Source organism: Pelmatolapia mariae, linkage group LG6 (genome assembly GCF_036321145.2).
Source record: "Pelmatolapia mariae isolate MD_Pm_ZW linkage group LG6, Pm_UMD_F_2, whole genome shotgun sequence".
NCBI classification, from domain to species: Eukaryota; Metazoa; Chordata; class Actinopteri; order Cichliformes; family Cichlidae; genus Pelmatolapia; species Pelmatolapia mariae.
Window position 1 is genome coordinate 10044603 of NC_086232.1, and position 72089 is coordinate 10116691.

The 72089-nt window shown below is 39.8% G+C and overlaps 1 protein-coding gene across 1 annotated transcript; it reads right to left on the minus strand.

Annotated features, from left to right (window-relative positions):
• Positions 1-25647: 25647 nt before the first annotated feature.
• Positions 25648-28625, minus strand: LOC134628449 (85/88 kDa calcium-independent phospholipase A2-like). The gene is made up of 3 exons (XM_063475128.1): positions 28594-28625; positions 28313-28386; positions 25648-26606 (listed from the first exon to the last, which is right to left on the minus strand). The coding sequence occupies exons 1-3, from the start codon at positions 28606-28608 to the stop codon at positions 26462-26464; spliced, it is 234 nt and encodes a 77-aa protein (XP_063331198.1). The 5' UTR covers positions 28609-28625; the 3' UTR covers positions 25648-26461.
• Positions 28626-72089: the final 43464 nt, after the last annotated feature.

A 72089-nucleotide genomic window follows, 5' to 3' on the forward strand; every position in this document is an offset into this window, starting at 1 on the left:
GGTTTTTTTTATTCTATTCATGACTGTTGTCTTGACAGATTTGTCCAAATTTAAAGCTGTAGATGTGAACCTTTGGTTCCTCTATTATTACCTCTATAAACACTAAGCTGTTTATAAATAATTCATATTTGTGTATTTGTACAGTCCTGGAAGATGCCCATACATTCAGCTACACTCAACATTAGTCCAGCTGAAGATTCTAGTTTCATGTAGCAACTTCTTTTCCCTGATCCCGCCTCCTCAGACAGATGTGCACAGAGGTTTAACAAGGCAGAGGCCTCGATCACTGAAGACAGACTGCATCAAGAGTGTGACCTCCAAAGTGCTTTATTTATTCACTTCAGCAAACCTCTTTTATGTCCCCATTTATTCAAAATCTGCTCTAAGAAATATTTCCTGTGATCAACTTTTAAAATTTGGCACATTTATATTTGTGCCTGATAACAACAGCAGCTAATCTGCAGTACAGCTGATTCTTTTGAGCAATTTTTCAAATTACATAAATTACGTAGTCCTTCTCAGTCAGTGTTGCTGTGAAACATCAATTCATGAATGAATGTGCATTTTAAAATAAAATACATTAAATATGACATTGTTAATTGTTAACAGCTTAATTATTGTACTTTGTATATGTTATATGTATATACAGTAAATGACAGCATGACGTTTAGTGCCAGGCTTTACATAAATAGTCAAAAATGTTAAATCCCGGTTTATCATGTGTGATGTTTGTTTACATTTGTGGCTTTTCTCATGTGTGGGTGTGTGTGGATCTCTCACCTCTCTTCAAAGTGTGGTTGTGTTTTTGATGTTGAAACAGATGAATACTGCTGGTTGGCTGAAATAGGGTAAAATAAATATTGTTGGTTGTTGGTTTGGGCACTGCTCAGGTCCACATTAAATAAACAGCTGCTCTTGTGTGTTTGTACACAGTAAAATTCACTGAGTAAATTTTACTCTAAGAAAGACAGTATTTGGTCCCATTCTAAATGGAGTAAAATTTACTCTTATGGCAGAGTCATACTTTCAGAGTTAAATATACTCTATTTAGTGCAAGTCAGTGGCGGAGCGGGGGGGGGGGGCTTACTGGGCTTAAGCCCGGGTTGTTTTTTCAGAAGCCCGGGGTCTTTTGGAGTGTAATTTTTTCATAGTTGGATGCCTGGCTGACAACTGTATAAAACAAAAACTACACACAATATTCGAAGCACATAGTGCACACTGTGGGAATTTACGGCTGTGCATAAATCCCCTCCAATGTTGGTATGATCCAAGCTCAGACACTAAGCGACTGAGCGAGGGGGCGGGGGGAGCTGCTGCCTGCGAGTGCGCTGTTGGAGAAGTGGAGACAGGCAGACAGAGGAGAACTGAAGTTTGACCAGGTACCAAAGCAAATCATTCGTACTGTACAAATAATGTAAATATGACTGTGTATCACAAAAGATTGATATCAAACTGATCACTTTGACCCATATTACATCACTTGCTCTTCGAGTGAATCAGCAAATGGCGAACTGAAAAGCCGAACAACAACAATGCTGTTTCTTTAGAGAGTCTTATCTTACATGTGTGTTTATTTCATATTTTCAGTTGTTACCCTCCACGGCTAAATAGATCGGTTTCAGTAATGTACTGATATACAAGAATGGACATAAGGAGCTTCTTTCAAAGAAAAAACTCTGGTAGGAGCCCGTTCTCACTCCCGAGGCGTAACATCCCGACGTTTTGTCACGTCCTGCGGCGTTCCTGAGGAATGCGAAAGGTGACCTTCCACGTTGTTATGGTACGCGGCGGTTTCCAGCCCTGTACTGCAGCCCTAAACTTAACCTTATCACTAAGCCTAACCATAACCTTATGCCTAACCTTAACCATAACCTTATGCCTAACCATAACCTTATTCCTAACCTTAACCATAACCGTATCCCTACGCCTAAACCTAACCTTATCCCTAAACCTAACCATAACCTTATGCCTAACCATAACCTTATGCCTAAACCTCACCATAACCGTATACCTAAGCCTAAACCTAACCTTATCGCTAAACCTAACCATAACCTTATTCCTAACCTTAACCAGCACTTTAATGAGGTGAAATAGTGTTTTCTAAAGCGATTTTAAGGGAAAAAGCGAAGATGTGTAGATTGAGTCCAAACGGTTCTCATGTGTCCGCAGTTTTCCGATGTCGTGACGTAGGAACGCCTTGGGTGCCCGAAAACGTAATATGTTGACGATTTGTCACCTAGCGTAAAATGTTACGATTTGGGAGTGAGAACGGGTTGCTGGTAGATGTTATTTTATATATTATGCTTTGTATGTTGTTCAGTATATTTCTATGCAAAACAAGAGAAATTTCAATACACAGCAGTATATTCACAGTTGAAACCAGATATTTACACACACTTTAGGGAGAAAACATAATTTTTTTTTTTTTTTTTACTGTTAAACATCAATTTAGAGTAAACTTGTTTTGTTTTAGATAAATGTTGAAATATCTTTTGAATTAGTTAAATGTCAGAATAAAAAGGGGCAGCTGTCTATTTTAATCGCTTTGATCAAATGTAGGAGTACATATACACTAAGTTTATTGTTAATTAATAAGGAAACTCCAGACGATTCCATTCTGAGCTGAAGAAGCTTCTGATAGGTTAGTAGAGTCCATGTGAGTAAATTGGTGGCACACCTGTGGATGCATATAAGGCAAAACACAGAGCCTGTTTCTGTGACATGGGAAAAATCAAGAGATATCAACCAAAACACCAGGAAAAGAATTGTGGAGCTCCATAAGTGTGGCTCAATTTTGAATACAATTTGGTGCCATTTACAATTAAGAAATACAGATATTTTCTCTCTTTACTCTTAAAGTTAACAAATATTTTTTTATATTTATCAATCTAAAAAAAATAAACATTTAGTCTGATTTGATGTTACAATTAAAAAAGTGTTTGTGTTTTTATCTGAAGAGTGTGTAAATATCTGGTTTCAACTGTATATTTGATGATGTTGGTGTTTGGCTTGATTGTCAGCACAAAGAGGGAGAGAGAGGAGCAGAGAGGGAGAGAGAGGAACAAAGAGGGAGAGAGAGGAGCAGAGAGGGAGAGAGAGGAGCAGAGAGGGAGAGAGAGGAGCAGAGAGGGAGAGACAGGAACAGAGAGGGAGAGAGAGGAGCAGAGAGGGAGAGAGAGGAACAGAGAGGGAGAGAGAGAGGAGAATGAGGACAGAACAGAGATGGAACAAGAGCAGGTGAGACACACATGTTAGTCAAATGGTTGTTTGCCAAAACTCATCAGAACATGTATCTAGTGCCTAGTGTAACTTTTTAGATAGCATTTGTTATTTTTCAAATTCTATATGTATTAAGTTCTGCAGGCTTGTTTGCACAACAAGGCTAAATAATTATATAAACTTTTCTGAATCTAAATAGTGTACTTTGGTAGAATTAAAAAATAAGTGTAGTGCAGGTCTATGATGATTTTTACTACTATCATCTAGTTTTGATTCTGGTTCTGTTTTGGTTAAGTCCTAAGTAGTTCTGATTTTGAACTGTTGTAGTCCTGTTTTAATTCCAGATCAGTTCTGGGTCTGGTTGAATTGGGGTTTAGTCCTCGTGTCTTGATACAGCCCCGACTTTGTTCTGCCTTGTTGCTTAATTAAAAAACGAGTTTAAGGTGTCCTGTATATGTGATATTTTTTTTCCTATATGAAGTCATTCTTTTTTTAACAAAACTCAAAACAGAGCCTAATAATCTTTCAGTCATTTCTACCCTCACTTAATTTCCTTTCGCTGCTCAGCTCTCACACAGTGGCTCAGCTATGCTCCAATCCCTCCATATTGTGGCCAATCACATACGAGGATATAGGATAATATCATTGTGTGAAAAACAGAGAGGGTGAGAGACGCGACAGTCAAGTGGAGCGTGCGTCTGTCCTCTCAGTAAGTGAGTGAGACAGTAGACAGCGGTGAGGAGGGCTGTGCGAAAGCAAAAACACATAAATATGCCTGACACCCGTAAACGAAGCAGCATCTGGCTGCAGTTTAAAGACTTTTTTTGTCTCGGTCTTGGTCTTGGTCTCGTCTCGACTTGGTCTCGGTCTTGGTCTCGTCTCGACTTGGTCTTGGTCTTGTCTTGGTCTCAGATTAGGCGGTCTTGACTACAAGTCTAGTTCCTCGTCTTCCTCCTCTTTCTTGTGTTTCTGCTGCCTGAGGTATTCACTGAGCACGCTGTCAGTTGGGGCCATCTTCGTGATGTATTCGTGGATGTTTCTTGTCTCATCCTGGACTGTGGTGCTGACACTCACCAGTCCCCGGCCTACTTCCTTACGCTTAGCGTACAGCCTCAGGTTGCTGGACTTGGGGTGAAACCCTCCATGCATGGTCAGAAGCTTTCTTGTCTTGATGTCAGTGGCTTCTATCTCCTCCTTTGGCCAGCTTATTATCCCAGCCGGGTACCTGATCATGGGCAGGGCGTAGGTGTTGATAGCCCGGATCTTGTTCTTACTGTTCAGCTGACTCTTCAGGACTTCCCTGACCCTCTGCAGGTACTTGGTGGTTGCAGCTTTTCTAGCGACCTCTTCATGATTCCCATTTGCCTGTGGGATCCCCAGGTACTTGTAACTGTGCTCTATGTCTGCAATGTTGCCTTCTGGTAGTTCGATCCCCTTTAGGTCTGTGTCAAGAGATGTATTCTAAGACACTTCTTCAGCTTCGAATCAGAGAGGAGAAACACACAGTTTTATTTTACTTGCAGCAAGGGGAGCTCTCAGAGCACTCGCACGGAGGGCTCCAAGAGTCCGCTCTCCCATTGCCCTGGTCTTTATTTATATTGGTTCAGTGGGTGTGTGTGTGTGTGTGGGGGGGGGGGGGGGGGGGGGGGGGTTCCAAGTGTGACCCCATAAAGACTTCCCTAAACCTGCTGGTCTGGCAGTTCATCTAAACAAAAAGCAGCTTAAAACAGACATACATACGTTTATCCTACCATAAAATAATAAAAGAAGGTATGCCCTTTCCCATGCTCCCAGGATGTGGGTGTGAATGCCAGAACACTCTGGAATGCACACGAAGCCTTTGCAGCCTACTAAAGATCACACATCCTATCACTACACAATCGATTATACACCTCTAAGCATATATGGAAACTTATATCATTAAAAGATTATACTGACTACTAAGTACAATTTTCCATTGACAGTCTGACTACCTTCCCTCTCTTTGTTACCATCCGACTACACTTCTCCAATCCGAATGACATCCCGATGTCATTGCTGTATAGCCTGGTAGTGTGGATCAGTGAATCGATGTCTCGTTCACTCTTGGCATACAGCTTAATGTCATCCATGTACAGGAGGTGGCTGACAACTGCTCCTTTCCGTAGTTGGTATCCGTAGCCAGTCTTGTTAATGATCTCACTGAGGGGGTTCAGACCTATGCAGAACAGCAGTGGGGACAGAGCATCTCCTTGGTAGATCCCGCACTTGATAGTGACTTGTGCTATGGGCTTGGAGTTGGCCTCTAGCATTGTACGCCACATCCCCATTGAGTTCCTGATGAAGGCTCTTAGGGTCCTGTTGATCTTGTACAGTTCTAGGCATTCTAGGATCCAGGTGTGGGGCATTGAGTCATAGGCCTTCTTGTCATCAATCCAGGCTGTGCATAGGTTGGTCAGCCTGGTCTTGCAGTCTCGGCTGATTGTTCGGTCTACCAGTAGCTGGTGTTTTGCGCCTCTGGTATTCTTGCCCATCCCTTTTTGTGCCCACTCATGTATTGACCCATGTGCCTGTTCATCTTAACTGCTATGATGCCTGACAGGAGCTTCCACGTGTTGCTGAGGCAGGTTATTGGTCGGTAGTTGAAGGGTCCGGTCCCTTCTGGGGGTCCTTGAGGATCAGGACTTAGGTTAGCCATTCCATCAGCAGGACCTCACTGCAACAGTAAAGTTGATGAGCAATTTTTTGAGCCACACCAAGAACACAGTTACAAACGTCAGCTGTAATCCATGCAGCGCAGCACTTTCAAGTTTCTGAAGAGCAAGCAGCACAATTACATGAAGAAACAAAAGAGCAAAGTGCACCTTATGTCCCACCACAAAAAATGACACATTTTTATCTGAGCACATGTACTGTTCCTTTCATTGTAATTATGAAACAAACTATGGTAAAGAAAATGAAGTTAGAGCTTGTTATCAGCTGAAAGTACAGGCCATGAACATCCTTCACATGGGTAGTGTTGTCAGCATCCAGGAGCCATGGCTCGCTGCTAGTCCTGACGGGGTCATTGACTCAGATATGCTGCTAGAAATAAAATGTCCTGTGCCGACCCATCCTTCGCTCACTGAGCAGCTTACCCAGAAATGCAGCGATATCAAACTGGTAGATGGAGAGCTGCAGCTGCAGAAAACTGGCAGCAGAGGCTATTACATGCAAGCGCAGCTTACAATGTTTTGCACAAGCCTCAAGACTTCCACACACTTCCACATGATCTGGACTCCTAGTGAGCATGTTTCATTTACAGTGCAATATGATGAAGCAAGTAAAGCGCTTGAGAGGGTTTTACTTCTTGTTTTTCTTACCTCGATTTGTAGAGGAGTATGCAGCAGGATGGTTTCAGTTAAATGAGAGATACTAGAAGATAATGGGCAAGCTTTAATGCACATTTGCTCATGTGACAAATACATATGGGACAGTGAGGCACTAACATGCTGGCAGAGTTTGGTCTCTGTCTTGTGAATGAAAGGAGACATTCAATATGAAATCTGTTGAATATTTCACCAACTAAAATGTACATAATTTTAACATATGGTTGGAAATTAGTGACAAACTCACAACTTTAAATGTTGCAAATCATTCTTTTTTTCTGTAATCAATAACAAAATGTCAAGAATGCACACTAATTATTCTTGTTTTGAGAAAAACATCTGCTTCGACTTGAAGAGCTTATCAAATTGTGGTTGAATAAAAAAAAGTAATAATTGTTCAGTTGATTGCACTCTATGTGTAATGTATCACATAACCTTAATTCTACAAAAAATATTTATGGCATATTTCGACAGTATCGAACGCTGCACTAAGCTCTATCAGGACAAACACAGAGATGAGGCTTTTTAAGTAATGGTTTAACTACTGCCAGCTTAAAGGCCTGTAGTACATAGCCAGTTATTAGAGATAGGTTTATCATATTTAAGACTGACGCATTAATCATTAATTAATGGCAGGAAGCATTCTTGTAGGAATGGGGTCTAAAAGACAGGTTGATGGTTTGGAAGAAGTAATTACTGAAGTTAACTCAGAAAGATCAATTGGAGAAAAAGACTCTAAATGAATAGCAATGGTACTGACGGTAGCCGTAGATAATGTTATATCTGTGAGATGATTATGGGTAATTTTTCTCTAATGGTTAAAATTTTAGTTGTGAAAAAGTTCATGAAGTCATTACTAGTTAACGTTAAAGGAAGAGACTAAATACACATAAGGGATGATCAAGGGAAGTGGAAACACATGAGGGGGAACAGCTGATACACATGAACCTAATGACAGGACAGGAAAAGTGAAACTACATACACTGACATTAGACACTGACTTTCAAAGTAAAACAGGAAACATGGAGATTAGACGTGACCTGAACTGAACATAACCACACAGACATGATGCATGACAGGTAGACGCACGAACCAGGGAGACTGTGTACCGGAGAAGATGACATAAACACTAAGAAACAAAGGACTAAACAGCAACCTCAAAATAAACTAGATGAACTAAACTAGGGCACAAATGAATACAAAAGATACATAAAACTCAAACACTGGGTCGCTCAACCCAGGACCATGACAAGAGGGTTTTCAGGAAACACTGTTAAATGTTCAGTTTCTATGCCATATATTAAAATCACCCACAATAATTATTTTATCTGAGCTGAGCACTAAATCAGATGAAGTTTGAGAAATCAGACAGAAACTCTGTGTAAGGCCCAGGTGGACAATAGATGATTACAAATAAGACTGGTTTTTGAGTTTTACAGCTGTGGTGGACAAGGCTAAGCATCAGGCTTTCAAATGAATTAAAAGTCTGTCTGGGTCTTTGGTTGATTAATAGGCTGGTAACTACTAGTGCCCACTCTGGCTTAATTATAACATGGCAGTGAAAGCTATCAACCATCAATTTATTGCATTTCTCATCATTTGTTGGCATGTGGAAATATTTTAGTACATTTGGGTGAATGACTAACTAAAACTGTCTGCATTGTGAACAAACATTTCCTCATGAACAGAAAACCTGCTTTGGATGTTATCAGTCTATTCAGTGGCTATTAATAGTGGATTCCTCCCATAGATATGGGCAAGTAGGAACTTCTACAATTGCTAGTTTGTTCAGAGGTTTGTTATCATCCATTCAGATAGAGGACCACTAACATGAGTATGGGTACGAATGTCAAAAATCACTCAATAATGTTAATGCGGTTGTGTTAGTAATACTGTGAGTGCTCATATAGCAGCTTTGAGATGCATTTGTAGATATTATTACGTGTTCTACCGTCTTTATGTTGCTAGCTAGCTAAAGTTACGGTGTAAAGGTTAGCATAGATTGTAGTAAAGCGGTTACTATTTAAACAATATCAGGAAAGAAATATTAGCTTCTGTCATTACTAATTAAGTTTTTACCTGTAAAATGATCACAGCCACAGATTCACAGTAAATATCCTGATTAGCTAGCGCTTCATTTAAAGTGTATGATACTCATACTTAACCAGGGTCAGTGTAAAATAGGGTGACCGACCGTCCTCTTTTCCCCGGACATGTCCACTTTTCACGTTCTGTCGGGGGCGCCCGGGGGGATTTTTGAGATTGATAAAAATGTCCGGGTTTTCCTATATTCCGACAGAGGACCCATGTGTGAGACGTCATTCCCGAACTGCTGTTTTGTGAGCGCTTATTCTGCGCTCACAGACGGGACTGACAGTGCGCAGCAATGCGCCTAATGATGTTTAAAAGATCCCAAAGCGCAAGTGCATTTTTTCAGACGAACTGCAAAAGAAATTTCCCTTGTACCGACCCTAGCTGGATTGGCCATCGGGCATACCGGGCATTTTCCCGGTGGGCCGATGGTGATTTTTCGTTTCTACGGCCGATGGTTTTATTGTTGTTGTTGTTGTTGTTTTTGTAACAGTATAAACAGTGAAAGGTGGTGGATTGGCCAGATGCGGGCCGATGTGTAAAAATAACTCAGTTATTTGGTGGTGTATATGTCTGAGCTTCCACAGAGGCCAGCAGGTGGATTAGGTGTTAGGGGAGGCAGGAGGAGGAGAGACTCGAGGCGGGGTCTATGATGTTACTGATAGTGATATGATATCAATTTGGATATGTGGTGAGACGGAAACATGAAGATGAAACCAGGAGATGTCCTTACTGAATCATCAGAGCTGAACAGGTTTTTAGAGAAACAGGGTTACCTTTAAGGTGGCATGAATGAGTTGAAGGGAAGTTGTGGACTGTTTCTGAGAGACAAATAAAACCAGCATCTTTTTCTATGTAGCTGACAGCTGGTAACTGTGCAGGGGCGAGTCTAGCAAAGTTTTGCCAGGGGGCCAGGTAAGGCATTAACAGGGAAAGGGGGGCTCAAAGAAATACTTTTCTTTCCTATTCTCATTTAAAATGTCTAGCTTGTAATCTGGGTCCAAAACTCCGACCACTTCAGGTCCCAAAGTCAAACGAACACTTTAATAAAATGATCAGCGTTGCTGCTTTGCCAGGTGTAACCATTAAGTTTGACATTCAGGCATCCATGAAATCAGAATTTATGAAATTTAACAGAGTTAGATGTTAGCAGCGCTCTAGTTTCTACCTAAACATGATATAGCATGTTCTGACTCAGAGATTTTTGAAAAAAATAAAACGTACAGCTCTGCTATCACTTCCAACATAAATGAAGACAGAAAACTAAACAGCAGTGACGTTTGTAGGGTTACTGAAGCTGGACTATCTGGTATATAATGCTGTGCTACATGATCGCTAGCGACACAGCTATCTTAGCATAACATAAACACAGTGAAACTGGAGGATGAACGCTAACTTTTTGAACGCTAAGTTAGTGTGAGGGTTCCTGATGGTTAGGGACAAATGCAATCGCATGGCAGGATGCTGTAAATGGACCAAACTTCAGTCAAGAGAACAACTGAGATAATCCATCCACAATATAGGGTAAGTCATTAATATATTGCAACAACATGGGAATAGAGCAGCTGCGAGAGAATTCAGCATTAATTAATTACAGTGTGATAATGGGACCACATCCTGAGAATCAAATAAGTTTGTTTCTTATTTCGGTCCAATCCAATCTGTCTTTATTATAAAGCACTTTAAAATACCCGGCACAGGATCAAAGTGCTGTACAGTAAATAAGTTAAGAACAATGGAATAAAACAAAACAGTAAAAAAATAAAACATAATACATAAAAATTAAAACAGCCCTATATTTAAAAAGAAGATAAAACAGCATTGAATCAACTAAAACAACTAAAATAAAACTAAAACTAAAAACCAACATCTCACAAAGAGTCAAAGGCCAGGGTGAATAGATGGGTTTTCAGGAGTGAATTAAAAAAAATAGGCAGAGAAGGGGCCTGTCTTATCTCTAAAGGCAGAACGTTCCACAATTTTGGAGCTGCTACAGCAAAAGCACAATCTCCTCTAAGTTTACGCTCAGTCCTGGATACATTCAGGAGCAGCTGATCAGCTGACCTGAGAGAGCGAGTGGGTGTATAAGGCTGTAGCAGCTCAGAGAGATAAGATGGGGCTAGGCCATGGAGGGCTTTAAAAGCAAATAAAAGAATTTTAAAATAAATCCAAAATAAAAGTGGCAGCCAGTGAAGTGAAGCTAAAATAGAGGAGATGTGCTCAAACTTTCGAGTGCCAGTTAAAAGATGAGCTGCAGCATTTTGCACCCTCTGTATCTCTACGGTGGCTGGGAAGTGCAAAGCGCAACAAATTAAAAAACGGCAACAAATTAAAAATCCGCAACAAATTAAAAAACGGCAACAAATTAAAAATCCGCAACAAATTTAAAAACCACAACAAATTAAAAATCCGCAACAAATTAAAAAACTGCAACAAATTAAAAATCCACAACAAATTAAAAAACCGCAACAAATTAAAAATCCGCAACAAATTAAAAAACTGCAACAAATTAAAAATCCACAACAAATTAAAAAACCGCAACAAATTAAAAAACCACAACAAATTAAAAAACCACAACAAATTAAAAATCCTTGACGGAAAGGGATTGTCTGAAATACCGGAAGTGACACAACGATTAGCCTAATAGGGCTTTTGGAGAGTGATGTCACGAGAGGGGGCGTGGCCAGGAGCGAAAGAGTTTGGTCCGTTTACAGACACGGCTAGTGATGTCAGACTTAAAGACCGGATAAAGAGTGATATGAACATATCTATAACTTACCGGAATGAAAATGTCTGGAGTGCACCAACAGATATTTGGAGATGGAAGAGAACTGGATATCAGCTCGTCTCACAGCTGCTATCCAGACTAGACGCCTTCTTTTGGTAACATCCGATACATGAGCTGCCTCGTGTTGCTTCCAGGTGGGGAAAGAATGAAAAGATAAACCATTTTCAACCTTATTCCCTTGCCGGTCGTGTGATCTAACTTTACAACCGACTGCACAGCAAGTACGAACCATAGCTGGTGTTATCCGTGTACTTTCGCTCCTCTTTCGCTAGCGCTTTGTTCGGCCCGCAAACATGGCGCCTCAACCAAAAATCCTGGCCACGCCCCCTCTCGTGACATCACTCTCCAAAAGCCCTATGAGGCTAATCATTGTGTCACTTCCGGTATTTCAGACAATCCCTTTCCGTCAAGGATTTTTAATTTGTTGTGGTTTTTTAATTTGTTGCGGTTTTTTAATTTGTTGCGGTTTTTTAATTTGTTGTGGATTTTTAATTTGTTGCGGTTTTTTAATTTGTTGCGGATTTTTAATTTGTTGCGGATTTTTAATTTGTTGCGGTTTTTTACTTTGTTGTGGATTTTTAATTTGTTGTGGATTTTTAATTTGTTGCCGTTTTTTAATTTGTTGCGGATTTTTAATTTGTTGCGGTTTCTTAATTTGTTGTGGTTTTTTAATTTGTTGTGGATTTTTAATTTGTTGCGGTTTTTTAATTTGTTGCGCTTTGCACTTCCCAGCCACCGTAGGTCCCTATAGAAAGTACATTACAATAATCCAGCCGAGTGCTAACAAAGGCGTGGATAACTGTCTCAAAGTGCTGCCACGAACGAATTGGTTTTATTTTAGCCAGCTGCCCAAGCTGAAAGAAGCTTGATTTTACGACTGCCTTAATCTGACTGTCAAGCTTCAATTCACAGTCTTATTTAATATTCATACACGGCAATGTGATGTATAGTAATATCTAGCACATCTGTGGCTGTGCAAGCTGCCAGTTTCTTGGTTGCTCTTTTTATCCCACTGGCTTTGACTGTGTAAATACACCCGCTAGTTAGTTTTGGCTGCAGTTAACTTTGGTAGTAGGGGTGGGTCGCCCATGACAAGATGCAAAACAATTATCTAGGATACTTACGTTTTACAATCCAAGCCTAAATCTCTATCAGTGAATCTGACTTGAGGTCTGCTATTTTTAAATGTTTTAGGCTACGTTCACACTGCAGGCGAAAGCGCATCAAATCAGATTTTTTTGACCCTATGCGACCCATATCCGATCATGGTATGACAGTGTGAACGGCACAAATCCGATATTTTCAAATCCGATCTGGGTCACTTTCGTATGTGGTACTGAATCCGATACATATCCGATGTTTTAGAAAGCGACTGCTGTTTGAATGGTCATGTCGCATTAAATCTGTCTTTTACGTCACTGACACGAGACAGACGCCAATTATCAGCGCCGGAGAAGCGCCCAAGAAGACATCGCGAACGTTTCCTGGCCATCCAGTGTAGATGTTAGTGAAACTGTTGGGAAGACAACGTTGGAGAAACGTGAACATTTTATTTGTACTGTATAATCTGCAGATTCTGACCGAAATCTGCAACTATCCTTTGAAGCACCGCTCCTCTAAAACAGCAATAAGGATAATTATTAGGTTATCTTATGTAAATAACAAAATAAATTAAAGCAAAAATTGGGAAACGTAAAGTCCGAAGTCTTTATATTAACGGCCATCAGTCAAACAATATTGTTTGCTCTGGGTCTAAACAGAGCGCGTTGTGTGTGACGTCTTCTTTTGCGCATGCGGGCCGCTTTGAGCGTTCACACTGGAGAGCGTTTGCTGTCGCATTTTATTTGTAGTGTGAACAAGCAGACAAAAAAATCGGATTTGATCAAAAAAATCGGAATTGAGCATTAAGACCTGCAGTGTGAACGTAGCCTTATACTCGGTTATGTCTCTTGGAAATTTGGGCTCTAAATTACAAATGTCTAAATGGCTCATTGGGAGATAGAAACCTTTTAAACTTTCAACCTTGACAAAACTACTGTTTTTCAGACTACATGTAGTTGTCCTGGTATGTTAGGTTTATGAAACACAATTACTTTTTATGTCTGCTTTCCCATTTTTATAAAAATTACTTATATTTTGATGAAATGCTTTAAGTTTGCAAATGATCAGATTACATAATTCGAATACAATGTATCCAGCTCAAGGTCGTAGGAGGTTGAAGCCTATCCCAGCTGCCACAGGGCAAAAGCAGGACAGGCTGCCAGTTTATTGCAGGGCTAACGCAATGTATATGATAGAAAATCAACTGAAACCGAAATGTATTTCTTTATAACACCCAACATAAAAAGCTTCTTTCCAAACCAGAGATGTTTAGGACGCTTTTTGAAATTCTGACTTCTCTGAACCGCTCCCTCACTGTGGCTTCTGGTCTTCCCCTAATGCAGCTTTAAAGTATTAAGTATGAAGCAACAGTGCTTCTCTTTGCTGAAATCTGTGTTCTCTCTACTGATAAACAAAAGAAACAGTGTAAAATGTATTAATAAATTAGTAACAAAAATATAGTGTAGAAGGTAAGTAGAGACTTTTCATACCATCTTCAAGCGTAATGCTTTTAAGTCCCACTCTCAATGCAGCCTGACTCAAAACCTGATTATAAATGGTTCAGCACAGACACACAGACAGAGAGGTACAAATGTTTAGTATTAACTTAAGTTACTGATCATTTACAGTATTACAGAGTCTGTCAGTCTTTGCATGATGTAAACATTACTGTTAAGTTTCTAGCGGACTCCCAGGTGTCACAGGTGTGCCAGCAGGAAAGTGGGTCAATAAACCTCCATCCTGAAGTTTGTCATGCAGGAGCCAGACTTTGTTCACACAGGTAGAATTATATTTTACACTGACTCTGGGTAAGTATGAGTGTCATACAGTTTAAATGAAGCACTAGAACTATCCATCCATCCATCCGCTTCCGCTTATCCTTTTCAGGGTCACGGGGGGTGCTGGAGCTGTCAGGTGCTGTCATAGGGCGAGAGGCAGGGTACACCCTGGACAGGTCGCCAGCCTGTCGCAGGGCTAACACACAGGGACAGACAACCAATCGCACTCACATTCACTCCTGCATTTACACCTATGGGCAATTTAGATTTTTCAATAAACCTATCCCCACATAGTACATGTCTTTGGACTGTGGGAGGAAGCCGGAGTACTCGGGGAGAACATGCAAACTTATGAACCCTAAAGGCACTGTAACGAGCAGATATTTATTATAGATCCACTGAAGCTTATCGGGATACTTACTGTGAATCTGTGGATGTGATTAATCATGTTACTGGTAACTTTATTAACTAGTAACTTAGAAACTTAGTCATAACAGGAGTTAATATTTCTGTCTAGACACCATTTAAATAGTAACCACTTTACCACAATATAAGCTAACCTTTACAGCATAACTTTAAGCTAGCACCATAAAGACAGTAAAACACGTAATAATATCTACAAACGCATCTCAAAGCTCTTATATTACTCAATACAACCACATTAACATTATTAAGTGCAGTGTTGGGGAGTAATACATAGTAGTACAGGTGTTACGTATTTAAAATACAAAACATGAGTAACCATTTTGTTACAGTTACCACTTAAATAGGTGATAATCAGAATACAGTTACTTTGTTGAAATAAATGGATTACACAGCGGTCATTTTTTGTTTCATATGTTAGGCTATCCCATCTCTAATTTTGGTAATTAAAGTATTGCCGGAAACCCAAATAAAACACACAATAAGAGGCTCGAATGTACTGTTAATGTTGGTGGCGTCAGTTACACAATGGACCAGGAGCAAGCACAACAGAGCTAGCAGTGCACGGGCAGGAATGCATTTCTTACTTGGAAATTACAACACCATTTCACATTTAAAGAAGAAAAGGATGGGCGAAATCTGACCTTTCAATGCAAACCCCTTTGCCAGCAACCAAGCTGCTCTCAGAATCAATAGACTCCACCTCCACCTCAAAGAAACATCTGGAAGTAAGTTCTTTTTTAAAAACTAACGTTAGCCTACTGCAACTACCATGTGCTATGATATTTTTATTACTACTGAAGTCCACTTGCCACCAAGCTAACATCTAATCTTATCTTAACATCTTATGTTAACTTATGTCAACATAAGTCTTTGCTCCTCTACAGTAAATATTCAGGGAGATTTGGGCTTAACAGCCAGTTAGTAGAGAAAAACAAACAAGAATTTGCAGGACGTGATCGCTACATTCATGTAGTTGTAAGCACGACAATATATTAAGTCTGTGAAGATTCTCAGTCATCACGTCATCGTAGTCTAAAGAGCTTGGAAAGAAAAGCGTCTGGTTTTCTTTAAGTTGGTTGAAGATGTTCTAGGACGTGAGGTGAAACGTCTTCAAGCAGCTTAAAATGCAAAAAGTTAACAGAAAAAATAATGACTATAAAGTGTGGTGCATTGTGCCGTGAATAATCAACAATGCATACTGTTCTACACTTCATGACTTCATGACATCTCACTAAAAGATAAAATCAAAAAAACATTAAAAAAAAACAAAACAATAAATCATGGATCCATCCTTTATTCAACCTGTTTGTGAGGAAAGAAGCCAAAGCAAAAAAACCCCAGACCTCTCCACAGCCACCTCCTCCAGCTTATCCAGGGAATCGAGACGTTCACAGGCCAGCCTAGAGAGCTAATCTCTCCATGGTGTCCTGGGTCTACACCTGAGCCTCCTCTCGATCATCCATGCTGGACCAGAACACCTTACCCAGGAGGCGACTACTTCAACTGGCTCCTTTCGATGTGGAGGAGAAGCAGCTACTCTGCTCTGAGCCCCTCTGAAATGACTGCACTCCTCACCCTATGCCAAGGAAACGCGCAGCTCCTCCTGAGATAAAGGTGACTTCTGACACCTTTATCCACGATCTTTCACTTTCAAAACAACAATGACAGACTTAAAAGAAGATCAAGGCTGTATTAACATATTTCTGGTGCTTTTCTATAGCAATGTAAAAGCTGCGTCGCCATCTTGTGGCAGATGACTGCATAACATTTAGAACGCAACAATTTGTCATTCTCTCTGATTCTTACAAGTGTGACTTCTAACATGTCAACATACAAAAAGTATCATAAAGATTTGGATGGATGTAACATTTGACCTCTGACCTCTCTGTCAATGTAAAACTGAAGGTTAAAGTGATAATAATTCTATTTAGAGCTATTTAATACTGTTTCTTACTGCCATTGTTAGTATTGACAACATATAGTTATATAGGGAATTCTTAAAATGGTGTTTAAAATTCTGCTGCCTTTGTATTGGCATTACTTAGGAAAGGATACTGCTATATGGGGATTCTAAATATCACATTATAGTCAGCATTTAAACATCATGTCAAATTTGACCTCTGACCTCACTTTTACGTATCACATCTGCCTTTGTTTCACTTTGTTTCACACGATGAAGAATGAGCTGCTAGTTGGTTAGAAATAAACTGCATTATAATATTATATAAAAAGCTCAAGTTATTTCAGTTATTTACAAATCAATACCTATTAACTATTACCTACTTGTACACAATGTTTATGTAGAAAATACATTACTTTTCGCTTAAAATTAAATCCTGCCCAGATGATGAGAAGATTGGGCAGAGGTTTGCAATTCTTTTGAATTTTAGCTTCTTTTTTTTTCCTACCTATTATCACATGCAGACATCTACCTGGGGAACTTTATGTCAGTCATCTTGGTGTTTTCTCCAAACTCTGTTTTGAGGAAGTCCTCTAGCGGTGCTGATTCATAGGGTCTTGATCCTTTGAACACCTGCTCCTTCATCCTAAAGTACAGGCAGCGCAGGTACTCCATGGATTTACCTACACATAGAAGAAGTGTCATTGTTGTTCTGATGCTATGTGATGAAAACCCTGAGCACTGGAAAAGAGAACACAAACACACCGTGGATTATAGCCAGAGCCAGGATGCCTCCCGTGCTCGTGCCAGCTACCCAGTCGAAGAGCTCTCTGGTGGGTCTGCCCGCCTCTTTCTCCAGAGCGATCAGCATCTGGATCAGCACCAGGCCTTTAATACCACCACCATCAAGACACAGCAGTCTGTCCATCCTGTCGGATGACCAAGACCAATATGATGAATTTTATCCAACCAATCACTTGCATATCCAACTTTTTAGATCCTCTGGAACAGAGCAGAAGCCTTGAAACAGAGTTTACTGAAAAGAGTCATGTGACCAGCAAAACCAAACATCACAAAACACAGAACAGCAAAATAAAGCAAAGCAAAGTAAACCTGGAGAGAAAGGCCTTTAACGCATGCAGGTCAAAGCCAACAAATGGTAAAGAAATCAAGGAGGGCAGAGGCTTTCAGTGCATACTGAACAATGGCATTACTACACTGTGAAACCTATTATTGTGCAGCACAGAACAGCAGAAGGAACGTAAGCCTGAATTCTTTCTCAAAGTGAGCAGTGGGTGTATTAATTATACACTTTACAATAATGCGAATTATTAATATTACATTTGTATCAAAGTAGATGAGGAAATGTTGTTTTTATAAACACTTTCATGAGGAGTTTATGGCCACAGTCACAATGTGAGTGTCACATCTGTATCTCAAAACTGAACACAATATGATCATTTTATAAATGATGGCCCCACTTTTAGTTAAATAGACAGTATAGATAAAGCAGTGTATGGTTTAGGATAAAGTATGAGGAATATCACATCCACCCTTTAACGTCACATAGACTTTGAAAAAAAGACACACACTTACAGCACAATTAATATCAGATTTATAATAACTGTACCCTAGAGACTAAAACCAGCTTCTTCCCCACAGCTGTCACTCTACTGAACTCAGTCCCCCACTGAACCTTTCCATCCACACCTCCTATCCCTCCCAATGACCATGATCTGCTTGTCTGTATAGCAATTTAGAACATCTGTATGCTATACAGATCATCTGTACATTGTCTATAGTTCTTCTGTATATTTAGTTTCTCTGTGCATAATCTGTTCATAACTATTCCACCATTTATACTACCCATATCTGTATATATCAGAATATTCGTACATTTGCCCGTAGTACATCTGTATATTTGCTCTCTACTGAACTTATCTGTATATAATTGCTCTCATTGCTCTTGCTAGTCTTGCACGTCTGATTAGATACAAACTGTATTTTGTTACCCTGTATTCATACATGTGTAATGAGAATAAAGTTTAATCCTACTCCTATATCTTAGAGGAAAGTACATTGTACTCAACAACATTTAGCCGACTTCTTAATTTACAAGCATTTGTAAGCTTTACAGGTTTTTCTACTGCTTTTAGTTTGATATAGAATTATTTTTCAGGCACATATACATGATTAATGGGACTGTAGACTGAACTACCCAACAGCACACATGTAGAGTTGTTAAAGTTAGCAAAACCTTATACACCTACAGCTATAAAATGCTACTTCTGCTAAAAGTAAAAACAGGTGAGGCTGTTTTAATGTAACAATAACTGAAATATGAAGACAGCACATCATTTTTATGTTTTCATGCTTTCTGTTGTTATACTATAAAGTTAAAATACTTTGGTCATTTAAAAAAAACATGATCTAGGAAGAGATGTGTGACGGTGTAATGTGGTTTAGTTTACCAAAGTAAAATTGTAAATGTATTTCTATAACATAATTTTTAAACATTTTAACTCAACTGAACTTTTTTTTCCTTCAATCTGATTGTCTCCACTTTTCAGACAACTAAAGAAGACATTAAAAAGATGCTGAGAAAGAACGCCATCCTTTCTCGAATTAAAAATATTCTCAAACCTACAGAAGACCTAGAGAAGCAAATTTGTGATCAGATTTTCAATGGTCACTCAGAATCCAGGTGCAGTGGACCGAGGGTGGCTGGTTAGAACTTGACAGCCTTTAGGGAAACACCCAGGGACAGCCTGCTTCGACTTAATGAACGGGAATTCAGCCCAGCATCTTCACTGAGCTCTGATGGAAGTTCAATAACACCTCGAGAGAGTCACACTCCCGAGGAGCTCAGGGCTATCCTAGTCAGTAGCCTAAAGCTCAATATGTTAGCTACTAATAATATCTTTGTATTGTTTTTGTTCGGACCGATGTTCACAGGCTTGCTCCTGTTTGTTGTTGTGGAAAAATAATTTAAGCATCGAAATGAAACCGATTTCCTGAGATTTATTGAAAGAAAGTTCAAACCTTTGCAAAGGGATCAACAGGGTTTGTACCAGCATTGACAAAAATGCTAAATTATAACAGCTCTTGTATATCCGTCGCATGGATGCAGTCTTGTCTAATCAGTGGTTGGGAGTGAAATTCTCCCCATCATGTAGGCACCAGTTTGGTAATGAAGTGTGTCATGGCCTTGAGCAAAGCTTACAGTTAGAGTGTATGAAGACTGAAAAACAACTACAACTTTGTACAAGAAAGTTACAAATACATATCAATAGTACACAGAGGTTAGAGGAGGTGAAACACAAGTTTTTCCATCACATTTGTCATTCCCCTTCATCAAGACCAGGTATTTAAGGAGCAGCTGTGGCAGCAGTTCTCTTCCTGATCATTGTCTCCTCTACAGCATTAACTCATGCACACATCCCTGTGCTGATTATCACTTTGTGAGTCAGACACAGAAAGCAAATAAGTTATTTTGTCCTGACTTAATGCCCCTTAAAACTCACCTATTTCAGACTTACAGTTTAATACTATACAATATAGCAAATCTCCAACTGGACAGTGTTAAATAACATTATTTCCTTTGAAACTTGAAGCTTTGAAAATCTTTTTGCATTGGGACAGAAATTATTATGACAAACTCTTTTAAAGATACATAGATACAAGCTCATGTTATTCATCTGAAGAAACAGACAGATAGAATGAGTGTGATAAAGGACATAGTGTGTTGTTACACTGGTAATGCCAGCAGAGGCAGTATCGGTTCTGTAAGAAAGTGGAAGAAGGGAGCGTCCTGCAGGAGGCAGTGAACGGACACTGATGTTATAAACATGTGGCTAAGAGAAGGTTCAGTAAACAAGTAGCAACAATATTCCTGTGTGAGGCTCAGTCATTTCATTTTTATTTTTTGAAGATGCAACATCCTAAAGGTGTATATAGAAAACATGTTGATCCTGAAGCATTTATTGAAGCTTCTGAGCTATTTGTGTAATCTTCTCCTGAAGTTCTCGGGTAGATTTGGCCCTTCGATTAGGAATTTAACATCTCGTACAAAGTTAAAGACTTTTATTTGAGTTTGGTAGAATTCTATTTCAAAGAAAAACAAGACTCTCTGCTAAGTTGATGACATCACATTTTACATTCTAAGTGGATGACATCACGCTCCATTTGCACTCCATGACATCACACTCCAGATCAAAGGATCAAAAGGAAATTGAGCAATAACATTCTCTCAAAAGTCCTTAAGTAGGACACCAGCGTGCACTCAGTATGTCTCAGAACTGTGCAACTGTATAGGAACACACCACGAGCCAACCTCTAGACAAAGATTTGACACGTTCAGTGTATGCAACAAAACACAAACCCAAACCCCGATCGAATAGAAAAAACATCATTCGACACTGTAAGACAAAAGACAAGAGAAATGCAAGATATGCAGCAAAACCTTGATCCCCAGGAAGGGACCTCATCTGCCGCTGTTCACCCTAAGCAGCAAAATCCAAACCCAAGAGGGAAAAACAAGGCACCAAATGGGGGGACTCCATCTGATGCTGCCAAACCAAAGGGCACAAACAAGAAGAAGATGCAGAAAAATGCAAACCCAAACCCCAGAGCCAGAAACCCTGGACCCAATCGAGGGCCTTGGCCACATCAGCCCAATGCCCACTTTAAACCCAATAATGGGCCTGGGCAACATTGGCAAAATCCACAGTTTTTGCCAAAACAAGGGCCTGTGCCACATCAGCCCAATGCCCATTTTAAACCCAATAATGGGCCTGGGCAACATTGGCAAAATCCACAGTTTTTGCCAAAACAAGGGCCTGTGCCACATCAGCCCAATGCCCACTTTAAGCCCAATAATGGGCCTGGGCAACATTGGCAAAATCCACAGTTTTTGCCAAAACAAGGACCTTGGCCACATCAGCCCAATGCCCACTTTAAACCCAATAATGGGCCTGAGCAACATTGGCAAAATCCACAGTTTTTGCCAAAACAAGGGCCTTGGCCACATCAGCCCAATGTCCACTTTAAACCCAATAATGGGCCTGGGCAACATTGGCAAAATCCACAGTTTTTGCCAAAACAAGGGCCTGTGCCACATCAGCCCAATGCCCACTTTAAACCCAATAATGGGCCTGGGCAACACTGGCAAAATCCACGGTTTTTGCCAAAACAAGGGCCTGTGCCACATCAGCCCCATCCTGACCATAACACCAACGATGGGCCATCTCAGCCACAGCCTCACTTAACACCAAATGATGGCAGTCGTCCATACAAAGAGACTGATGAACTGGGTGCTCTGAGATTCCACCTGCAGGAGGCTCAGAACATGTGGAAAACCAATCTTTACAAAATGACAGCTGCAAACCACAAAGCTGCTGCAGCTAAAACTCAGAATGATTGGCTTCGCCTGCAGCTACAGTGCTGCAGAGAAAACGCTCAAAAAACCATCCTTGAGCTCCAAAAACAGCTGGAAGAGGCTCGTAGAAAGACACCCGAGGAGAACTTCACCCCTGAGGTGAGTGAGGCTCCTGTTGAAGACAGCAACACAGCTGTCACAGCTGCAGAGCTGAGTGTGGACGCTTCAACACAAACTGCAGAAGCGCAACACACAGACTCTACAGATGTGAAAACCGATCGAGAAGCTGAGTTGGAGATCCAGTGCAAAAAACAGCAAGAAGAGATCGAACAACTCCGTGAGCAGCTCCTCAAAACTCAAAAGAATCTAGAAGAGGAAGTTGCAAAGCGTGAAGATCAGGAACAAAGAGCCAACTGTGAGCTCGCTGAGCTGAAAGACAAACTCAGCACCAGTGAGGCTCTTTGTGAAAAAAATGATTTGAAGGCGCAAAACTTAAAAGAAGAGCTGGAGAAAACCAAAGCTTCCCACCTGGAAATCGTGGAGAAGCAAAACCTGGAGAACACAACAATCTGCAACCAACTCGGGCAACCAGAGGAAGAAAAGATCTCACTTCTGGAGTTTTTGCAGTATCTGCAAGAGACAATAGAAAAGCAAGTAGACCAGTCCAACGTTGCCAGTCCTGAAAATTCTCCAGCCCAAAACGAGACACTCCAGGAGAATCAGCCAGAAAAAGAGGAGGCCAGCGCTACCAAACCAGAAAGTCCAGAGGCCCGAGAAGACAAAGTGCCAAAAGAAAAACCAAAAAAGAAAAAGAAGCGCAGTTGGTTTTGGAGACTATTCACTTAAGTGACTTCCACTCCGCCTCCGTCCCCCCCCCCCCCCCCCCCCCCCCCCCCCCCCCAACCGGTCGCGGCAGATGGCCGCCCCTCCCTGAGCCTGGTTCTGCCGGAGGTTTCTACCTTTTGAAAGGTAGTTTTTCCTCCCCACTGTCGCCAAGTGCTTGCTCATAGGGGATTGTTGGGTTTTTTCTTTAGTTCAGTTCAATTCAACTCATTTGTATGTAAATACTGTTGGATTGAATTGAACTGAACTAAAGAAGATTTTTAGGAGACGGAGTAGTCACTGAGTGAACCAGGGTATTATAACATCTTACCCATAAAAAAAAATTACAATCAAAAAAGTTAAATAAACAATTGGATTTAACAAAACATCTGAAGTGTGAACATTTTGTCTCATTTAAAACATATGAAAATGTCCAATTATAACAACCTAACAGCAGAAATAAAAACGTTTACATCCTGGTTGAAAACATTGTTCTGTGAATGATATCCACTGTGTCTGTGTTGTTGATGCCTTTTGGGGGGAAAAAAAAGTCTAAAGTATTGTAGTTGAGTACAGCTCCAGGTTTTGTACAGAGTACTTTCCATTTGCTGTAACTTTACTCTGCTATCTCATCAATAAAAGGGAAGAGGTATACCTAGCTGTGTGGTGCGCTGACAAAAACCTGCTCCTGAATACCTGAATAATATAGAATAGTCATTTGTCTGTGGAAAGAGATTTCTTTAAAGCTCTGGACCTGCACTCAACAATATTTATCAAAGTCTTGCAACTCTAGAAAATGAGCAGAAAGACATTGATGGAGTGGTAAGTATTAGTATATTAGTAATCTTTGGCGTCATTTTGTTACGGTCCTAGCAGGGCCTCCTCCTGAAGTCGCCTGTGTGGACGTGTCCTACCGTCTCTCCTGCCTCAGGTGCCACCTTTTTCTTTTGTACAGCTGACTCCCATCAGCAGTTAAAGGTATTTAAGGCCAGAGAAAGGTGAGCTCTGGTGCCAGAGATCCATGTTGGTGGTTGCAGCTAGTGAGCTGTGTTTGTTTGGAGGTTGTTTACTGCTGCTCTGTGGAGTGTTTGCTGACTAAACTCTTTTTTACTTATTTTTCAGTTTGCTGACCGACGCCTGAGTTTTTTTGTTTATTTCTTTAAATGGTAATAGCAGCTTGTCCGTCTCTTTTAGTTGAGCTATTAATAGAAACTGTAATAAAATTCTTTAATTTAAACATTTTGCCTCTCTGTCTCCTTTTTCTGACCCAGACACTTTTTGTTACTTCTCCTCATCCCCTAGACCGTTTTAGGGGAACGTAACACATTTATATGAATCTTGCCGAAGTTTAATTCTACTTTAGACTAACCTGTTTTACTTTTCATTTGATTTGCACTTTTGCTTGGCAAAATTGTTTCTTTACTGGTGTTTTCCTGTCTTCTGATCATCTGAAAGGTATATACACACCATGTAATTAAAATAAAATAACAAATTCATTTTACACAGAGAGAAGGCATCCAGAATGAAAAGTTAATAGCTATGTTTGCATAACCCTTTATTAAAATATGCTTTCATGACATTATTGTTTGTTGCACGGTGGTCAGAGCTATCAGTGGCTGATGAGTGGGACATGAAATGTCACCTCTCGGGACACTGGGGAGGGAGCCTGAGTTAGTGTCTTGGGTTGAGAGATACTGACCTCAATAAACAGTTTGGGTATCTGCGGCTGTATGGTCTGGACACTCAGGTGAGGAGAGGAGCTGAGCTGGAGACATCTGACAGAGGCCCCGGTTCAGATCTTAAACTCCCAGTTTGAAGTGAAGACAGAGCTGAGTGTAAAAGCAAAGATCTCAATTTACTGTCTGAGCTACGTCCCTGTCTTCACCTATGGTCATAAGCTTGATTTAAAGATTGAAAGAACGAGATCACAGATACAAGCAGCAGAAATAAACTTCCCCTGTCAATCTTTTCTGTTCTGCGAGAGCAGACTTTTTTTTTAAGTAGAGCAAATATAACTGTGCTTTAAAGAATATGATTGTTTCCTTGCATGACACATGGAGATGAGTTCTCTGTCACAAATGGTGTGGTCACCTGCAGGTTGAAGGTCATTGCAACTCCAATCCACATCCACTGCTACTGTACTTAAAAGAAGTTAGAACAACATTAAAGACTTTGTTCAGGTAATTGCATTTGGATCACCTAAATCATGCCTGGACTGACAAAGAAATCATCCTTATAGGTGTTACAACATACCAAACTTCTGTTGTTAAATCCAGCAACCAGCAATGACACTGGAATGCCATTCCTACCGGAGAATTGTAGTCTGATTGCATTACCAGAAAGTAATCATTTCAAGCACTGAGGACAGCTATAGTACTAGTACCTTGGAATCACACAGGCAAATGGCAACCATGAAGAGGCCGCTTGGCAAGCTGCAACCACCAAACACCTGCAGAGAGTAAGGCGACTTCTGAGGAGTCAGCCAAATGGGGTGGACAAGATCCAGGGCAACATCTACACCCTGCTGTTGGTCAGATACCCTGCTGGGACAAGAAGTTGGCCAAAGGAAGCAATAGAAGCCACTGACATCAATACAAGAAAGCTCCTTATCATGCATAGAGGGTTTCAAAGCAATAAACAGCCAAGTTTAATAAGGGTGCAGGCTGACTGAGATGAACTGAAACAACAACAAAGCAGTTAGGTCAATATTCAGATATTTTATTCCCATACCATTTATACTTCAGGATTAAGCCAAATACAAAAAAATAAAAATACAAAATAATTTGTTCCTCCTGTCCGTGTTGTGCAGATAGCAGCAGGGCTTCTGTTCCTTTATCTTTCATGTAGATGATTCATTCAAATACATCTTTCATGTCAGTTTTAAGATTTCATATTAATATCATATTTTATCAACAGACATGAGGCTAAATATTGCGTTTCAAGTCAGTTTAAATAACTCAGAAAGGCATTAGATTACTACGGAAGGAAGAAAAGGTACAAATGTGGGTTCCACACATAAGGCAGAACTGGTTCAACATCACCACCATCTCAGCTGCACCTGAGAATACTGCTGATGCTCTGGTGGCAACTCAGGGTCCCTTTTATCACACAGCTTAATGGAAAAATTCAATGACTCGGGTGTATTTGTAAGTGTGTGTCTGAAGTGAATGAGATGAACAAGTGAGGAAAAAAGGGAAGGAAACACTCCAGACTTACCTCAACAAATCCAGAGGTAGATTAACCCACAGTGTAGGGGGAGTGGAAACTTACATGACACTGTAACAGTCAGTTTACATTTCCCCAGTACAACCTCAACTTTTTCATTGGTTCATATGTTAGAAGTAAACCTGATCAACCACAACAGGATCAGTGCGAAGGTCACATGATGCTACATAAAACACCTTTGAACAGGCTTTAGTAGGTCAGCTGTTTCCTGGGTTAGCTTTCCACATATTTAATACTTTTGTACTCATACTCAAACTGATTCATTCAGTTTGAAAACAGAGCACAACAACACAGACATTACAGTTTTTAGTCAGACATACAGCTCAGTAATCTCACTGCTCCATTCAAACACTCTTCACAGCCTCCATTTGTGATGTTCTTGTGCTTTTAGTTGTTCAGTAGTAATTTTGCCAGAGACTGGAGGACCTCCCTCTTCTCATACAGATACATCTGGGTCTCCCACAGCATGTCCACCAGGGCTGCGTCGCTCACCTCATCCAGCATCACCTCCTGAGATAGTTGGGGGCTCAATCTGCACACAATGCAATGGACACAGTGATTAATAAACAAAATAATGATAACTAACTGTGCAGAGAGACATACTAAAGATAGTAAAGACAAAATGTAAAAAAGGTTCAATAAAAACACCAGAAAAAAAAATCACCATTACTGCTGAAGAGCTTTTGGAGCTACGTTCATGCTTCTTTTCCACTGTAGGCTTGCTTAAAAGACAATGCTGAATCACATGTTACAACAGAAAAAGAGTGTGTGTGCTAAACTGACTGACTGCAGTGCAAACCTGTTATTTGGTGCTTTATGAGTTTCTAACAGAAGTGAAACTACAGCATTTGGTCTCAGGTTCTCACGTGAGTACAGTGAAAAAGACGAGATGCAACATAACCTCATGACCTTGTGACACTTTAGGGTCCTTTTTAATCACACAACTTAACGGAAACACTGACATCAAAATGTATATGTATGGACTGATATCATATTTATAAACACAAACATCTATATATTTATAGATGCATGTCTTCCCGACATCCCCAAAATACAGATTCTTCCTAGGTTCTTCACAGAGAAACTATGAGAGAAATAAAAGAGAAATGCACAAACGTGTCTGCAAATGAAAAAGCTCAAATTTTGCTGCAATGAAACTGTAAATTAGGTACATCAAGTGAAAAAAAGGTTTCAATATTAGAACTAGATTTTATTAAATAGTCAATTTCAGCTTTCAAAGGTTAGTTTACAAGGCGATGGCACAACTCTATCTAATAGACTTCAACTTGCTTATGTAAATAGGGAATCTTCTTCACACACTAAGGTTAAATATGGAGTTGCACAGGGTTCTCTGCAGGGATCAGTTCTATTTATATTCTACATGCTTCTCTTAGGCAGGCATGTTATATATATTTCTATTGCTATTTAAATGATGTGCACCTTTATCTATCCATGAAGCTAAAAGACACAGCAGTTAGTTCCACAGTGCTTCTTTTACCTCGTCTTCCTCCCCTCACCCTCAACCGCATATAGCCGCCCCTCTCCCTGAGCCTGGAGATTTCTTCCTGTTAAAAGGGAGTTTTTCTTCCCACTGTCACCAAGTGCTTGCTCATAGGGAGTCATCTGATTGTTGCGGTTTTCTCTCTATTACTGTAAAGTAATTTACCTTAAAATATAAAGTGCCTTGAGGTGACTTGTGATTTGATGCTTAATTAAAACCAAACTGAATTGAAATGTCATAACTACATCCATGTAAAGTAATCTATAATGTGACCAAACTGCAGTCATGTCCTATATAGGCTGGTCATAAATGTCCTACTTCCAGATAACTGACATGCTGCAGATTTGATCACAGTGACAGTTCACATGTAATGTACATGTGAATCAGTTTATACAACTGTCTGCATTTAATCAATAGTTATTATTAATCTCTGGCTCTCTTCCACAGCATGTCGTTGTCCTGTCTCGTCCGCTCAGCCCCAACCGGTCACCGAAGATGGCCGCCCCTATGTGAGCCCGACTTTAGTGCAGGTTTCTTCCTGCTTGCTCACAGAGGGGTCATATGATTGTTGGGCTTTTCTCTATTTTCTGTATTATTGTAAGGTCTTTGCGTTACAATATAAATTGCCTTGAGATAACTGTTTTTGTGATTTGGCACCATTTAAATAAAACTAAATTAAATTGAAGTAAACAATCAGTCTTACAAGAACTAAAACTAACACGTGTGTCGTTTCTGACCTGTGGTAAATGGTGTCGATCATTTCACACCACGCTCTGGCCCTGTCCACTGCACAGCCATCAGAGTCTGTACACTGTGCAGTAAGAGAGACATTTTTATAATGAGCAAGACAAACATGCTTTAACAAATGCTTTTGTTATTAGAACACCAATACATGCACAAATGTCAAATGGAAAAAACACAAATAACAGATTAAGTAAAAAATAAATAATCAGGGCACATTACAAGAATGGCCAGAGTTAACCACACAGACAGAAACTGAAAAAAATGATGTACTCACACAGTCCACCAGCATTTTGCCCAGCTCTTTTGCTCCTAACATGAGTAACCATTTTGTTACAGTTACCACTTAAATAGGTGATAATCAGAATACAGTTACATTGTTGAAATAAATGGATTACACAGTGGTCATTTTTTGTTTCATATGTTAGGCTATCCCATCTCTAATTTTGGTAATTAAAGTATTGCCGGAAACCCAAATAAAACACACAATAAGAGGCTCGAATGTACTGTTAATGTTGGTGGCGTCAGTTACACAATGGACCAGGAGCAAGCACAACAGAGCTAGCAGTGCACGGGCAGGAATGCATTTCTTACTTGGAAATTACAACACCATTTCACATTTAAAGAAGAAAAGGATGGGCGAAATCTGACCTTTCAATGCAAACCCCTTTGCCAGCAACCAAGCTGCTCTCAGAATCAATAGACTCCACCTCCACCTCAAAGAAACATCTGGAAGTAAGTTCTTTTTTAAAAACTAACGTTAGCCTACTGCAACTACCATGTGCTATGTGATATTTTTATTACTACTGAAGTCCACTTGCCACCAAGCTAACATCTAATCTTATCTTAACATCTTATGTTAACTTATGTCAACATAAGTCTTTGCTCCTCTACAGTAAATATTCAGGGAGATTTGGGCTTAACAGCCAGTTAGTAGAGAAAAACAAACAAGAATTTGCAGGACGTGATCGCTACATTCATGTAGTTGTAAGCACGACAATATATTAAGTCTGTGAAGATTCTCAGTCATCACGTCATCGTAGTCTAAAGAGCTTGGAAAGAAAAGCGTCTGGTTTTCTTTAAGTTGGTTGAAGATGTTCTAGGACGTGAGGTGAAACGTCTTCAAGCAGCTTAAAATGCAAAAAGTTAACAGAAAAAATAATGACTATAAAGTGTGGTGCATTGTGCCGTGAATAATCAACAATGCATACTGTTCTACACTTCATGACTTCATGACATCTCACTAAAAGATAAAATCAAAAAAACATTAAAAAAAAAACAAAACAATAAATCATGGATCCATCCTTTATTCAACCTGTTTGTGAGGAAAGAAGCCAAAGCAGAAAACCCCAGACCTCTCCACAGCCACCTCCTCCAGCTTATCCAGGGAATCGAGACGTTCACAGGCCAGCCTAGAGAGCTAATCTCTCCATGGTGTCCTGGGTCTACACCTGAGCCTCCTCTCGATCATCCATGCTGGACCAGAACACCTTACCCAGGAGGCGACTACTTCAACTGGCTCCTTTCGATGTGGAGGAGAAGCAGCTACTCTGCTCTGAGCCCCTCTGAAATGACTGCACTCCTCACCCTATGCCAAGGAAACGCGCAGCTCCTCCTGAGATAAAGGTGACTTCTGACACCTTTATCCACGATCTTTCACTTTCAAAACAACAATGACAGACTTAAAAGAAGATCAAGGCTGTATTAACATATTTCTGGTGCTTTTCTATAGCAATGTAAAAGCTGCGTCGCCATCTTGTGGCAGATGACTGCATAACATTTAGAACGCAACAATTTGTCATTCTCTCTGATTCTTACAAGTGTGACTTCTAACATGTCAACATACAAAAAGTATCATAAAGATTTGGATGGATGTAACATTTGACCTCTGACCTCTCTGTCAATGTAAAACTGAAGGTTAAAGTGATAATAATTCTATTTAGAGCTATTTAATACTGTTTCTTACTGCCATTGTTAGTATTGACAACATATAGTTATATAGGGAATTCTTAAAATGGTGTTTAAAATTCTGCTGCCTTTGTATTGGCATTACTTAGGAAAGGATACTGCTATATGGGGATTCTAAATATCACATTATAGTCAGCATTTAAACATCATGTCACATTTGACCTCTGACCTCACTTTTACGTATCACATCTGCCTTTGTTTCACTTTGTTTCACACGATGAAGAATGAGCTGCTAGTTGGTTAGAAATAAACTGCATTATAATATTATATAAAAAGCTCAAGTTATTTCAGTTATTTACAAATCAATACCTATTAACTATTACCTACTTGTACACAATGTTTATGTAGAAAATACATTACTTTTCGCTTAAAATTAAATCCTGCCCAGATGATGAGAAGATTGGGCAGAGGTTTGCAATTCTTTTGAATTTTAGCTTCTTTTTTTTTTCCTACCTATTATCACATGCAGACATCTACCTGGGGAACTTTATGTCAGTCATCTTGGTGTTTTCTCCAAACTCTGTTTTGAGGAAGTCCTCTAGCGGTGCTGATTCATAGGGTCTTGATCCTTTGAACACCTGCTCCTTCATCCTAAAGTACAGGCAGCGCAGGTACTCCATGGATTTACCTACACATAGAAGAAGTGTCATTGTTGTTCTGATGCTATGTGATGAAAACCCTGAGCACTGGAAAAGAGAACACAAACACACCGTGGATTATAGCCAGAGCCAGGATGCCTCCCGTGCTCGTGCCAGCTACCCAGTCGAAGAGCTCTCTGGTGGGTCTGCCCGCCTCTTTCTCCAGAGCGATCAGCATCTGGATCAGCACCAGGCCTTTAATACCACCACCATCAAGACACAGCAGTCTGTCCATCCTGTCGGATGACCAAGACCAATATGATGAATTTTATCCAACCAATCACTTGCATATCCAACTTTTTAGATCCGCTGGAACAGAGCAGAAGCCTTGAAACAGAGTTTACTGAAAAGAGTCATGTGACCAGCAAAACCAAACATCACAAAACACAGAACAGCAAAATAAAGCAAAGCAAAGTAAACCTGGAGAGAAAGGCCTTTAACGCATGCAGGTCAAAGCCAACAAATGGTAAAGAAATCAAGGAGGGCAGAGGCTTTCAGTGCATACTGAACAATGGCATTACTACACTGTGAAACCTATTATTGTGCAGCACAGAACAGCAGAAGGAACGTAAGCCTGAATTCTTTCTCAAAGTGAGCAGTGGGTGAATTAATTATACACTTTACAATAATGCGAATTATTAATATTACATTTGTATCAAAGTAGATGAGGAAATGTTGTTTTTATAAACACTTTCATGAGGAGTTTATGGCCACAGTCACAATGTGAGTGTCACATCTGTATCTCAAAACTGAACACAATATGATCATTTTATAAATGATGGCCCCACTTTTAGTTAAATAGACAGTATAGATAAAGCAGTGTATGGTTTAGGATAAAGTATGAGGAATATCACATCCACCCTTTAACGTCACATAGACTTTGAAAAAAAGACACACACTTACAGCACAATTAATATCAGATTTATAATAACTGTACCCTAGAGACTAAAACCAGCTTCTTCCCCACAGCTGTCACTCTACTGAACTCAGTCCCCCACTGAACCTTTCCATCCACACCTCCTATCCCTCCCAATGACCATGATCTGCTTGTCTGTATAGCAATTTAGAACATCTGTATGCTATACAGATCATCTGTACATTGTCTATAGTTCTTCTGTATATTTAGTTTCTCTGTGCATAATCTGTTCATAACTATTCCACCATTTATACTACCCATATCTGTATATATCAGAATATTTGTACATTTGCCTGTAGTACATCTGTATATTTGCTCTCTACTGAACTTATCTGTATATAATTGCTCTCATTGCTCTTGCTAGTCTTGCACGTCTGATTAGATACAAACTGTATTTCGTTACCCTGTATTCATACATGTGTAATGAGAATAAAGTTTAATCCTACTCCTATATCTTAGAGGAAAGTACATTGTACTCAACAACATTTAGCCGACTTCTTAATTTACAAGCATTTGTAAGCTTTACAGGTTTTTCTACTGCTTTTAGTTTGATATAGAATTATTTTTCAGGCACATATACATGATTAATGGGACTGTAGACTGAACTACCCAACAGCACACATGTAGAGTTGTTAAAGTTAGCAAAACCTTATACACCTACAGCTATAAAATGCTACTTCTGCTAAAAGTAAAAACAGGTGAGGCTGTTTTAATGTAACAATAACTGAAATATGAAGACAGCACATCATTTTTATGTTTTCATGCTTTCTGTTGTTATACTATAAAGTTAAAATACTTTGGTCATTTAAAAAAAACATGATCTAGGAAGAGATGTGTGACGGTGTAATGTGGTTTAGTTTACCAAAGTAAAATTGTAAATGTATTTCTATAACATAATTTTTAAACATTTTAACTCAACTGAACTTTTTTTTTCCTTCAATCTGATTGTCTCCACTTTTCAGACAACTAAAGAAGACATTAAAAAGATGCTGAGAAAGAACGCCATCCTTTCTAGAATTAAAAATATTCTCAAACCTACAGAAGACCTAGAGAAGCAAATTTGTGATCAGATTTTCAATGGTCACTCAGAATCCAGGTGCAGTGGACCGAGGGTGGCTGGTTAGAACTTGACAGCCTTTAGGGAAACACCCAGGGACAGCCTGCTTCGACTTAATGAACGGGAATTCAGCCCAGCATCTTCACTGAGCTCTGATGGAAGTTCAATAACACCTCGAGAGAGTCACACTCCCGAGGAGCTCAGGGCTATCCTAGTCAGTAGCCTAAAGCTCAATATGTTAGCTACTAATAATATCTTTGTATTGTTTTTGTTCGGACCGATGTTCACAGGCTTGCTCCTGTTTGTTGTTGTGGAAAAATAATTTAAGCATCGAAATGAAACCGATTTCCTGAGATTTATTGAAAGAAAGTTCAAACCTTTGCAAAGGGATCAACAGGGTTTGTACCAGCATTGACAAAAATGCTAAATTATAACAGCTCTTGTATATCCGTCGCATGGATGCAGTCTTGTCTAATCAGTGGTTGGGAGTGAAATTCTCCCCATCATGTAGGCACCAGTTTGGTAATGAAGTGTGTCATGGCCTTGAGCAAAGCTTACAGTTAGAGTGTATGAAGACTGAAAAACAACTACAACTTTGTACAAGAAAGTTACAAATACATATCAATAGTACACAGAGGTTAGAGGAGGTGAAACACAAGTTTTCCATCACATTTGTCATTCCCCTTCATCAAGACCAGGTATTTAAGGAGCAGCTGTGGCAGCAGTTCTCTTCCTGATCATTGTCTCCTCTACAGCATTAACTCATGCACACATCCCTGTGCTGATTATCACTTTGTGAGTCAGACACAGAAAGCAAATAAGTTATTTTGTCCTGACTTAATGCCCCTTAAAACTCACCTATTTCAGACTTACAGTTTAATACTATACAATATAGCAAATCTCCAACTGGACAGTGTTAAATAACATTATTTCCTTTGAAACTTGAAGCTTTGAAAATCTTTTTGCATTGGGACAGAAATTATTATGACAAACTCTTTTAAAGATACATAGATACAAGCTCATGTTATTCATCTGAAGAAACAGACAGATAGAATGAGTGTGATAAAGGACATAGTGTGTTGTTACACTGGTAATGCCAGCAGAGGCAGTATCGGTTCTGTAAGAAAGTGGAAGAAGGGAGCGTCCTGCAGGAGGCAGTGAACGGACACTGATGTTATAAACATGTGGCTAAGAGAAGGTTCAGTAAACAAGTAGCAACAATATTCCTGTGTGAGGCTCAGTCATTTCATTTTTATTTTTTGAAGATGCAACATCCTAAAGGTGTATATAGAAAACATGTTGATCCTGAAGCATTTATTGAAGCTTCTGAGCTATTTGTGTAATCTTCTCCTGAAGTTCTCGGGTAGATTTGGCCTTTCGATTAGGAATTTAACATCTCGTACAAAGTTAAAGACTTTTATTTGAGTTTGGTAGAATTCTATTTCAAAGAAAAACAAGACTCTCTGCTAAGTTGATGACATCACATTTTACATTCTAAGTGGATGACATCACGCTCCATTTGCACTCCATGACATCACACTCCAGATCAAAGGATCAAAAGGAAATTGAGCAATAACATTCTCTCAAAAGTCCTTAAGTAGGACACCAGCGTGCACTCAGTATGTCTCAGAACTGTGCAACTGTATAGGAACACACCACGAGCCAACCTCTAGACAAAGATTTGACACGTTCAGTGTATGCAACAAAACACAAACCCAAACCCCGATCGAATAGAAAAAACATCATTCGACACTGTAAGACAAAAGACAAGAGAAATGCAAGATATGCAGCAAAACCTTGATCCCCAGGAAGGGACCTCATCTGCCGCTGTTCACCCTAAGCAGCAAAACCCAAACCCAAGAGGGAAAAACAAGGCACCAAATGGGGGGACTCCATCTGATGCTGCCAAACCAAAGGGCACAAACAAGAAGAAGATGCAGAAAAATGCAAACCCAAACCCCAGAGCCAGAAACCCTGGACCCAATCGAGGGCCTTGGCCACATCAGCCCAATGCCCAATTTAAACCCAATAATGGGCCTGGGCAACATTGGCAAAATCCACAGTTTTTGCCAAAACAAGGGCCTGTGCCACATCAGCCCAATGCCCATTTTAAACCCAATAATGGGCCTGGGCAACATTGGCAAAATCCACAGTTTTTGCCAAAACAAGGGCCTGTGCCACATCAGCCCAATGCCCACTTTAAGCCCAATAATGGGCCTGGGCAACATTGGCAAAATCCACAGTTTTTGCCAAAACAAGGGCCTGTGCCACATCAGCCCAATGCCCACTTTAAACCCAATAATGGGCCTGAGCAACATTGGCAAAATCCACAGTTTTTGCCAAAACAAGGGCCTTGGCCACATCAGCCCAATGTCCACTTTAAACCCAATAATGGGCCTGGGCAACATTGGCAAAATCCACAGTTTTTGCCAAAACAAGGGCCTGTGCCACATCAGCCCAATGCCCACTTTAAACCCAATAATGGGCCTGGGCAACACTGGCAAAATCCACGGTTTTTGCCAAAACAAGGGCCTGTGCCACATCAGCCCCATCCTGACCATAACACCAACGATGGGCCATCTCAGCCACAGCCTCACTTAACACCAAATGATGGCAGTCGTCCATACAAAGAGACTGATGAACTGGGTGCTCTGAGATTCCACCTGCAGGAGGCTCAGAACATGTGGAAAACCAATCTTTACAAAATGACAGCTGCAAACCACAAAGCTGCTGCAGCTAAAACTCAGAATGATTGGCTTCGCCTGCAGCTACAGTGCTGCAGAGAAAACGCTCAAAAAACCATCCTTGAGCTCCAAAAACAGCTGGAAGAGGCTCGTAGAAAGACACCCGAGGAGAACTTCACCCCTGAGGTGAGTGAGGCTCCTGTTGAAGACAGCAACACAGCTGTCACAGCTGCAGAGCTGAGTGTGGACGCTTCAACACAAACTGCAGAAGCGCCACACACAGACTCTACAGATGTGAAAACCGATCGAGAAGCTGAGTTGGAGATCCAGTGCAAAAAACAGCAAGAAGAGATCGAACAACTCCGTGAGCAGCTCCTCAAAACTCAAAAGAATCTAGAAGAGGAAGTTGCAAAGCGTGAAGATCAGGAACAAAGAGCCAACTGTGAGCTCGCTGAGCTGAAAGACAAACTCAGCACCAGTGAGGCTCTTTGTGAAAAAAATGATTTGAAGGCGCAAAACTTAAAAGAAGAGCTGGAGAAAACCAAAGCTTCCCACCTGGAAATCGTGGAGAAGCAAAACCTGGAGAACACAACAACCTGCAACCAACTCGGGCAACCAGAGGAAGAAAAGATCTCACTTCTGGAGTTTTTGCAGTATCTGCAAGAGACAATAGAAAAGCAAGTAGACCAGTCCAACGTTGCCAGTCCTGAAAATTCTCCAGCCCAAAACGAGACACTCCAGGAGAATCAGCCAGAAAAAGAGGAGGCCAGCGCTACCAAACCAGAAAGTCCAGAGGCCCGAGAAGGCAAAGTGCCAAAAGAAAAACCAAAAAAGAAAAAGAAGCGCAGTTGGTTTTGGAGACTATTCACTTAAGTGACTTCCACTCCGCCTCCGTCCCCCGTCCCCCCCCCCCCCCCCCCCAACCGGTCGCGGCAGATGGCCGCCCCTCCCTGAGCCTGGTTCTGCCGGAGGTTTCTACCTTTTGAAAGGTAGTTTTTCCTCCCCACTGTCGCCAAGTGCTTGCTCATAGGGGATTGTTGGGTTTTTTCTTTAGTTCAGTTCAATTCAACTCATTTGTATGTAAATACTGTTGGATTGAATTGAACTGAACTAAAGAAGATTTTTAGGAGACGGAGTAGTCACTGAGTGAACCAGGGTATTATAACATCTTACCCATAAAAAAAAATTACAATCAAAAAAGTTAAATAAACAATTGGATTTAACAAAACATCTGAAGTGTGAACATTTTGTCTCATTTAAAACATATGAAAATGTCCAATTATAACAACCTAACAGCAGAAATAAAAACGTTTACATCCTGGTTGAAAACATTGTTCTGTGAATGATATCCACTGTGTCTGTGTTGTTGATGCCTTTTGGGGGGAAAAAAAAGTCTAAAGTATTGTAGTTGAGTACAGCTCCAGGTTTTGTACAGAGTACTTTCCATTTGCTGTAACTTTACTCTGCTATCTCATCAATAAAAGGGAAGAGGTATACCTAGCTGTGTGGTGCGCTGACAAAAACCTGCTCCTGAATACCTGAATAATATAGAATAGTCATTTGTCTGTGGAAAGAGATTTCTTTAAAGCTCTGGACCTGCACTCAACAATATTTATCAAAGTCTTGCAACTCTAGAAAATGAGCAGAAAGACATTGATGGAGTGGTAAGTATTAGTATATTAGTAATCTTTGGCGTCATTTTGTTACGGTCCTAGCAGGGCCTCCTCCTGAAGTCGCCTGTGTGGACGTGTCCTACCGTCTCTCCTGCCTCAGGTGCCACCTTTTTCTTTTGTACAGCTGACTCCCATCAGCAGTTAAAGGTATTTAAGGCCAGAGAAAGGTGAGCTCTGGTGCCAGAGATCCATGTTGGTGGTTGCAGCTAGTGAGCTGTGTTTGTTTGGAGGTTGTTTACTGCTGCTCTGTGGAGTGTTTGCTGACTAAACTCTTTTTTACTTATTTTTCAGTTTGCTGACCGACGCCTGAGTTTTTTTGTTTATTTCTTTAAATGGTAATAGCAGCTTGTCCGTCTCTTTTAGTTGAGCTATTAATAGAAACTGTAATAAAATTCTTTAATTTAAACATTTTGCCTCTCTGTCTCCTTTTTCTGACCCAGACACTTTTTGTTACTTCTCCTCATCCCCTAGACCGTTTTAGGGGAACGTAACACATTTATATGAATCTTGCCGAAGTTTAATTCTACTTTAGACTAACCTGTTTTACTTTTCATTTGATTTGCACTTTTGCTTGGCAAAATTGTTTCTTTACTGGTGTTTTCCTGTCTTCTGATCATCTGAAAGGTATATACACACCATGTCATTAAAATAAAATAAATTCATTTTACACAGAGAGAAGGCATCCAGAATGAAAAGTTAATAGCTATGTTTGCATAACCCTTTATTAAAATATGCTTTCATGACATTATTGTTTGTTGCACGGTGGTCAGAGCTATCAGTGGCTGATGAGTGGGACATGAAATGTCACCTCTCGGGACACTGGGGAGGGAGCCTGAGTTAGTGTCTTGGGTTGAGAGATACTGACCTCAATAAACAGTTTGGGTATCTGCGGCTGTATGGTCTGGACACTCAGGTGAGGAGAGGAGCTGAGCTGGAGACATCTGACAGAGGCCCCGGTTCAGATCTTAAACTCCCAGTTTGAAGTGAAGACAGAGCTGAGTGTAAAAGCAAAGATCTCAATTTACTGTCTGAGCTACGTCCCTGTCTTCACCTATGGTCATAAGCTTGATTTAAAGATTGAAAGAACGAGATCACAGATACAAGCAGCAGAAATAAACTTCCCCTGTCAATCTTTTCTGTTCTGCGAGAGCAGACATTTTTTTTAAGTAGAGCAAATATAACTGTGCTTTAAAGAATATGATTGTTTCCTTGCATGACACATGGAGATGAGTTCTCTGTCACAAATGGTGTGGTCACCTGCAGGTTGAAGGTCATTGCAACTCCAATCCACATCCACTGCTACTGTACTTAAAAGAAGTTAGAACAACATTAAAGACTTTGTTCAGGTAATTGCATTTGGATCACCTAAATCATGCCTGGACTGACAAACAAATCATCCTTATAGGTGTTACAACATACCAAACTTCTGTTGTTGAATCCAGCAACCAGCAATGACACTGGAATGCCATTCCTACCGGAGAATTGTAGTCTGATTGCATTACCAGAAAGTAATCATTTCAAGCACTGAGGACAGCTATAGTACTAGTACCTTGGAATCACACAGGCAAATGGCAACCATGAAGAGGCCGCTTGGCAAGCTGCAACCACCAAACACCTGCAGAGAGTAAGGCGACTTCTGAGGAGTCAGCCAAATGGGGTGGACAAGATCCAGGGCAACATCTACACCCTGCTGTTGGTCAGATACCCTGCTGGGACAAGAAGTTGGCCAAAGGAAGCAATAGAAGCCACTGACATCAATACAAGAAAGCTCCTTATCATGCATAGAGGGTTTCAAAGCAATAAACAGCCAAGTTTAATAAGGGTGCAGGCTGACTGAGATGAACTGAAACAACAACAAAGCAGTTAGGTCAATATTCAGATATTTTATTCCCATACCATTTATACTTCAGGATTAAGCCAAATACAAAAAAATAAAAATACAAAATAATTTGTTCCTCCTGTCCGTGTTGTGCAGATAGCAGCAGGGCTTCTGTTCCTTTATCTTTCATGTAGATGATTCATTCAAATACATCTTTCATGTCAGTTTTAAGATTTCATATTAATATCATATTTTATCAACAGACATGAGGCTAAATATTGCGTTTCAAGTCAGTTTAAATAACTCAGAAAGGCATTAGATTACTACGGAAGGAAGAAAAGGTACAAATGTGGGTTCCACACATAAGGCAGAACTGGTTCAACATCACCACCATCTCAGCTGCACCTGAGAATACTGCTGATGCTCTGGTGGCAACTCAGGGTCCCTTTTATCACACAGCTTAATGGAAAAATTCAATGACTCGGGTGTATTTGTAAGTGTGTGTCTGAAGTGAATGAGATGAACAAGTGAGGAAAAAAGGGAAGGAAACACTCCAGACTTACCTCAACAAATCCAGAGGTAGATTAACCCACAGTGTAGGGGGAGTGGAAACTTACATGACACTGTAACAGTCAGTTTACATTTCCCCAGTACAACTTCAACTTCTTCATTGGTTCATATGTTAGAAGTAAACCTGATCAACCACAACAGGATCAGTGCGAAGGTCACATGATGCTACATAAAACACCTTTGAACAGGCTTTAGTAGGTCAGCTGTTTCCTGGGTTAGCTTTCCACATATTTAATACTTTTGTACTCATACTCAAACTGATTCATTCAGTTTGAAAACAGAGCACAACAACACAGACATTACAGTTTTTAGTCAGACATACAGCTCAGTAATCTCACTGCTCCATTCAAACACTCTTCACAGCCTCCATTTGTGATGTTCTTGTGCTTTTAGTTGTTCAGTAGTAATTTTGCCAGAGACTGGAGGACCTCCCTCTTCTCATACAGATACATCTGGGTCTCCCACAGCATGTCCACCAGGGCTGCGTCGCTCACCTCATCCAGCATCACCTCCTGAGATAGTTGGGGGCTCAATCTGCACACAATGCAATGGACACAGTGATTAATAAACAAAATAATGATAACTAACTGTGCAGAGAGACATACTAAAGATAGTAAAGACAAAATGTAAAAAAGGTTCAATAAAAACACCAGAAAAAAAATCACCATTACTGCTGAAGAGCTTTTGGAGCTACGTTCATGCTTCTTTTCCACTGTAGGCTTGCTTACAAGACAATGCTGAACCACATGTTACAACAGAAAAAGAGTGTGTGTGCTAAACTGACTGACTGCAGTGCAAACCTGTTATTTGGTGCTTTATGAGTTTCTAACAGAAGTGAAACTACAGCATTTGGTCTCAGGTTCTCACGTGAGTACAGTGAAAAAGACGAGATGCAACATAACCTCATGACCTTGTGACACTTTAGGGTCCTTTTTATCACACAACTTAACGGAAACACTGACATCAAAATGTATATGTATGAACTGATATCACATTTATAAACACAAACATCTATATATTTATAGATGCATGTCTTCCCGACATCCCCAAAATACAGATTCTTCCTAGGTTCTTCACAGAGAAACTATGAGAGAAATAAAAGAGAAATGCACAAACGTGTCTGCAAATGAAAAAGCTCAAATTTTGCTGCAATGAAACTGTAAATTAGGTACATCAAGTGAAAAAAAGGTTTCAATATTAGAACTAGATTTTATTAAATAGTCAATTTCAGCTTTCAAAGGTTAGTTTACAAGGCGATGGCACAACTCTATCTAATAGACTTCAACTTGCTTATGTAAATAGGGAATCTTCTTCACACACTAAGGTTAAATATGGAGTTGCACAGGGTTCTCTGCAGGGATCAGTTCTATTTATATTCTACATGCTTCTCTTAGGCAGGCATGTTATATATATTTCTATTACTATTTAAATGATGTGCACCTTTATCTATCCATGAAGCTAAAAGACACAGCAGTTAGTTCCACAGTGCTTCTTTTACCTCGTCTTCCTCCCCTCACCCTCAACCGCATATAGCCGCCCCTCTCCCTGAGCCTGGAGATTTCTTCCTGTTAAAAGGGAGTTTTTCTTCCCACTGTCACCAAGTGCTTGCTCATAGGGAGTCATCTGATTGTTGCGGTTTTCTCTCTATTACTGTAAAGTAATTTACCTTAAAATATAAAGTGCCTTGAGGTGGCTTGTGATTTGATGCTTAATTAAAACCAAACTGAATTGAAATGTCATAACTACATCCATGTAAAGTAATCTATAATGTGACCAAACTGCAGTCATGTCCTATATAGGTTGGTCATAAATGTCCTACTTCTAGATAACTGACATGCTGCAGATTTGATCACAGTGACAGTTCACATGTAATGTACATGTGAATCAGTTTATACAACTGTCTGCATTTAATCAATAGTTATTATTAATCTCTGGCTCTCTTCCACAGCATGTCGTTGTCCTGTCTCGTCCGCTCAGCCCCAACCGGTCACCGAAGATGGCCGCCCCTATGTGAGCCCGACTTTAGTGCAGGTTTCTTCCTGCTTGCTCACAGAGGGGTCATATGATTGTTGGGCTTTTCTCTATTTTCTGTATTATTGTAAGGCCTTTGCGTTACAATATAAATTGCCTTGAGATAACTGTTTTTGTAATTTGGCACCATTTAAATAAAACTGAATTAAATTGAAGTAAACAATCAGTCTTACAAGAACCAAAACTAACACGTGTGTCGTTTCTGACCTGTGGTAAATGGTGTCGATCATTTCACACCACGCTCTGGCCCTGTCCACTGCACAGCCATCAGAGTCTGTACACTGTGCAGTAAGAGAGACATTTTTATAATGAGCAAGACAAACATGCTTTAACAAATGCTTTTGTTATTAGAACACCAATACATGCACAAATGTCAAATGGAAAAAACACAAATAACAGATTAAGTAAAAAATAAATAATCAGGGCACATTACAAGAATGGCCAGAGTTAACCACACAGACAGAAACTGAAAAAAATGATGTACTCACACAGTCCACCAGCATTTTGCCCAGCTCTTTTGCTCCTACAAAGGTCTTGGCCAGCTCCAGTGGGTTGGAGGGTCGGAACACATCCACAGAGCTCACCACCACCTGAGGAGGTTTACCTGGAGACACACAGGAGCACATGTACAAAATGATAAAGGGGAGGGGGACTTCAATTAGAGACACTGAACTCAAGCTAATTATTCACAATGTGATAGGTATGTATTCCTGTGTAGCTCTGTATTCATCCACACTGCTCTGTGTGGATGAATACATGCAAATTACTGTTTGTTTGGTTTTTTTGTTATCATTTACACAAACTGTCGAGTCGTCAGATAGCGTCTAAATATAGATTAAATGCCAAGACAACTGATATATACACCCACTGGCCACTTAATCAAGTACACCTGTTCAACTGCATGTTAACACAAATATCTAAATCAGTCAATCACATGGCAGCAATTCAGTGCATTTAGACATGATCAAGATGAACTGCTGAAAACCAAACTGAGCATCAGAATGAGGAACAAACTTTATTTGAGTGACACAGATGTTGGTGCCAGACAGGCTGCTCTGACTATTTCAGAAGCTGTTGATCTGCTGGGATTTTCCCACACAACCGTCTCTAAGGTTTACAAGAGAATGGTCAACTGAGTATCAACTAAGGTAATTAAGAGCATCTCTGAATATAAAACATGTCAAACACATGGCCTAAAGCAGCAGAAGACCACACCAGGTGTCCTTCTATCAGTTAAGAACAGCACACTGAGGCTACTTGTCAGCAAAAACTGGCAACAGAAGATTAGAAAAACTGTACCTGGTCTGATAAGTTTCAATTTCTGCTGCAACATTTAGTGTTGGGTCAGAATCTGGCATAAAAAACACAAACGTCTGCACTGCTACTGTTCGTGCAATGGTTTCAAGGACACTTTCCCGGCACTCTTGGGCCCCTTAGTGCTAAATGACATCATTTAAATACCACAGTTACCTGACTATTATTGCTATGTCTATAGTGTATGTTTATGTGGTCCTTTATGACCCCACTGTACCAATCTTTTGAAGGCTGTGTCCAGCAGGATAATGTGCCATGTCTGGTTCCTTGAACATGACATCATTTATGTGCATCCAACCAATCTGCAGCAACTCTGTGATATCACGTCAATATGGACCCAAATCTCTGAGGAATCGTTTTATCACCTTGTTGAATTTGTGCCACACAGAATTAGGGCAGGTCTAAAAGCAAAACAGAGCCCGACCCAGTACTAGCGATATGTACCTAATAAAGTGGCCAGTGTGTGTATATATCAGTTTACTTTGCATTAATGGATATTAAGGACACAGAAGAAGAGATATGACTCACATAATTAAACAATTTGACACATCAGGGTAAAACCAGCTCAAAGTTTTAAAAACTGACCAATCACAGCAAAAGAGTGGGATATTTAAAGCTTTTATATGACGCTGTTAGCACCAGCAGAAACTAGGGCGACTAAATTCTTAGTCGACTAAATAAGAAAAATTTTTGGCTAATCGATTAGTATAAAACCTAAGAAACACTGAAGTCTGAAGTTAAATCTGAGGACCGTTTACTAGATAATTGTCAAAAACTGTCATTTGAAACCACTAATCACAAAACCCCCACTAAAAATTAACTGATGTTAAATATGATATGAAAATTACTACAATAGATCTTCACATGTTACTAAAATGCAACAAATTAACAAAAAGAATTATGACTAGAAAGTGTGGTGCATTGTGCCGTGAATAATCAACAATGCATACTGTTCTACATTTCATGACTTCATGACATCTCATTAAAAGATAAAATAAAAAAAACATTAAAAAAAAACAAAAAAAAAACAATAAATCATGACTTCTGCCACAAGCGCCTTGAGGCGACTTCTGTTGTGATTTGGCGCTATATAAATAAAATTGAATTGAATTGGATCCATCCACTTTATTCAACCTGTTTGAGAGGAAAGAAGCCAAAGCAGAAAACCCCAGACCTCCTCTCCACAGCCACCTCCTCCAGCTTATCCAGGGAACCGAGATGTTCACAGGCCGGCCGAGAGAGGTAATCTCTCCATGGTGTCCTGGGTCTACACCTGAGCCTTCTCTCGATCATCCATGCTGGACCAGAACACCTTACCCAGGAGGCGACTACTTCAACTGGCTCCTTTCGATGTGGAGGAGAAGCAGCTACTCTGCTCTGACCCCCTCTGAAATGACTGCACTCCTCACCCTATGCGCCAAGGAAATGCGCAGCTACTCCTGAGAGAAAAGTGACTTCTGGCACCTTTATCCACGATCTTTCACTTTCAAAACAACAATGACAGACTTAAAAGAAGATCAAGGCTGCATTAACAAATTTCTGGTGCTTTGCTATAGCAATGTAAAAGCTGCAGCGCCATCTTGTGGCAGATGGCTGAATAACATTTAGAACGCAACAATTTGTCATTCTCTCTGTAAGCGTGACACGTGGAAAAGTTATGAATGAATTATAATAAAACTTTGTAGGAGTGTAGAGTGGGTTCATGTTAATCACATTTGACCTCTGACCTCGCCTTCAATGTAAAACTGATGGTTAAAGTGATAATAATTCTATTTAGAGCTATTTAAAACTGTTTCTTTCTGCCATTATTAGTATTGACAACATATAGTTATATAGGGATTGGTCAATGTACCCTCTAAGCTGCGCGCGTGCGCAATTGCGCACTGCTGGCACGGTCTCTGCGCACAGAAAATCTGCGTTGCGCACAAAAAAAATCTAACCCAAATTGAAATTAAAATAAATACGTTAACAATTCTGTTTTGCAGTGTTAGTCAGTAAGTGACTGGCTGCTCCCGTATGGGATTAGAATGATGTCACCTTATCCCATAGTCCAGCCAATGATGCGATTCACATTCGTATATACGCAGCTAATCAACGTCGTTGACAGGCTATGACAGCGTCCTTATGTGCCAACACAAGCGGCGTGGCTGATGTGGAGTGAAGCCACGTTAATGACAACGTGTACAACCATTGGAGATGTGAGCAGGACAGACGGAACAATTGACGGAAAAAGTGTGGACTTTATATCAGTTTTTAAATTGTGTTCATAGGCCACGTAAAACCAGAGTTATGATAAAAATATGTGCAATGTTTGGTTTTCTTCCTATCGTTGTTTATATTTACTGCGGGAAGAAACTGTAAAAACAGCGTTTTATAAGGAAAACGCTCGAAAGCACTCTCTGCCTGTGAGCAAAAACAGCCCCCCTCCCAACTCCCCCAGCCTTTCCTATTGGTGGAAAAATATACCATGTGGACCACTCAAAAAATGATATGGCAACATGGCATTTAGTTGTTTAGGAAGGGGGAAGTTTTAGGAGTGACGGCGGTGTTTTGAGATGTGAGAGGTTTGCGACGTTTAGCGCAAATCTTGTGTAGTTAGTGTGTAGTGTAAATGGTAAATGGCCTGTATTTATATAGCGCTTTTCTAGTCCCTAAGGACCCCAAAGCGCTTTACATACCCAGTCATTCACCCATTCACACACTGGTGATGGCAAGCTACGTTGTAGCCACAGCCACCCTGGGGCGCACTGACAGAGGCGAGGCTGCCGGACACTGGCGCCACCGGACCCTCTGACCACCACCAGTAGGCAACGGGTGAAGTGTCTTGCCCAAGGACACAACGACCGAGACTGTCCGAGCCGGGGCTCGAACCGGTAACCTTCCGATTACAAGGCGAGCTCCCAACTCTTGAGCCACGATCAATAGTTTTGTTGTGTGTGTCAGAACAATGAGGCAACTACTGAATGTTACAGGTGTTACAGGAGTGATACATCTCCTGTTGTCAGGCCTGCAGGTATCGGGCTGTTGTTCCCCTTTATCTCATAGTGAACAGAAATTATGTTTTGGAGTGGCACAAATGATTTGTGTGGCATCACATTTGATGCAGAACAGCTGATTGTTCTGTAAATAGTTTGAAATGTTTATTTAAAAAAACCGCATTGGCTGCATTTTTAGGTAAACAGCTGCAAAAAACTTGCAAAACTTGAAAAAATTTTTGAAGAACTAACTATATAATTAATTGCCCAACATTGATCATTATATACTGTATTTTGCAGACAGAGAGTTACAGGACTCTCTCCCAGACCACAGACTCATACTCACAATACAAGTCAGAGCTTTATAAAAAAAAAAATTTAAAAAAGGAAGTTGTGTTTTCAAAATTGGGGTTCAAGTTATTTTTACTTCCAATAGTGTTTTCATTGTAAGTGGGCTAAAGCAGTTATTTAAAAGTAGTCTAACATAAATGCAAATGCTGTAATTTGATTATTTTAATAAACCATGTAACTTGGAAGGACTTGATGCTGGCGTGACCACAGTGCACACGTCTGCTGTTGCTCACAGTGGTCCAAGGGATCGCTCAGGGAGTTTGTGTGTTTGCTCAGACACATGAAAAATTAGAGGGAACATTGCTCAAGGGGCTGAATAATTACGCACACCCCACTTTTCAGTTATTTATTTGTAAGAAATGTTTGGAATCATGTATGATTTTCGTTCCACTTCTCACATGTACACCACTTTGTATTGGTCTTTCACGTGGAATTCCAATAAAATTGATTCATGTTTGTGGCTGTAATGTGAGAAAATACGGAAAAGTTCAAGAGGGCCGAATACTTTTGCAAGCCACTGTAATACGACAGGTTCATAAATAGATTAAAACAGCAGTAAAAACAAGATAAAACTGAATGAGAGTTCACTATGTTATTCATGTGTACAGTAAAGTGTATTTTTAGAAAAGTTGTGCATGTGAATATGAAACTGTATAAGTTTGGAAAACGTAATGTCAGCTACACTAGAAGAAGTAGTGTCAGTGGTGAAGAGGCAGCGTACGGCCCGCGTGCCGAAGAGAACTGATTAATGTCACGTTTTCTGTTTTTACAGTTTTCTGTAAAAATAAATACTGACTGAGTGATTGCTGACAATCGCTGACTTTTTATAGTCACTCTATTAGCTTCTAGCTTATTTCTCAGACTATCTCCTTTTGTAATTTGTAATTAAAAATAGTTCAATGAGTTTATTTTCCTCCATTCAGATGATTTTCCTGCGTTCTGTGTCAAGTCTATGTTTCTGTTCCTGCACACCAAGTTACTTCATGTTTTATTTTGTTAGTCTGTTGTCTCTTGTGGTTTTTATTTAGTTTTACGTCGCTTGTCTCATTTTCTTATTTAGGTTCAGCTGCCCTCCCAGGTGTCTCCTGTTTGTCCTGAGCTCCTTGTGTATTTACTCCCTCAGTTTGTCTTAATTTGTTGCTGTGTCCTCCCTCTCTGTTTCCTTCCTCAGTGTTTCCCTGGTTTTGCTAGTATCCAGTTTCCCTGGTGCTGCCCTGCCACTGTGTTTTTGTATTTTTTGATACAGCATTGAAGCTGATCTTTGAGTTCATCTTTGTCTCCTGAGTTCTGCATTTGGGTCCATATTTGAAATATATTCAAAAAACTAACTCTGTAGGCGCTCACACGCCACTGCAGGCTCATGCATGTGTGAGAAAGAAAGAAAAAGAGAGAAATACTGCTACAAACTAGTTGTGATAAATGGCCGTTTAAATTTTGTCCAGGTAATGAACCATTAAATCTCCTCTTGCACCATTTGAATCTCTCTGCAATCACATTACATAGTATGCATATTTTAATTTATACAGCCAAATATCACAAATCTGACTCTAAGGTCTTTGCCACCTGGACACATCACCAACCGCTCTGAAGAAGCTTAGAGTGGATTTGGAAATAGACACCTGAGGTCAAAGAATTCAAATGATTAAAGTTGTGCTAGTATTAAAAAAGGCAAGAATATCGAGATATGATCCAGGAGGATGTGAAACAACTTCTTAGGTTATGTACTTATTGATTATCAAAAATTAACAATTAATATTTTTATTTTACAACCATGCAAACATGACTGATTAACCTGCATGGAAAAAAACTGAATATCAGTGTATTAACAACTAAGAGTGCAATAAGTGACCACTAAAAGAGGCCCACACAAAAGTTTTAAGGCTGTAAGATAGCTGTATGTCACAGAACAATGAACTTCATTTTGAGCTTACTCATAATCAAATAGCATTTCATATCTTTGTTCACTAAGGCAGGAAATCAACCTCAAGGTTTTGTGCTGAGTGAATGAGACATTGTGGATTAGTTTCTGTCAAACATGGTTGGTCAGTGTTGTCACTTATGGAAGTGGACGACAGTGCAATAACAATATGTACAAGACAAAGAAAAGAAAAGAAATTGTTATATCAAGTCAGCCAATATCACATTAACTGAACAACTGATGTTTCATGCTTTTTTATACTGCTTTTATCAAAGGTTTGAGACAGACCCTAATGAGCTACTGAAGCAAATAAATAACTGTCACTGAGCTTTGCATATATATCACTGAAAAAGGCAAAGAGTTTGTGAAACAGAACAATTTGGACTGTGAATATAGTTGCTGTGCACGAGCAAACATTCAAAAGCCCAACTTATTAATAATTCTATGAAAACATAACTTCTGTTTGTACTGCAGTGTCATTTCCTGCAGTATGTGGATGACAAAGACTACAGTAACACTTTTCTTTATAATAGGATGAGACATTCAACATTTGCACAAAGACCGTCCCAACCAATGGCATTTTGTTGATAAAACCGGGCTGTGTGATTGGTGGATCTATTCTCACCAACACAGTGAGAAGAGGTTTAAAAAGTGTCCCAGCACAGCATTTACTGCAAGCTGAATGACAGCAATGGCTCACCTGAAGTTCCTCCTGCTCCTCCTGTTTGTTGGTGAGTGAACTACTGCACTCGTTTCTTCTGCCTTTATTTTTAAACTTTGTGTATTTGAACCATACCTGTGTTTATTAAGACTTGTTTAACTTGGCTTGATTAAGTCGTGCATTTTTGTTCTAATTCTTTGTCTCTCCATTACATTAATTTTTGTAAATTTTTCTGAATGTCTCATAGTGTGAATTTTGTCAGTACATTTGTCAGTACAGACAAAGATCATTACTGGTATTTTGTTCTTTTACCATTTCCATTGTTTAGGAATATGTCTGCATATGTAGGAATTCATCCAGGTCCAGGAATGATGGCGAGAATTATTGATCACAAAATCTTTGAGGACCAAACAGGAAAACATGACATCATGCTTCTGAAAATCGACTCACCAGAGAATAAAATTAAGCCTGTTGTCTTACCAAGTTTGAATTCTGGAAGTCCTTAATATGTTGACATAATATGTATTTTTCTTGTTCAGTTGGTTGGTTTTTTAAACATCCAAGCAACATCTATAGTCTATGAACAAAATGACATCATGCTTCTGAAGTTACAAACCCCATTAGTGACTGCAACGCTTCTTTATTATAATGTAACTGAGACTTGAATATTGAGGTAAGTGTTCTGGTTTTGATTTTAGGTACCCACTTAGGAGGTACATCCATGATCTATAATAACTGACAATAAAACATGACCATGAGGAAATGGAAGAAAATGTAATGTTTTAATAAAATGTTTGAATCTGCAAAGTTAGATTAGCTGACTTAGAGTGGACTGGAAATACTAACATGGAGATGGAATTCTTTTTTTAATTTGTAGGATGGATGGATGTCATTCAGATTGCAGGCCTTGGTGGTTATACGGTTGATGTAAACTACAACAAACGTGAGAACAGCATTGTTTTGATTATTTCACAGTTTTCTAGTTTATATTAAAATTTGATTTTGTCTTGTGTGCCTGTTATAGTCACTTTTTCATTTTATTTGAAAACTGATGACATAAAATATTTATTTCATCTTATTGTGGATATACTGTCAATTTCCCTCCTTGTTAAACGCTGCTCAACTTCTTTTAAAGAACAAACTTTGTTCCAGAAATGAGACAAAGCATGTTTCTTTTCAATGTTTGATTTCCTTGCATGAAATACGCAGTAGCTTTTGTTTTTTACATTTTTTCTCTAGTCCAGTGGTTCCCAAACTTTTTTTGCCGGGCCCACCTTTGTTTACAAGAAAAATGTTCGCGCCCCCCCTCCCCCCGCACGCGCGCGCGCACGCACATCCTCCAACCACACACACCCATATTTTGCTCCATTGCGGTTTATTTCACACCTCAAACATTTAGTAAAAAATTAAGCAAATACAAGTAATCTGCAATACAGGTAGTAATAAAATAAACTACTAACTCTTTCACGCTACGTCCGCACCTACACGGGTATTTTTTAAAACACAGCTTCGTCCACACGTAAACGGCATTTTGAATCACCGAAAACAGAAATTTTTTAAAACTCCTTTTTTGCGTTTAGGCCTGGATGAGGAATACAGAGTTCATCACACAACGTCAAAGGTATGTGCCTTTTTTCATGTCACGCTGTGCGCCACGTTATTGTTTACATGTGATGAATTGCAGAATGGCAGATAGAGACACAATACTGTTACTGTTAATCTGACTATCTTCAGGTTTTACACGCTTACATATACACACGCAGTTACTTTCCCTCCATTTAGAAAGGCAGAGGCTTCATGGTGTAATTATTTTACGTGTAGTTGTTTTTTTCCCTGTGTAATAATATTCAACATTGCTATCAATACATTTTTCAAAAAATGTCTCTCTGTGCAAAATGGGTTCAAAAACATAAACAGCTGTGGGATACTGTTTGTCCGTGATTTAGACAGGGGAAACAAATCGTGGCAGGATCAGCCTGATATTATTTGTATCCCACTGTAACTTTACTGTATAAAGAGCTAACATCTCCAAAATGTCAGGAGTAGTTAGTTATTACAAGAAGTGTTTGTGAACTAAAAATTAAGAATGTGGGATGCTGTTTGTCCCTGATTTGGAGAGCCCAACGGGTGTTCCCGACAAAGGGAAAACCAATTCTGCAGGGAGACCTACCTCAGCACTTGTGCAGGTGAAGCCAAAGGGAAGATTTGCTTCACCATATTTTCTAGTCTTTGGCTTAGAATGAAGTTGGTTTGGAAACATATTCAGCGATGCTTCATCTCCTGTTTTGCGTTTCTGTGGCCGCCCCGTGCTAGCAGTGTCCAAGCGTTTTGTTTCCCCCCCTTTTCATACCGCGCCCCCCCTGCAATGGCTCTGCGCCCCCCCTAGGGGGCGGGCCCCACACTTTGGGAAGGTCTGCTCTAGTCCGTGGTGAACCGCCTCATCTCCAGTGTGCAAAGATGCATGTTGTTGAGTGTGGGCTTAACCTCCATCCATGTAATTCAACATTATTATGACCAAATGGAAACACGATGTGCCACAAAGAACCTCGAGTGGACACATGTCCGGTGAGTTGTCATGCTGCCAACATTTTATCTGTATCATTATCAGATGTTTTGGAACAAACATATAGTTTATGTTTTCTCTCTCAGGGTGATTCTGGTGGTGGAGTGATAGCCAAAAACAAACAGATTCATGGTGTGTATGTTGGTGGTTATAAATGTGCCTGTACCGGACCAGCTATTTCTCTGAAGGTCTGCTCTTACATTGGTTGGATAAATCTAGTCATTACACGGAGTAATGGAAAATAATAAAATGAAAATAACATCCAAAATAAACAGTCCGCTCTGGAAGAAACTGCTTCGGTGTGAATTGTTTCTACATGTGAACTTTTGATTGTTAAAATATAAATATGTCATGTGTGTTTTCAATGTAGTTTCAGGCGTCAAGTAGATCATTCAGTTGTTCAGAAACTGTGATGTTTGCATTGAGGTTGTTGGGTCATTTTTGCCCGATGATATTAAGTATAATTACTACAGTATAGTATTCAAGTACAAATGTGAGGAATTTGTAGTTTACATTGGTCTTTTCATCACATTTGTGGCTTCTTCTCCACTGCCTGTCAGTGGAAATTGGTACATTTAACTTCACTACAGGTATCTGACATCTTTAGTTACTTGTTACTTTACAGATGAAGATTTGTGCTCATGAAATACATGAAATACTATTTTGTTTCTGTAGTTGATCAATCAGTTATTTGACTTGCATGAATTTAGCAACTATTATTATATGTTAAATCTTTAAAAGTACTTACTGTTGATATTATTTTCTGTAAATTGTTCAAAATCATAAATATGTGAGAAGCACTCAATCAGGGGCAACTCCAGGATCAAACCTTTAGGAGGGCTCAGCTCAGTCTTAATGTCATGCTTATGGTGCCTTGTAATTAATATTAATGTCATATGCTGTTTGCAAATGTAGTCAACCCTTTTCACATTTGCAAACCTCAGTTCAGTTGGATAAACATTTAAGTGTTACCTTCAAAAGAAATTTAATTTTTTGGATGACCTACAGCAGTGTCTAAGAATAACAGATTTTAATATAATACATCAGCTTTACGGTGGTCACTTTAGTTTAAAACCTGATGCAATGGCACAGCCATGTTGACCGGTAAATTTCAAAAACAGTTTATGAAAAAGCAGATCAGAGGAGAAACCTGCACAGCATTGTTTCAGTGTCTTACCCACATAGAGGCCAATCCACCAAATCATCAAGTATTTAAAGTACCATTATACAATATAGACAGTTAAAAATCACCCTGCCACTCCACATACCTGGACAAGAAGCAAACTGGTAATAGAGCTGATTTTAAATGACAGCTTTTGAATTCATACAAACACAAACACTTTGTTGTGCAGACTCAGCACAGAGAATCATGTACACCAATTCAGAGAGTGGAGAACAGATTTGTAGTCTGTCACATCGGTATAGTGGCATTCATCCTATTCAAGGTTACAGTGATGTGAATGTTGCCAAATGCTATTATTCATATTAATAGCAGAGTGCTACTGAAAATCACACAACGCATCCATTTAATGCATGTAGATTTTGTGAAAAATCCACCTGATCTCTGTTAGTTCCAGTCTCTCGGTCCTCGCTTCCTCTGTGTACTGACAATCACACACAAACATTTTATATTCAACTAAAAAAATAACAAAAAAATATTCTTGTAATAATTATTTTAAGAGCAGTTTCGGATCATCGTTTGATAAGAACATAGCACCCTGCTTAGTTATGAGCGATCATCATAGATGAATGTGGTGACAGAAGTGACATATATGTAGCCAGGTGGAAGGTCTTTATTATCGGACATGTCCCTGACTTTGACTTCATGTCCACTCTTACCTGTTTCTTATATGTGCTGTGTTCCTCCATCTTTCTCCCTTTCTCTCCCTCTCTGTCGTCCCCTCTCAGTCTTTGTGCAGTCACCCAAAGGTTAATTATAAGAGTATATCAGAGTTTACAACCGAATAAAAGGCATAAACTGGTCCATATCAATTTGCTGCTGCTGGCGAGGGCGTTGCTAGGATCTTGAAGCATACAGGGCTTACCCCAGCCCTGAAATCTTTTGAATTGTCACTCAATAACAGCACCTTTTAAAGTTATTTACTTGTATTTATTTAAACGTATAGTAAAATTAATACAAAGTGGTAAATGTTATGCACTACCTAAAGTTTGAAGGCACAGAATGATACTAGGGCTGCCACGATTAGTCGACTAGTCACGATTACGTCGACTATCAAAATCGTCGACGACTGATTTAATAGTCGACGCGTCGTTTGAAGCTTACAAAAAACGCAGGAATAAGTAGTAGGATTTAAGAGTGTAATAACGGACTGAAACAGAAGATGGCAGCACTGCATGTACAAGGATGCCAGCTGCCGTTAAACCCAAGAAGAAGAAGTAGCTCTGTCCCAGAGTTCATAGCTCAGCCCAGCTCAGTTTCCAACAATGGCGGCAGCTAGCTAGTTTTAATATTACTCTTATTATTCTTTCTGGGTCACAAAATAAACATTTAACATATTTTCAGGCGAGAATGTAACTGTGTAAACCTCAAATATCTGCTCAGTTTATCAAGACACCACATATTTCCAAAAGCGCTCTGACGTTTTCGGAGACGTCTGTTACCCACTAGCTCGATAGCTAGCTGGGGGCAAGGCTCAGTAGAGCCGGTGAGAACACCGGACTCCCGGCAAATGGTTTTCAAACCCACCGCCGTCTTTCGCTACTCAGGTTAAACATATATAAGTCACTTAGATAACTTAAAAATGTTATTGTTTGGCTTTTTTTAGTATTTTAATTGTTCCTGAGTAAATCGGTTTGGCTGAGATTAAAGTTATAGTTTTTACACAGCTGAATAAACGTCAAGCAGACAACTGATTATCAGAAGTGTGAGATGCTCGAGAATATACTCCGGTGTCCTGTTATATTTTAGATAGCAAGGAGCAGACGGCTGAGTTTATTAAACTCCACTGAAACAATCTGCAAATTTCATTAAAATTTAATAAACTATCATCTTGTCTTTATTTTTAGTTAGCACATACCTGAAACACTTATAGCTGTAAGCTAATGATAGTTATATAAGAGCAAATGCTGCTGGTGCAATAAGCTGTACATTTTACGTCCAATGGATGCATGACCTGATTAGTCGACTAATCGCAAAAATAATCGGTGACTAGTCGACTATCAAAATAATCGTTTGTGGCAGCCCTAAATGATACTATTTAGTGCAGTTTTTAATCATTACCAGTCTTCATCTTAGAGCTTGTGCTCTTATTGTGCCATGATGTCTCCGTTTAAACTGTGTGGATGTTCACCTCTTTTTCATTCTTCCTGTTCCTTTCACCAAACTGCTCACTCTTGTTCTCCTCTGATCTCACTTCCTGTTCTGGTTATAAGAAGAATGCAGTCAGCATGTGTCAAAGACACTCCCTCCAAATATATGATTTTTGATATGATGATTAGATATTTAACATTTTATTTATCAACTTATTTTATGCACTAAATAATAATGCACTAAGCAATTTTATGCCATAAGAGCTAAATGGTCACTTCACTGTATTTGTTTCCCACAAACTGCTATACCAAGGATCTTCAAGTTTCCACTATATTTCATTAATCTGCAGCGACGGTAGAACATAAAGTATATTAACCTCTATCGTTTCTTTATGACTTTTATGACACATACACATCTTTGAATAGCACAACAAATGAGGTAATTTCCCATGTGTTTTAATTAGGTTTTAGTGATTTATGTGTTTTATGTATGTGTGTGTATTTTGGTCTTCAGCGTTAATTTATACAAACTGTAATTATTTCAGATGGAAGATCCATTATTTTAATGTTGCTTTATCTTGACACTATGGAGAATAAAGCCTTACATGAGTGTTGCTATTTTTAATTGCGGAGTGGAAGACCTACTGTACTTGTTGTTTAGACTGTGATCTGAATGATGAATTTAACCAAATTGAAAGCAAAGGTTATAGCTGGGATATTCCACACATTTGAAAGACTCATTGTGTAACTCTGTGTAACCCATGTAATTGCAAGAAGACTTAATAAAACTGAAACAATGCACCCTAACACAGGCATTTGAACTGTACGCTAATGAGTACATGAAGTGTACCTCTACCTCTATAGCTGAAAAGAGTTTGCCTCTATAATTTCTGGATCTACTGATGTGTTTCTGATGTATCTCTTCTTTTATTTAGCCTGTATTATGAACAGAAAGATGATGAAATCCTCTTTATTTGAGAAAGTGACCTTAAACTATTTTTGTTCCTTCTTACTGAGTTTCCAAGCTACCTCTTTGTTAAGTGAATAAACTATTTGAACAAGAAAGATATCATGGCATTTATTATGATACAGTGTGTGTGTGTGTGTGTGTGTGTGTGTGTGTGTGCTCGGCAGAGGGGAGGTCAAGACAGGAGCTCGCTGAGTTGACCTGGTACATCAAGTTTGGATTTCCCCAGTCTAAATTCTCTTTATCACAATCATTTGTATAAAAACATGGCTGTTTTACTGATCTATGGTTATTATTAAAGAGGAAGGAAAGAAGAAGAGGAAGCCTGAGCCCAGGTTCTGTCCGTTTTCATAACAAGTCACAGACATCTGAGCTTTTTCGTCATAAAGATTGTGATGTGAAGCATCAGCAGGTAAAGTGTCGTTAAAGTGTCACTTCAATAATGCTGCTGGGAGAAAGAAGTGTTGACACATACTAGTTTTGAATAAAAGGCTTAAAACACAAACACTCTAATATTGGGTGTTGCTTTTAAGCTTAAAGAATATAATAAGTTCTAAGACGATTAATTTTACTTCTCACTGTCCATGTTGTGTTGTGGTATTTACTTTATCATGAATGTATGCTACTTTGTTCTAGCGACTGTAAACTTTTTTTGTATTCATGAAATAAACTAGACTTTCACAGTCTGCATCTTCCACAGTTTTCATGCTTTTGTTCACTCCAAATTTGAAACAAACCCACAGACAACCAGAGTTAACTAACTATGTGGAGCAATCACAGACACTGTAATAGCTGATTTTTCTAATAAACACAATCAGGTTAACATTAAGGTTTAACATTGAAGGAGATTTGTTCCATAGTCACAGTTATACTTGTATTTCCTTTACTTACATCCAACACTACTATGTTCTATTTCAATCCAGGTGCTGGCAGTTTATCCTTTGTTGTTTGGACAAATAAGCTTAAAACTAAACCTTCATGTTTTTGATGGTAAATTTTGTTAAACCATTGCTCAACTTATGTCTGCATGAGAGCAGATAATTATGATGTACTTGTAAAAAGACTTGATAAGCAGGTCACAGCTGAATCAAGGGGTAATAAAAATAAGACCACACAGTCTCAGCGTGACTACACATGCAGTGGGTTATTGCACACATTTGAAAGACTCATTGTGTAACTCAGGATGTGACCCCTTATAAAGGAGACAGAGAAGTTCTGTTGTTCAGTCAAGTAAAACCTAGTGAAAGCGTAATTGTAAGACTCTGGTCGTTGCTTAAGTGTATAGATAAAAAATCTTTTTTTCATAGATTCTTTTCTTACTAAATTAGTATAATCGCCAAATCGATCATTTCATATTTATCTCCTGAAATGATCTACATTAACTTTTTTATCCCTAGAAATGTGTTTCCAGAGTCCCAGGTTTAGTGACTTCCTGTCCACCATCACATTAGCTGAGTAGCTGTCAAATTTGAGGGGAGCAGAGAAGATCGGACACCAGTCAGCAGGTCAGAGGCCATCTCTCATTTCACAAATCAATCACTTGATTTATAAATGGAACAAACACACCATCAGACCAGGTAATGACCCATGATGAGACAACAGCCATCTGAGAGGAGATGTTCTGTATCACAAAACATGGGAAACAAACAAACTCTAGGCATTCTGAAATATATAAAGCTCAACAAAAACACAACCATATCAGATCCTGATGTAATTCATTTTGTTGTTGTCTTTATTAGTCATTTAAAAAGAGGTCTAGAAAAAGTGTCCAGTAAGAGATTCTGCTATTTATGCAGCAGTGCCCCCGTGTGGCCACAGAGACACACAACAGCTTCATTTCTCAGCCTGTTGCCTTCTTTTTCCTTCATGATTTAAACAGTGAATGAACCGAAAGAAGTCAATCCATAAACTGTTAAACTGATAAAACAGTCATGATGATTATGTAACAAGTTGTTGTCGACTTTCTGGTGGTCGTTTTGGTATACAATTTAAAAGCCATTTTCTTTTATATATAGACCATACACTTTGTTCTTGACCATTTCTTTTCCTCATATCCTTAATGGACAGTGGAGGAACACTACATCTCGCTTCTGTTTAACATTTATCCAGGCGCCCCCATAGTGTACCTCTACAGAAACCAAGGGAGAGAGACAGACACACAAAGAGAGGGAGATGGAGAAAAGTTAACACAAACTTTTATTTCCACTTGAATCTTGATCTCAAAATAGAAAAAGTTTTATCACAAAATAATTACAAGAGCACAAATAAAAACTCAAAACCAAAGACAAATGAAATAAAAAGGCAAGGTCCTGCGACTGAACACAGCACATCTTGCATACCTTTAAAATTCACAAATTTCAGTTTTCTTTGTCAGTCTGTGGTATTAAAAAAATCTCAACATGATGACCAATGTTTGACCTTTCACCTCTAGCATAGTTTTCTCTGGATTTCAATCTGTCCACCCCTGAAATGACATTTATCAGTGTATGTACAGCATCCATTTTTGGTTTAGACAGTCTGACACAGACCGTCTCCATGGCAACCTCCGAGACTCTTCTTTTCCTAAAAAAAAAAAAGTCTCTATATGACCACCAACAAACCTGTTACACCATATTTTTTTCACCAGCTCACCTTTGCTGAAGATGCTTTCTCATACAAATCTAAACATCTTTTGAGAAAGTCCACATCACTCTGATCTGTAATGAAAACAGAAAAACAAGGACAACACAAGCAGAGGCCTCCGACATAAACCTGGCAACATAAATCTAGATAACTTTGCTTATTTATCTCTTAAAACATTTAACAAAGATTAAATTTCTAACAAATATACCAATATAAATATATATTCCAGAAACAGGACATTGAGAGAGCCCCACATGATGACTCGCTGCCAGTAACAGTCCTTTACAGAAGTCTGCAGGCAGCCCACCCTGTGCAGGAGCCAGCTGACCAGCAGCAGCACTAATCTCCTCCAAAGAAAAGTTAGCATCCAGGACAGCTCTGTCCTCAGAGCTCAGCTGAGGAAGCCCCTGCAGCAGCTTCTCCACGCAAGCTTTATTACTTTACTCCATCCCTAACATGGTGGTGTAAAAGTCCACGGCATACTGACCTGCTCTGCATCCAGGAAAAACCACTAACACCACATAAACTACACTAACAACACCATACACAATTACACTAAATCATCAGCCTCACAACACACCACACATAAAAAAACACAACTTTCAGCCAGACAAACCACACAGTCCACCAAACTTCCATCATTCACCAGAGAGAGGGAGAGATATAAAAAGAGAGAGTTTAGTGGATGTGTGTTTGTGTGTGTGATACACACAATTTATGAATGTACTCTCCAATAAAGGTTATGTAGTTGATGAAAAGTGGGTTAGATTAAATGTTTACATTTCTTGTGCATGAAGTAAACTATAATATTTATATGTAAAATTCCACACCTACACCCGTGCGCCCTCACACTGCAGCACATTTTACTCCCCGGTTGCAGAAACCGTTCTATATTTTGTCACAGCTGCAAAAGAAGCTCCGCTCAAAGAAACTGAAAGATGATGGAGAGAAAGAGATTTCAGAACATGAGGCCTTTTGCCAGACAGCAGACAGGAAGGTGGGGAGAGAGTGAAGCGGTATGGCACACAGGAAATGGTCGAGGGCAGACTCAAACCCAAGCTCCTGCAGTGGGAACTCTAACGTTTAGTACACGTGTCCCCACTCAGCCAGGTGAGATATAGCAGAACCATCAATTCAGAGTCTGACAGTAAGGGTGAAGACGAGCCTGACTATTGGTCTGCTCCAAAACAAGCCCATAAGCAAGCTTTGAAATATTATGTTACAAAATTGTGAAACTGGGACATGAAATTTGATTTGAAAATGAAATTCATCCTGATCAGGAGCTGTTATGATCTAAATGGTGTTCTAGATCCAGTAAGCAAACAGGAAGAGCTGCAATATGTGTGCTTTTTCATTAATGAATAAATAATAAAAATCTATAGGGCAGACTACAGCGCCATCCAGTTGGTGTTCGCTCTCTCTGCGGTAGAGTATCACTTCCTGTTCCAACACATAGTGGTGCTTTTGTGTAGCTTATCTGCGTAGCAGTTTGACTAAAAACTTAGAGATAACTTCTTATTTCATAGTGTAATCTTCCTACTAGAACATCACATGCCCAAAGGGAACTGACTATTTTGCTTTAGACGCTTTGTGTTTACATCTTTTAGAATCTGTTTACACATTCAAAATAAAGAGAGAGAACTTTGTTTGTTTGAATTTTGTTTCTTTTAACTGTCTTCGTAGTCTGAGCATACGTAAACTTGGGCCACATGCTTCAGGTGTCCTTCCACAAGCTTTCTGCAATAGTTTGCTGGAATCTCGGCCCACTCCTCTTGACAAAACTGGTGTAACTGCCACAGGTTTGTAGGTCTTCTTGCTCACACTCGCTTTTTCCGTCCCACCCACAATTTTTCTACGGGACTGAGATCAGGACTTTGTGATGGCCACTCCAAAACTTTGATTTATTATCCTTAAGCTACTTTGTAACTAATTTGGAGGTATGCTTGGGGTCATTGTCCATTTGGAAGACCCATTGGCGCCCATGCTTCAGCTTCCTGGTTGATGTCTTCAGATACTTCACATAAATTTCTTTTCTCATGATGCCATCTATTCTGTGAGGTGCACCAGTCCCTTCTGCAACAGAACGGCCCCACAACGTGAAGCTGCCACCCCCATACTTCACAGTTGGGATGGTGTTCTGAGGCTTCAAAGCATCCTCCTTTTTCCTCCAAATATACTGTTTATCATTATAGCCGAACAGTTACATTTTTGTTTCATCAGTCCACAGGACATGTCTCCAGAGATTAAGAGGAACCTTTTAGCTCATGATAGTACAGGACTCATTTTACTGTAGGTAGTTGTCGTGTTTTTAATAAAACATCTGTAGTAGTGAGCAAGCTTCTTTATTTTAACGTGGCTCACATCCATGCATGTAAACATAACCTGCCGCTGCTTCTACGACACAGTATAAACAGTCAGGTCCATAAATATTGGGACATCGACACAATTCTAACATTTTTGGCTCTATACACAACCACAATGGATTCCAAATGAAACAAACAAGACATACCTTAACTGCAGAGTGTCAGCTTTTATTTGAGGGTATTTACATCCAAATCAGGTGAACAGTATAGGAATTATGACAGTTTGTATATGTGCCTCCCACTTCTTAAGGGACCAAAAGTAATGGGACAATTGGCTTCTCAGCTGTTCCATGGCCAGGTGTGTGTTATTCCCTCATTACCCCAATTACAATGAACAAATAAAAGGTCCAGAGTTCATTTCAAGTGTGCTGTTTGCTTTTTGAACCTGTTGCTGTCAACTGCCAGGATGAGATCCAAAGAGCTGTCACTACCAGTGAAGCAAGCCATCATTAGGCTGAAAAAAACAAAACAAACCCATCAGAGAGATTGCAAAAACATCAGGCGTGGCCAAAACAACTGTTTAGAACATTCCCAAAAAGAAGGAACGCACTGGTGAGCTCAGCAACACCAAAAAACTAGGAAGACCACGGGACACAACTGTGGTGGATGACCAAAGAATCCTTTCCCTGGTGAAGAAAACACCCTTCACAACAGTTGGCCAGATCAAGAACACTCTCTAGGAGGCAGGTGTATGTGCGTCAGAGTCAACAATCAAGAGAAGACTCCACCAGTGTGAATACAAAGGGTTCACCACAAGATGTAAACCTTTGGTGAGCCCCAAAAACAGGCAGGCCAGATTAGAGTTTGCCAAACGACATCTGAAAAAGCCATCGCAGTTCTGGAACAACATCCTATGGACAGATGAGACCAACATCAACTTGTACCAGAGTGATGGGAAGAGAAGAGTATGGAGAAGGAAAGGAACTGCTCATGATCCTAAGCATACCACCTCATCAGTGAAGCATTGTGGTGGAAGTGTCATGGCGTGGGCATGTATGGCTGCCAGTGGAACTTGTTCTCTTGTATTTATTGATGATGTGACTGCTGACAAAAGCAGCACAATGAATTCTGAAGTGTTTCGTGCAATATTATCTGCCCATATTCAGACAAATGCTTCAAAACTCATTGGACGGCGCTTCACAGTGCAGGTGGACAACGACCCAAAGCATACTGCAAAAGCAACCAAAGAGTTTTTGAAGGGAAAGAAGTGGACTGTTTTGCAATGGCCAAGTCAATCACCTGACCTGAATCCGATTGAGCATGTATTTCACTTGCTGAAGACAAAACTGAAGGGAAAATGCCCCAAGAACAAGCAGGAACTGAAGACTGTTGCAGTAGAGGCCTGGCAGAGCATCACCAGGGATGAAACCCGGCGTCTGGTGATGTCTATGTGTTCCAGACTTCAGGCTGTGATTGACTGTAAAGGATTTGCAACCAAGTATTAAAAAATGAATGTTTGATTTATGGTTCTTATTCTGTCCCATTACTTTTGGTCCCTCAAGAAGTGGGAGGCACATTTGCAAACTGTTGTAATTCCTACACCGTTCACCTGATTTGGATGTAAATACCCTCAAATAAAAGCTGACACTCTGCAGTTAAAGCATGTCTTGTTCGTTTCATTTGGAATCCATTGTGGTGGTGTATAGAGTCAAAAATGTTAGAATTGTGTCGATGTCCCAATATTTATGGACCTGACTGTATATCACAATTTGGCTTAGACAGCCCCCTAGTGGTGAAGCTGAACTAACCCACATAACTCCTATCAACACATCCCCTTTTCTTTAGATGTTAACTGCTGAACAACACTGTGGAAACATACCTAACATTGCATAGCTTGAATTACATCACAAACATTTGTGACAGTGTAAACTACTGAACACACAATAATGCAGAAAGTTCCTTTTTATATATATATATATATATATATATATATATATATATATATATATATGCTTAAAGGTTCAGTCTATCAGGTGGCTTGATAGAGCGTGCTGATCTTCTGACAATGGGTGACTGATCACTTTGCTCCACACTGTCCTTCACAGGTGTTGTTGGTTCAGGTGGTATGTTGTTGTCATCACACTGTCCTTCTGATGGTCCCATTGTCTTTTGAGTGTACAGTAAACTCCTCCGATTTCTCCTTAATATCAGTCCATCTTCAGTTTTCACATTGTATGATCGTGGGTGTACCTCCTCCAGTACAGTTGCTCTCTTTGTCCAGACGTTTGCATCTTCCACTCTGACTGCTTCATTGGGCGCGAGTGGTTTTAGACTTTTTGAGGACTTGTCAAAGTTGACCTTTTGTCTCTTCTGCAACTGTTTCATTTTGTCTCTCACTTATTTGTGTTTCCTGGTTGTTGTGTAAGGAAGAGTGGTCCGTAGTTTTCTTCCCATTAATATTTCTGCTGGTGACTTGCCATGCTCCAGTGGTGATGCTCTGTAGCTCAGTAGTGCCAAATAAGGATCTGCCTTACTATCTTGTGCTTTCTTTAGTAACTGTTTCACAATGTGCACACCTTTCTCTGCTTTCCCATTGGACTGTGGATGCAGGGGGCTTGAGGTCACATGTTTAAAGTCATATTCCTGAGCAAATAGTTGGAATTCTCTACAACTATAGCAAGGTCCATTGTCACTATGAACAATCTGTGGTATCCCATGTCTAGCAAATATTGATTTCATGTGCGTTATGACACAAGTAGCTGACATGTTGGACAATAATGCCATCTCTGGATAGTTTGACAAGTAATCAATAACCAGCAGGTAGTTTTTTCCTCCCAAGTGGAAAATGTCTGTTCCAACTTTCTGCCATGGTTCCTCCGGTATGTCTGTTATGGTCAGAGGCTCTTTTGGTTGTTTGGCCTGGTGTTTGATACACGTATCACAAGTTGAAACCATTTTCTCATTGTCTGCATTTATACCTGGCCAATAGACTGCTGTTCTGGCTCTACGTTTGCATTTCTCTATGCCTAGATGTCCCTCATGCAGTCTTTTCAGGATGTCTCCTCTAAGTGAATGTGGAATTACTACTCTGTTTTGTCTTAGCAGAAGTCCATTCACAACACTTAGTTCTGCTCTTATGTTGTAGTATGTTTTGCATTCACCTCTTGGCCATTTCCCATTCAACAGTGTTATAACTCTTTGCAGACTAGAGTCCTTTTGTGTTTCAGCCTTGATCTGATGTGATTTCCTGTCTGACATAGGAAGTGACTCTGCCACCAGGTTTACATGTATATTTACATCCATCTCTGTGGAGCTTTGCTCTTTGTTTGGGGTTGTGGCCCTAGAGAGCGCATCTGCTAACACAATGTGTTTACCTGGTGTGTAGATCAAGTTGAAATCATAGCGCTGTAGCTTCATCATCAATCTTTGAATGCGTGGAGACATTTCACTTAGGTTTTTCTTGATTATGGCTATCAACGGCTTGTGGTCAGTCTCTGCCACAAATGTTGGCAAACCATAGACATAGGTGTGGAACTTTTCAAATCCAAAAACAAGCCCCAATGTCTCTTTTTCTATTTGGGTGTAGCGAGATTCTGTCTCTGTCATTGCTCTTGAGGCATATGCCACTGGCCTCCAGTGGTCTCCATAAGCCTGCAACAACACCGCGCCGATCCCGGCCTTCGATGCATCTGTTGACACTTTTGTTTTCCTTTTTGGATCAAAATACGCCAAAACTGGCTCTGTTGTAAGTGTCTTTTTTAGTTGTTGCCACTCGTTTTCCAGTTCTTTATTCCATCTGAACTCGCAGCTATTGTGTAGAAGCTGTCTCAGGTGTACTGTTTTGGCTGCCAGGCTTGGGATGAATTTTCCAATAAAGTTAACCATTCCTAGGATTCTCAACACACCTTTTTTATCCTCAGGACGTGGCATTTCCAGTATAGCTCGTAGTTTTTCCTTATCCGGCTCGATGCCTTCGGCTGTCAGCTTGTCACCGAGAAAGGTAATGTCACCCACGCCAAACTGACATTTTGCTCTGTTCAGTTTAAGTCCATAATGTTTCACTCTTTCCAAAACCTTTGCTAGTCTCTCATTGTGCTGCTGTAGTGTGGATCCCCACAAAATGATGTCGTCCATATAAACTCTGACTCCCTCAATTCCTTCGATCATATGCTCCATGGTCCTGTGGAATATCTCAGGAGCTGAAGAAATTCCAAAAGGCATTCTCAGGAAGCAGTAACGCCCAAATGGCGTGTTGAATGTTCAGTATTTTGTACTGTCCTCATGAAGCTTGAGTTGCCAAAATCCTTGAGATGCATCTAGTTTGCTAAAAAAATTTGCACCAGCCATTTCACTTGTTATTTCTTCTCTTGTAGGTATCTGGTAATGCTCTCTTTGTATGTTGGCATTTAAGTCTTTTGGATCCATGCAAACTCTAAGAGCGCCGGTTGGTTTTTTAATGCACACCATGGAATTAACCCATTCAGTAGGTTCTTCAACTTTTCTTATAACTTCCAGTGCCTCCATCCGCTCTAGTTCCTCTTTAAGCTTGTATTTAAGAGCAGCTGGAACACGTCGAGGTGCATGAACCACAGGCTGAGCTCCTTCTTTCAGCTTTATCTTGTAGGTGAAGGGTAAGACTCCAAACCCCTTGAATATGTCTGGGTACAGATCCACTATTTCTTTCACACTTTTGGGCTCAGAGCTGTTTATACTGTACACCCGTCTGACTAGGCCGAGTCTCTCACATGCTTTATCTCCCAACAGAGATTCATGTCCCTCCGGCACAATGATAAACATCAGACTGTGATATTTTCCTTTTACTTGCACCCTGAGCCTGCATTTACCTTTGGTTTTAACTGGTTCTCCATTATATGCTTGGAGTAAACTGTTATTTTGGAATATGTGTGGTTTCGTTTTCATTGCTTTCACATCCAGCTCATTCACCAGATTAGCCTTGGCTCCTGTGTCCAGTTTGAAAGTTACCAGGGCTCCATTCACTGGTAATGTCTCTGTCCATTTGTCCTGCTTCGCTGTACTGACAGCAGGTTGTTCCATGGGAGTATCGTGCTGCATTACCATTCCCACAAAAAACGTGTCACTGAGAGCAGTTTCTTCTACTGTGTGTACTCTTTCTTTTTGCTTATTCTTTGAAAAACATAGCTTGGCAAAATGGTTTTGTCCATTGCATTTTTTGCATATTTTACCATAAGCTGGGCATTGTTTCCTTCCATGTTTTGTGCCACATCTTTTGCACAAGAACGTGTCTTTTGGTTCTTTCTGTTCTTTTTTGTACGTGCGCCCTGTCTGCCGTGTATTAACTGCGGCTACAGCTGTGCTTTCCGTGTCTGTTTCCCTCGGCGACCCGCTGAAGGTTTTTGCATGTTGTATTGCGAGCTCGCTGGCATGACATACTTTCACAGCACTTGCTAGAGTCAGATCCGCCTCTCTCAGAAGCCTCTCTCTTATCTTTTTATCTTTTATTCCAAATACGATCTGATCTCTTATCATTGATTCTTGCAGCTGTCCAAAATTGCATGTTCTTGCCTTTAACTTGAGGTCGGTCAGAAACGTATCAAAACTCTCTGAAGGTTGTTGTATACGTGACCAAAAGACGTACCTCTCAAATGTTTCATTCTTTTTGGGCGAACAGTGTTCATCAAACTTTCTCACTACTTCGTCAAACTTTTCTTTGTCTTCTGCAGTTGCGAACACAAACGTGTTATATACTTCCACCGCTTGTGGACCTGCCACGGTAAGAAGCAGTGCAATCTTCCGTGTATCAGGCTTACTATCTAGGCCGACAGCCTGCAGGTATAGCATAAACCGCTGTTTAAAAGTTCGCCACTCACAGTCCACATTTCCGTTCCAGTTGACGGCATCTGGCGGCTTAACACTGTCCATGATGACCTGCTTTACTGGTTCACTCCTTGCACCATGTCGTGTTTTTAATAAAACATCTGTAGTAGTGAGCAAGCTTCTTTATTTTAACGTGGCTCACATCCATGCATGTAAACATAACCTGCCGCTGCTTCTACGACACAGTATATATATCACAATTTGGCTTAGACAGCCCCCTAGTGGTGAAGCTGAACTAACCCACATAACTCCTATCAACACAGTAGTGACACTGTGTTACCAGTTTCAGCCAGCATCTTTACAAGGTCTCCTCCCTGAGCAGTATGATGGTTGTACATTCCCATACTTTTTATACTTCCCACATAGCAGACAGACCTGGCCCAGATCCGGTATCAAGCTGGCACTTCTGACTGACTGGTGTCGTGGCAGGGTGTATGTCAACCAGATGTGGGCCAGGTCTGGCAATGATGGCACTATTTGTTTTCCTATTTTCTTATTTCAGTTAGAAAACTCAAATGCTATGTTGCAATACTATACTGCTATGGTAGACAACTTTTCAAATGCAGGTTTGACAAGTTTGAGAGTGTACACTTTATCCAAAACCTAGTGAGGGTTTACTCATGTTTACCATCGGGTGGCTGTAGCTCAGGAGGTAGAGCAGCTCACCGATTGATCGAACGGTTAGTCGTTCGATCCCTGGCTCCTCCAGTCTGCATGGTAAGAGGTCAAGGTGTATGAATGTAGTTAGGATGCACTCAGTTAGGTAAAAGTGGGTGAATGTGGCATGTGTAATGCACTTTGAGTAATTGGGAGAGTAGAAAAGTGCTATATAAGAATCAGTCTGTTTCGTCATGTTACTTCTGCAATATTATGTTCCGGCACATGTTGTTATTACAAGGCTCGATTAAGGTACACATTAGGCTGACATCTGAGGCCAGAGCTGAAACTGTTCTGGGCCAGCAGTGTGTCTGCAACTGGCCCACGGCTGCACACAATGTGCTTATACATCGCCCACATACCGCAAAGAATGACGGCCCTTTGGTCACCCAGATCTGGTTTGCCAGAGGTAATCCACACATAGGCCGGCACAGGACCACCAGTGTGTCTGGTGCTGGCCCATGTTATGAGAAGCTTAAACTTAGTTTCAGAATAATTAAATCTGAGATTTGTTTTATTGTAAGGTTATTAAAGTTTCAAATTGTGTGACAAATAAATATAAACTTTAATTCTGAAAATATTTAAATATTATTAAATAACACCAGCTACAATATTGGATAATATGTGTTTGTTCAGCAGAACAGTGTCCAGTATGTTGGCTGATATACTTTATTTACATGATATACTTTGTTTATATCCAACTCATGTCAGCTGTGGTTTGTGAGCCAAGATGGCGCCGGTGTGCATGGCTCGCCGTCCACGGCTGTCAGATCCACTTTATCTCTTTTTTTTACTGGAAAGCACTTTCGTCAACCATGTTGCTTTTAAAGTGCTCTGTAAATAAAGTTGGATTGGATTTTAAGATAAAAGTTGAGCTGATTTTAATGTATTACAAGGAGTGTTTTTCATTATTATTTTTTAAATAAACATACAGTGTTTATATTAAATGCTGTACTAGAAATAAGCTCAAGGACGATAAAAGGTCATGTGATTTAGTTACATTCAACTTGTATGCAGCAAAATTAAAATAAGTTACCACAAGTTGTTTTTTAATTTGGTAAATAATTGATAAAATGTTAAAAGTACTGGTTGTGTTTGACCTCATCACCAGGATGAGTTGGAAATACTTCAGTTTCCCTCAGGTGGCCTTTTGCTGGTTGGATTTTCACTACAGTCTGTAAACTGTAGAGGTAATTTTGTGAGCTCATTGGATGAACAGTTTCTGAAATACTCAGACCAGCCCATCTGGCACCAACAACCACACGTTCTCTTTCCCCCATTCTGAAACTTGGTTTGACCTTCAGCAGGTCATCATGAACATGTCTGTATGCTTAAATACTTTAATTTGCTGAGGTCTGATTGGTTCACTAGATATTTGTGTTTAACAAGCAGGTGAACAGGTGTACCTGGCAAAGTGTGTGTAACCCTCGGTGTTACTGACATGTTCCACACTGACGCACAAAAATACTCTGTGCCCCACACTGTTTTTATTAAGCATGTCTAATCACTGTAGACATTACATGTACCTTCTTGAAGGAGAGGTCAAAGGTCAGTTACCTTTGTAGGTTCCTCCTATATGTTATGACATTTACACAGCACAGTTGTAGGAATCAAAGTTTGTAGGTTCTAAGACTTTTTGTCAATTTTCCACCCATAAATCATAAAGTTGACCTTGAAGACCACAAGTTTTAATGGATTGTTAACATGACCCCACTCTACAGCCCTACAACATTTTAACATGAGTTATTTAAGACTTTCAAACTATCCTGTTGACAGAAAAAGATTAACGAGCCCAAAAAAAAAGAAACAAACTTTAATTATTTCTGATTAGAAGCTGTACAGTCCGGACTGACTTTAACAAATGTGTTATAGGCTCACCTGGAAAATAGTGAGCTTTACAAGACTGATTTTGTTCCAAAGGCTTGCACAGACCACAACCAATCCTAAGGCTAATTAGCACGGCTAGAATTTTAAAAACATTTGTTAAATGTTTTCATTGCTAACATCTACCTGTTTTAGAGCATGGTGAGTAGCGAGAATGCAAAGTTATTGTTACCTCTAAAAAGAAAAATGTGAAGATGTGATATTACCATGAGCTATATACTATCTCCAAAAGTTGATTCTGTTCATCTGGACTTAACGTTTTGTGGGAGAAACGTTTCGTCACTCATCCAATTGACTTCTTCAGTCTCAGCTGACTGCAAGTTTCCCCAATCTTATAAACAGTGCATGTATATGGTTACCTGCACCCTTGCAAAACTTTGCTAGACCCGTCCCTGCACAGTTACCAGCTGGATCCTGATGTTATTTGTCTCTTAGAAACAGTTCATAACTTCTCTTCAACTCACCCATGTTACCTAAAAGGTAAACCTGTTTCTCCATCACCTGTTCAGCTCTGATGATTCAGTAAGGACATCTCCTGGTTTCATCTTCACGTTTCCCTCTCACCACATATCCAAACCGATATCATGACCAGCAGCTGTTACAACTGTGGCTCCAGCAAACATCAGCTGATACTAGAAAGTCATATTAAATAAATTCTAACAACAGCTGATCAAGCTTTAACGTGCTGCTGTTGTTTAGCGCGACATCCGCTGGTTTCCTCTTTCTGGCTCGAAATGCGCGATAAACAAACAAGAGAGAAAAGCCGATCAGCTGATCATTGATCAGTTTCATCATTTAAGTAGCAACAGGAGAGAGAGGGAGAGAGAATGGGAGAAGAAGAGGCAGCTGAGTAAAGACACAGAATAACTCCAGCTTCGTGTATTTTGTTTTTTCATTCTAGCTGAAGTATTCAGTATTCAGTATTTCAGCTCAATACGAAACGCGGCCGGTCCGGCGGCCACCACGGGTCTCTCCTCCTCCTTCCTCCCCTTTCCCTCATCCACCTGCTGGCCTCTGTGGAAGCTCCGCCACAGCCACCACGAAACATCAGAGTTATTTTTACACAAATGCCAGCACCTGTCCACCACCTTTCATTTTTTATACCGTTACAAAATAACAACAACAAAAAAAAACATCGGCCCATAAAAACGAAAAATCACCATCGGCCCCTGATGGCCAGTCCAGCTATGACTGTAAATGTCCATAAATTAACGGTAAATTACACTGCGGTGAGCTCCATTCATATAGTTCTATCACGTGCACGTGCACACGCACGTTGACAACCGTAACCATGGCCGCCGAGGGTATATAAATGCTGCACAAGGTTCCAATCGTCCCTTTACACTTGCTCGTGGACTTGTTTCGACCTGCTCCAACCTCAGCCTGTGGAAAGCTAAGTTTTGCAAAACATTTTACTCAAAGCGGATTTTACTTGAAAGCGACAACAAGTACTTCATCTTTGGATTGTTTGTACTTGTTTTTGTTTTTCAAGTTTGAAGATGGCTCGCCGTGGACCCCACCTGGACTTCGCTGCAGGTACGTTTGAAAATTTCTTTAAATTTAAATGACTGTAATAATTTAACAAGTTCCAGTGTGAATATCAAGTTTTAACGTGATCAAATATGTGTATTCCAAGATTTTTCCCCGTAAATTGTTTGTATGCTTTAAATTTTCCGGGAGAGGTGTAGAAATTATTAACGGCTGGTGTATGAATTTGAAAAAAAAAGGTGTTACTTTGACTTGAAGGCTTCAAATTTGACACTTTTCTTTAAAATAAAATGGGTAAAAATAGCTTAATGGACTAAAATTTGTAAAATGCCCAAAAATCAGTTTCTGTGGTAACGGCATCTTCAGGATGTCATGACGTCAGAACACGCAGGTGTAAACACACAGATCCCGGTCCCCTCCTAACATCCTTTTCTTCTCCGGATCAAAGGCTTTATTGAAATAAACTATAATTTTTTTCTCTGCTGCAAAACGCAAAGATAAAAAAAATAATACAAATAAAATAATACAAAAAAAGATGAAAACAGTAGTAATAATGGCATTAAGACCTATCTTCTGTTACGGTAATGCTTTTAATCTTATTAGATAGCAGAGAGATATATTGTACACAGGGATATTTACACAGGGATAGCATGTTTACCACAGATTAGATGTATCTGTCCTTATGGCAGATACAGTCCTTGTGCACATTTCTAAAAATGTGGATTCTGAGTTAAGAGTTTCTGTTTGTTTGTTTGTTTGTTTATTTTTCACTTGACCATCATTTTCAGACATACCTGCAGAGCTTTGTGTGTGTGCAATTTTTACTCTTGCCAAGGAGATTGTGTTTTTATTAATACATATATATATATATTTTTTTTACATTTAGGACATGAGATTGGTACATGTGGTCTAAATGTTACATTATGGTTTGCATCCACATATTTAACCTCTGAGCTTTTTTCAAAATGTGTGACATCATGAATTGTAAATAAAACAAGAGAATGAGCTGCATGGTTAGTTATAAATTTACTGTAGTATATTTCTATAATAAGTTACTCCGGCTATTTGCAAATCAATACCTATTATCCATTACCTATTCCAACATAGTGTTTGCATAAAGGCTTACAGAGAACAAATAAAACATAAGTACACAGACTGAGCTGCCTTGGTGGAGGTTTGGTGGTCTTCTATTAAAAATCTTCACTTAAAGATTTGAACTTAGTTGACTTGTTTTTTTTTTCTTGCATGAACAAGTAGAAGTGTCATTCAGTCTGACATAAATGTAGCCTAAAATGCTTTTCTCTCATCCTCTGCTCAAACTAACAGATGTAGGACTGTTGCTTTAACACTGGGTGTCTATTACATTCCTAATGTGATTTTAAAAATTGTTTCCTCACAGGGCGTCTTGACTATGTGGTTGAACGCCCTGCAGAAGAAGGCCTCCCTGAAGTCATCAGGATCCTGGATGACACTGATACCCAGCGTATCAGTGAAGGTGAGTATGGTGAGTATTTCTTCCCTCTCTCACTCTTCCCCTCTTCTGGTGAAGCTCAGGACACTGATACCCAGCGTATCAGTGAAGGTGAGT

Bases quoted from the DNA above. Each gene is read 5' to 3' on its own strand.
- LOC134628449 (XM_063475128.1), bottom strand. The intron at 26,607-28,312 runs GTCAGAAACGAC...CATTGTGTGCAG, and splicing joins ATCGACACCATTTACCACAG to ATTGAGCCCCCAACTATCTC.